At 32.8% G+C, this 72,089-nt stretch overlaps 1 protein-coding gene and 1 pseudogene across 1 annotated transcript; both read right to left on the reverse strand.

The window, feature by feature from the left end:
- Positions 1–1,670: 1,670 nt before the first annotated feature.
- Positions 1,671–6,505, reverse strand: Tollo (Toll-like receptor Tollo). Its single transcript, XM_088264374.1, has one exon. It carries the CDS (start codon positions 6,126–6,128, stop codon positions 2,256–2,258), a length of 3,873 nt encoding a protein of 1,290 aa, XP_088120500.1. The 5' UTR covers positions 6,129–6,505; the 3' UTR covers positions 1,671–2,255.
- Positions 6,506–40,187: 33,682 nt separating this feature from the next.
- LOC148306800 (histone H2A-like) lies at positions 40,188–53,001 on the reverse strand (annotated as a pseudogene).
- Positions 53,002–72,089: the final 19,088 nt, after the last annotated feature.

Below are 72,089 nucleotides of genomic sequence, written 5' to 3' on the forward strand. Positions count from 1 at the left end.
GTTTTCCCTGTTTTAATATCGGCCGACGTACCATCCTATTCAGCGATAAGATTTTGTCTGTGAATAAATGTCATGTAATTAAGATACTATTCTTTAAAACCTGATTAATTACTTGGTCTACTGTTTAGCTTTATATCAGCAATCCTTTAAAATAATAGCTTCATATCCAATTAACAATTTTAATATGATATAAATTTCAGCCTATGTATTGGGTTATGAATTATTTTATGTTTGTAATGATTGCATCTTTGTTGATTTACGGTGGAGATTATTATTTTTTGTACATTTTTGAATACAAGTATTGGTTTTATAAATAGGTATATTTAGAAAAAAAACAATTTAACATGTATATATTTATACACTTTGCTACCTTAAAAAAGTATGAAGTAATGTCAAATGTTAAACTTAATATTGATCGAAAATGGTTCTCTCGTTTTTCTATAAGATTTGATCAGGTCCTATGAGGGGATGTATTATATTGTAATACCAATTCGTGTATTATTAGTTGAGTTTTTATAGACTTTATTCGCACAAAATGGTGCACAGAGCACTCCATCGTATCGACCCAGTGTTATCTTGATCGTTAATTGCATGAAGGCAAGGTGATCAGTTAATTTTGCGATTCTTGTACCAGGCTGGGGTGACATTAAATAAATATATTGAAAATCACCCATATTTATTTTGACTCTTTGGGATTCGAAATAGAGTCCTCCAGCACAGTGGCCAAACGCCCTTACTTCACTTTTTAAGAAATGTCTTTATTTTTATGGTCCTTGCTATACGCTTGTCATTTTTTTAATTCTTAGTATTCAAAAATTTAAATTTAATAAAGTTAATCTAATGTTATTGAAATTTCTATGAATTTACATTTTGATTGTTTGATATGGCACTGACATATATTTTATATTTTTGCATATTTGAATATTTCTATTTATTTTATCCTTGCATATTTTTTGTACTCTATTTCGCTACAAGTCAATGCCACTCTTATGCTTTAAATGAGCTTGTTGGATTTGTGACATGGAATGTGTCATGTAATCCAATTTGAAACAGTTTATAGTCCACAAAAAATGCGAAGGTCCTGTTTATTTACGATTTACAACACGCGCTTTTTGCTACACACGTCAATTAAAATCATGATATTCAAATTCGATTATTTCAAAATAGGTGTTTCATATAAATAAATGTATGCCAATTTTTTTCATGGCCGATGTCACTATTGATCATTTAAAATTAAACGTATGTGTGACTTTAGGATTTGGAAATATATATTATTTAGTGTGTACTTAGTCACCCTTACTGATTTTTTAATTTAAATATTGTACTTAAAAATTAATAAATCATCCATACTTTTCTGTTTTTCATATGTTTGTTTTAAAAGAAAGTACGATACATCTTTTATATGAAGAAAAAAAAAATCTAATTTCTGAATGTATCAATTATTTGTTTTGTATTATATATGTATCTTTTGTGTATATATGAATCTTTGAATATGTATCTTTACTACAGAGATAAATTATTATAATAATCTATGTAATTTTTTACTGTAATCTAATCATAATTCAAAAAGGTTTGATTATCGTAGTTATGAATATAATAGGTTATCTCTAGAGTAAAGGTTAAGTTGGCAGTAATTATGAAAGATGTAAAGAGAAAGACAGAAGTAGTTTAATTGAAATTTTATTCGTATACATATGGGAATATAAATTGCAAAGCTTGTCAATGATATGTCATACTTTACCAATTATTATAACAAAATTTACAAAGCCATACACAGCTTTTAGTCGAACATTAATATCACAGTAACACGTTTTATACAATTTTTCATAATTTAATATACATACATTTTTAAATAGGTTTTCACTCAGCGATCGATCAGTCCGTTGACAAACATCACAACTCTCTTTAGGAATTTTACATTTTACATTGCACTAGATATATTCTCAATGTACACTTTTTTTACACATTATTTCTTTCATTACACACTATACAATTTATTTATAATTTACCTTTTTAGTGACTTTTATATACAGGAATATTTACAAACTATCGTATATCACATTTCGATTAAGCATTTTACATGATTAACTACCTATAACTGTTATTGTCACTCTCCGAATAAAATATAATTTATTTACATTTGCTACGATTGTTTTCACTGCTCGAATTTGTGAGCCTAAGTGGCGTAAATTGCACGAGTATTTTGTTATCGCGGGTCGTTTGCACATTCGCGAATGTCTCACGTCACGAGAACACTAGATGTGTATGGAGACCGTTCTGGGGGCGGCCATGGGGAGGGCCGGCCCCCGGTTGGCCGTGTGGTTCCTGGAGTGCTGCTGGCGGTGCGGCCTCTGCAAGGGAGGCGCTCCGGTCGCCATCCCTCTCCTCCTGTTGTTGGGCACGTCGGGCAGCGCGAACCTCAACTTCTCCCAGAACAGCTTGTCTCCCCACTGGAGATAAGTGTTGGTCTTGAGGTACAACCTGATGTCCGGGTCCAGATCCTTCTGCGGGACCTCTCCGAGGAGCACTACTATCAGCCTGCGCCTCCTGTCCCTCAGGACCTGATGGTGCGCGGATTTGAACTCGAACCGGCACCATTCGGACTTGATGAAGTTTTCACTGAGCACCATGATGGTTCGCCGGCTCGACTCTACGGCTTGTACAATAGTGTCGGCTATAAACCCCCCGACGGGGAAGTCTCTGTAATGTAGACACAGTTTGTACTGAGGATCTCCGTGCTCTAGCGCCGGTGCGAGTTCTTCCGCCACGAAAGCTTCATCTTTGGAGCTGTAGCTCACGAATGCGTCGAAAAGCTTTTCTCTGTCGTCGGTATCTAAGCCTGTAGTTCGGTAGAACAGTCGTATACCGAACCGAGAATGGAACCAAACTCTCATTTCCTGTCTATATATGAATATCATTATTGTCATAATTATTATTATCAGGAATGCTCCGAGTGTTGCCATTAGCATGGGAATGTAATCGTGTATCGCTTGTCTTTGAATGATGTTTTTTGTCGCCGTGAGATTTCCATTGATACTGTTGTTGATACTCTGCAGACCGGTGCAAGCGGTAACATTTTCACTGGTTATATAAAATCCGTTTTCTGGGTTATCCAAAAATATTTCTTCGGTGTAAAAGTCGAGCTCGGTGCTGTTCCCGTGAAAAACGCACCTTATTGTTGCCATATCTGTCACAGTTTGCACGCGATTTATCCACTCTCTAAATTGTTCCGTAAATTCACAATCACACGACCAAGGGTTCGAGGCCAACGTTATTTCCGTCAATCCGATGTTCAAGTACCACATAGAATACATAGTCAATCTATTGTGATCTATATTGAGCACTCTCAATCTTGTCATATGACTGAATGTCCCGTTACCGATGGATGATATACGATTGTGTTGAATATACAATTCTTGCAGATTATCCAGTCCTTCGAATTCGTGTCCCGCTAAGTAATTTAATCGGTTATGGTGTAAATGTAATACTTCCAACTCTTTCAATCCATTAAATGTTCTGTTATGAATCACTTCTATGTTAGATGCGTTTAAAAACAGCACTTTTAATCGTTTCCGGCCTATAAATGCGTGACTCGGAACGGCTTTTATATCATTTCCATCCAAGTATAACTGCGTCGAGTCCATAGGTATTCTTTCTGGAAGTCTATCAACATAGCCAGATGAAGAACAGTCCACGACATTGGCCGACCACGATTGATCGTGATAACAGGTGCAGTTAGTGGGACATGTCATTTCGCAATCGCAGGCATCGAAATCACAGCAGTGACACAGAGCGAAGCAGTGGAACTCGTATTTGCATAAGAATTGATAAGGTGCTGCCTCTACTAGCGGAACGTAGGAATTTCCTCTATTGTAAAGTAGTTTGCAATGGATACTGTCAAGGTCCATCAATTTCGGCTGAGTTCTCGCTCGTCCCGCGTTAACTTTTTGGAGCCATTCCATTGTGCAGTCACATTCGAGAGGATTTCCGCCAATAAAAAATTCGGGTATCGCTTTATCTTGAGCCACCGCTGATATTCTCAAAGAGTTTGGATCTAAACTTGTTATTTTGTTTCCAAACAAATCTACTCTTGTTAAATTTGGTTTTTTGAAAAATGTGTAGGATTGCACTTTTGAAATCAAATTGTCGTTAAGGTATAACATCTCGACGGAATTTGGTATAGCACTGCCTGTTATTTCCGTCAGTTTATTGGAACTCGCATCGAATGTGCTTAGTGATAGCTGCGATTCGATCTCGAAATAGTTCCCGAGTTCTGCAATCCTATTAGCGTGAATGTCCAACCACTGCAATCCAGTTGGAATCTGGGCATAGTCGAACCATTCTAGTTGGTTATCAGATATATTCAGCCAAACTAGACTCGGTAACTTTGCAAACAGTCCTCCGATATCGCTGAGGTAGTTTCCATCTAGACGAATTGCTCTCAAATTCAAATTGGCGTCGAAAGCACCCGATTCTATTTTTTGTATCTTGTTTCGAGACAAGTTCAAAATTTTAAGGGCTGTCATTTTGTCGAATATTCCTTTGGTTATATTTCCGATATTGTTTTCGGTTAAACGAAGTCCATACATCTGTTGCATCATACTGAAGGAAGAATTGTCTAGATTATTGATATGATTTTCACCGAGATCTAACGTTTTCAACATGGGCACATGTTTTAACACCGAAGGCACTTCTAAAAATTTGTTTCCATTTAAATGTAAATCCTGTAGACTAGAACAATTTTTCAATGCCTCGATGTGTATTGTAGAAATCCTATTATTGTCTATGGATAGCAAAGAAAGCACGTACAAACCGTTGAACGTGTTACCCTCAATAGAAGTCAAGCGGTTATTTGACAAGATTAACGTATGAAGGTTGTACAAAGCACTAAACGCATTATCCGGAATGTTTTCTATATAATTATCTTGCAGTCTTAAAATTTGTAAACTGTATAGGTCTCTGAACACTGACGTCTCCAACTTTGCAATTTTGTTATTTGACAAGTCTAACACTACAAGTCTTACGAGACCCGCAAACGTCGCTGTATTTATCCACTCCGCGGTAAGCTCATTTTGCGATAAGTCCAGTACGAGCAATTGCGTAAGTTCACCAAATAATCCAGGGGCTAGTACGTTTATAGAATTGTTATTAAAATACACTTCTTTCACATCACGCGTATCCGTGAATAATTCGGGAGGGAGACTTCTCAAACGATTGTCCGAAAGTCTTAACGTCGTCAAGGAAGATAGACCCTCGAGAGCCCTATCGGCAACCGTGGAGAGACCGTTTCCTTGCAAATAAATCTTTTGCAACCTCCCCAGACCAGAAAACGCGCCAGCTGGCAAGCTTTCGATATTATTTTTTGATAAATCCATCACTATAATGTTCTCACCGCACTTCGTTGTCGGGTGGCGATCGGCGGTCGAGAACCGAAAGCCGGACACGTCTCGTATTCTGTTTTTAGTTAAATTCAAATATTCCAAGTTACGCAAAGGACACAGAACGCCGTCGGGTAGTCCCCACATGTTGTTGTGCCCCAAGTCTAGCCGTTCCAGATTGAGAAGCTCTCTCGAGAAGGCGTCGGGGGCTACGTCCAGAGCCATGGCGGCCCAGTCCGTGTTGTGCGTGCGCAGGGTGAGATTGCGCAAGTCCCGCAAGCCGCGGAAAGCTCCTCCGGAGAGGTTTCCGATCTTGCAGAACTCGATGGAGAGGTCCCGCAACTCGACCAGAGGGCCGAAGCTCCCCGGACTGAGCGAGCTCTGGAAGAAGAGCGCGTCGCTGCACTCGAGGCGCAAGCGCACGGTGTGCCTGGGCTGGATGACGCTGAAGTTGGTGTTCTCCAGCTCACTGTTGATGGTTCGTAAGCGGCACAGCAGGGCCACGTCCTGCGAGCCGCCCCAGGCCGGCACCCAGCGGCACTCGTCGGGTGCCTGGTAGCGGGGCCCGTCGGCCGGCGCCTGCGACAGGGAAGCGGGCAGCACGCCCAGCAGGCCGCCCAGCACCAGGGCCATGGCCCACACGGCTCCCCCGCGGTACATCTCCACATGGACGCGCGCACTCACTCGTTGGAATTGCGCCCGTTTCGTCACCGTACACTCCCTGGCGGTTCTAGCTTTGCGACGCCGCATCAGCTCGGGGTTGCCGTTCACTATGCACGAACTGAATCTAACGAGATGGCGCCGCGAGCCACGCTTCGCAGCCGATAATAACAACACACCGAAGCAACATTATCCATGTTTGTTGCGTTAACTATGTACTCTCGCCCTTAACGGGGCAACACAATATAGGAATAATCATTTACACAATTTCAGCGAAAATAAATCCGAAGTCATTAACAGAAGAAAAAAAAACACTTTATTATTGACTTAGATTTCGATGTACTAATGGTAAACACCGTCTGCCTTGTACGTCAGTGCACTATAACAGCGGGTTCGCGGTCATCGGTCGGGACTTCAAACTACGAGGAGAAATGTTGTAAAGCCAAACGCACGTCCGCTCCGATGGCTGTTTGCTCTCACACTGAAGTGAACTCGGGCCGCTAGCACAAGGCCACCGCTGGCCCCGACAGGTAATACCGGCTCTCGATGCCGGAAGGTCTTCGCGGCCGTTGCGGAACGCCATCACTTACGTCCTTTCGCCTTCCTCACACCACTGGTAGTTGTCAGAAAAAAGTACCTACAAACACCAACACGCTGTCGCACGCACACCACTATAGTTTTTGTGCTGCTTGACGTTTAGCTTCTCGTTAGCGTTCAACCATCCAGCGGAGGGAAAAGTCCATCCAGGTTATGTTAAGTATTCAGTATGGACACGGTGGACTTTGTAAAAATGTATAAAGTCTTGCACTCTTATTTATTTATTTGAGCTTTGATGTGTCTTCCTTCTACTAGAAGCTTTTACCTTATTCTTTCACCCGATGTTAGCGTTAACTCGCGCGGAAGAGGGACAGAGAAACATATGGTATTCTCCTCTCTTTCACGATCCCTCCCATTCCTTCTCTCTTGCTCTGGATGTTCAGTCGGCAATGTGCAGCGCGATTTTTATCGGAATTACATTTTATTCTTATACCTTAAAGAGCTTTGCCGAATTTATTAATCATCAAAATGATTTGTTGGCTTTCTATATTTTATCATGTCCAGGATTAAAAAAAAAACCACAACTGCTCAATTTTTTTTGGATAAAATAAAGATTATAGGTAATAATTTCATTTTTTTTTAGTTTAAGCTTGATTATTTTGATGTCGTTTATTTTTTAGTTAAATAATGAATGTCGAATTCCATACAGTAAATGTTTTTTTTTACATTTTTCAGTTTTTATTCCTATTTCGATAAATGTCTGATGACGCGTTAAAATCCAAGTGTGTTGCATGAGTATGTATATCGATACTTACTACATATTAAACTATTCAGAAATGTATTTATTCACTATGATAAATTGTTTTCAGCGGTCGTGCCTTGTAAAAATTTACAACGTTCTGATCGATATCTTTAGCTCAGAATTTTATTAGTTCCTATACTTGGCTGCAGACATTATACCCACAGGTAGGAATGGATATATTTTTTCAAACTGATACCCGGCTGTAGATTGTGGAAGTTCGTAAAATCCAAACACGTTCCTTGATAGTTTTGCTAAGCACCTAACAATTTATAATCTTTAGATACGTGTGAGGAAGTGGGTACGTACCTACATAACTAGAGAACACACACATATCCATTTATATATATATATATATATATATATATATATATATATATATATATATATATATATATATATATATATATATATATATATATATATATATATATATATATATATATATATATATATATATATATATATATATATATATATATATTTATATATATATATATATATATATATATATATATATATATATATATATATATATATATATATATATATATATATATATATATATATATATATATATATATATATATATATATATATATATATATATATATATATATATATATATATATATATATATATATATATATATATATATATATATATATATATATATATATATATATATATATATATATATATATATATATATATATATATATATATATATATATATATATATATATATATATATATATATATATATATATATATATATATATATATATATATATATATATATATATATATATATATATATATATATATATATATATATATATATATATATATATATATATATATATATATATATATATATATATATATATATATATATATATATATATATATATATATATATATATATATATATATATATATATATATATATATATATATATATATATATATATATATATATATATATATATATATATATATATATATATATATATATATATATATATATATATATATATATATATATATATATATATATATATATATATATATATATATATATATATATATATATATATATATATATATATATATATATATATATATATATATATATATATATATATATATATATATATATATATATATATATATATATATATATATATATATATATATATATATATATATATATATATATATATATATATATATATATATATATATATATATATATATATATATATATATATATATATATATATATATATATATATATATATATATATATATATATATATATATATATATATATATATATATATATATATATATATATATATATATATATATATATATATATATATATATATATATATATATATATATATATATATATATATATATATATATATATATATATATATATATATATATATATATATATATATATATATATACATCCCATAAAAATCATCCGTTGGTGGATTGGTACAAATATTTTTGTAGGTACTATGTAATAGTTAGCTTTTTACCTCTTAAATGTTCATTTTATTATAAAAAAAAATATTAAACATTAATTGTAACATAAGGGATCTAGTAAGAAATTATACTATTTACTAATTATTTATTTATTGTAAAACTTTTCTACTGTACATTGTTAATGTAGGTATCTATTGTATGTAATGTATAAAATCTAGTAATTAAAAAAATATGTATTATATTAACATGTAAGTTTTTCGGCTCAACACAGGCTATGCCTAAAGAGCCGTTTTACATATATTTAATTTAAAAAAATGTAATAAAATGTATCTATGAAAAATAAAGCAACTACTATCACACATAATTTTTCTTAGGTGAAGTATGGTATATTTCAAATTTATATTAATGTAGTGTTTTTTAACATTGAAGTACATTTTTTTTACTTATAATAAATATTTCATGCATGTAATATTTTCTATAAAGAATATCGCTTTTGTCTGGTACAATTTGCATATCTATTTACCGATGTTAATTTTATATTACCCTTCATTTTTTAACTTAAAAAAATAAAATACTCCTCTCATTACATACTCATTACCATTAGTTACCATTCTTCGTATCGTAGCATTATTGTTTCCCGAAGCTAGTAGTCGGTACAGTCCGCTAACGACCCCGACGCCTGTGTAGGCCTCCTCAGATCTCCTCTCCGAGACTTTAACACTCGTCCAAGCGCCAAACCCGACAATTACCTACCTCCCTCCCTCCCTCCCGTTGCCCGATAGGGAGGGCCAGTTTATAGCCATCTGTTGGCGATTATTTGCGCCGATGCATTCATCGGACCTACCCACATAGAAGAAGTGTAGAAGGATCCAGGATCCTGTGGCTATTCAACTGCTACCTCGTTAGGCTAAGTAATGTCCTTTCGAGACACTGAAACGTGTACGCAATCAATACCGTTTAATTGGGAATCGGGTAATTTAAAGCGGTTTAATTGATTTTGATTTTGTCCGTGATTAGGTATACAGTATTAAAACATTTAAAGATGCTTTAAACATTGGAATTTTTTAAAAATCTTTTATATATTTGTACAAAAATGTTAATAATATGTATTAGTATATAACCACTCACCGTATTTACTAATTTTACTAAAAATATATATATATTCAAATAAAATTGACCAACCACAAAGTAAATGCTTTAAATATTAATAATATTAAGAATATTTTCAAAATCATTTACACATATCTTTAAAAAGTTTATGTACGATATGTAAGATATCTTAGCAGAGACGAATCTTCTTTTTATTGGAAGAGATTGTGGAAGTCTGAAGAAGTCTGAATAATGAAAAGCAGTTTAACGGATTTTAATTTTGTCCGTGGTAAGATACACGATGTTACATTTAAATATGCTTTAAGCATTGGAAAAATATTTTAAAAATATTGATACATACATTTAACAAGTTAATTTACGATATGGAAGATATCTTAGCAGAGATGAATTTTCTTTTTATTGGAAGAGATTGTGAAAGGCTGAATCATTCGAAGCAGTTTAATTGATTTTGATTTTGTCTGTGATTAAGTATACAATATAACATTTAAAGATGTTTCGAACATTGGAAAAAAAACTAAATCATTTATATATAATAAATCATAATAAAACCCTTATCCGCACCCCAATGGTGCATAGGACACTGCGTCATATAAACGCAGTGTTATCTTGATCGTTTACACGTGAAGGAAAGGTGATCAGCCCTCCGCTTCAGGTACCAGTCCAGGGTAATATTGAATAAATAAGACATTGAAAAAATCACTTATATTTATTTTACCCCCCTTGGGAATCGAACCCGGGACCTCCAGAACGGTAGCCGAGCGTGCTGACCATTACACTACGGAGGCGGACAAATACATACATACATATATTTAAATGATTTTTGGCCACAATAATTTTCTAGGCTAGGTTATGCTATCAATACCCACTGTGATGTTAATACCTACATATTTTAATTAACCTTTAATATTGAATTATTTTTGTAAAATTTAAAAACGTTTATTGTGTACTTTTGTATGTTTACGTGATTATTTTGAAATACGTAATACGAGTATACTTTTCAAATTTAAAAAAAATATGCTTCCTTTTCTTTCACTCGTATGGTTACGCTTTGAAATATTAGTTTTAATTTGAAATGTAGTTCTTGTTAACATAAATTTAATAATTTTTGCAAGTATAAGTAATTTATTATTAGATTAAAACCAATATTTTTAGCTTTTCCACTTTTTTATTTGACCAGCGACCGGGTTTCGTCGTTACCGACATCATCAGACTGGTCTGACCAGTCTGATGATGTCGGTAGTCTGATGATGTCGGTCTGATGATGTCGGTAACGACGAAACCCAGTCTGATGATGTCGGTAACGACGAAACCCGGTCGCTGGTCAAATAAAAAAGTGGAAAAGCTAAAAATATTGGTTTTAATCTAATAATAAATTAAAAATGCAATTCCATCACGAAGTGTCAGTGGATAATATAAATCTATTAAACAAGTATAAGTACGTTGGAAGAGAGATAATAGGGCTACAAGCTTTAGTTGTTTCGATTTGAGAGTGGATTTCTAGTTCCTCGACAAGTTTTATTTTTATTTATTACTGAATTCGAACGGACAGTGAGAGTGTTATTCTTTCATTACGCCATTTGGTGTCCTGCGACGATTTTCAACCCTCGAGCGACTTTGAAAGCGAAACCCGTCCATATTGTATTAACACCTGCTGTTTACCATGTGGAAAGAGTTGCAGATGTGATCTACTTTGATCTATGAAAAAATATGCACATTTCGATGCACACACTCATGACACGAATACTTTTTCAAAGGTAGGTATCTCGATGCCATGATTATGTATTTTTTTCTTACAGGTACCAACGGACACTGATTTTCGATATTATATGACAATAAGCCGTATTTAAGTTTTTTCAACATAGAAAAAAATATAAAATTATTCAAGTCTCTGCGTACGTCTCTTAATTCGATTAGAATTCATTGCTTAAAAATCATTATATCTTTACTAAAAACTCTGTGTATATTAATTACATATCTGCAACCTATTTGATTATTTATTTATATATTAGGTAGGTAGGTATATGAACGAATCTTGTTTAAATACATCGCATAATTATATAATAAAATATTTATTGATTAATTAAACCAAAACCGCTCCCTAGGTGGAGCATATGGAGTCAACCAACTATCTCCAGGTTTTTCTGTCGACTGCCAGCTCCCTTGCATCCTCCCAATTCAGATCCGCGTCCTGAAGTTCTGACGAAAACTGCTGACGAATTGTCAGCAGTGGTCGTCCTGGGCGGCGCGAACCTGATGCCTTGTAAAAGAGGCAAGCCTGATTAAGGCTCTCAGGGGGCATGCGGAGTACATGGCCAAGCCAACTGAATCGCCTTTTCTTGACGACAGTTGTGTAATAATATAATAAAATATATTTAAAAAATAATAAGTATGTCGGTATAAAATATGGTATAGGTCTTTGAGGCTTGCTCGCTCTAGGTTTAAGTATGGAGCAAATAAGTAAATGAGTAAATATTATTATTTGTGATGAATAAAAGCCGACGTACTTTTGTTTTCGTAAATTTATATTAGATTTGACTCAAAAAATTATAATATTATTTTATTAATCAAATCAATTATGTAGGTACTATAAAATACATATAATTAAAGAGTAATGAATAATTAAAAATATTTTTCTATACTCGTAAGTACCTATACTGTCTCTTTAATATCGATAGACTTTATGTTTATTAAACAAATTATAGTAAAAAGTTTAATAATGCACTAAAATATAATAAAAATTTTCGTTTGCTAAATAATTTTCTAGTAGACTTTATTATTTTAGAATGTTTGTAATACGTATATAGTTACTTTGAATATGAATGATTCGGCATTCATTACTAAACATTTTTCATAGAAATAATTCACTTTGTCTTATTACTGTATAATATTTTAAAGATGCTGTAAAAAATATTGTGGTATATTCATTGCTATTGCATACAAATCATTCCTTTGACTTTCATTATTCTTCTTTTCTTCAAAAGCTGGCCCGAGTACCATTGCACTTTGAAATAAAAGAACCATGTCCAGGTGAATTTTGTTTAAGAGAAAATTGTGCCGAATTGAAAGCCCTAAAAGTACGATAGTATTAAATTATACAAAGTGGCGAATACATTAGTCATTAGCTTGTGCTTATGGTTGTATAGACGGGGCGTTCGCACAATACAATCTGAGCATTGTCACACCGGTGTTGTGTAATTCATCGATAAATAGGCGCATAATTGGAGGGGACGCTTTAGTCAATAAAAGCTTTTATGGTCAAAGATAAATGTATTGTGTGCTTAGGAAATCTATTTGAAACTTCTGACCCACTACAAATTTTGACACCTATAGTTATACATTTTGTACCTATCTACCTACCCCTATCTCCTATGGTATAGTTAACGATTCAAATCCCATGTAAAATTTAACCAAATAGTAGAAAGATCCATGTTAGATTTTATATAATGCTTGAACTAACTGTCTTTTTTTACTAAGTCGTGAATATGCTCGTTCAGCCGCCGTTTTCATGTGGACCAATTTGGAGAATGTGACGGTCACCTGCATTTGTGTGAAGTGTTGTTTTTCGTTTTTGATTTTTGCCTTCTCCTGGGTTCTTATTGTGGTCATTCTTTTTGTGACGTGTCACACTTTTTGCGGCAGCCCCTCATTTCATTGTTAAATGTCCGCCCAGAAGATGTTCAAAGATTTGTCTCCGATGGGATATTTATGACCGCGAGCTAAAACAACCGACGTCCATCCGTCCATATATGATGTTAACGTTTTTAGTTACACATTATTATATTCCGTATTGATGATTCCTGAACATAATAAGAGCTCCATCTTCAGCGGAATTCCCGATATTTCATTCTAACAAAAAGTCGGTTATCTTCTACTGCGAACAAGTATTGAATACCAACTAAATTTAATGACGTTTTGAATTATGTATGTACATATGTACAAGTTCATATAAAAATGCTATTAAATTGCATTTACGTATTATAATAATTAGGGCTTGGAATTTTCATGGCTACCAAGTGATGTTTTTGTATGTTTTGACTTAATTTTGTAACATAATATTGGTACCTGCTTATATGTATGTATCTTGAAATATCCTGTAAGCTTCGCAGTTGCACAGCTAGGTATAATTTAAAAAGTTTAGTTTAAAAAAGTATTATAAATACATATTAGTTTTAGCTAGCGTTTTCTCGTTGTTCTCAATGCCGGTTGTGTCCTTCGCTTTTTCCTTGTTGTATTCAGATCGCTTCCACGTTCACTCACTGCATTCTCGCGCCCTTATTTGTAACCTTTGTTAGTTTGTGTTATTATTATTTTTTGCACACATATAGAGCAGATGTTAGTCGAAATGCTCGTACATTCGATAGCCCAGAGGTGCTTTCATCCTGTAAGGGATGCTTAGGTGAGCTATTTTGCACAGTTTGTCGATTGAAGTTTAATTATTTATTAGAAAAATATGATGGTTATTTTGACAAGAAGCTCCCGGGTTTGTAAGTGGAGGTGTTGGTCACCTTTTATAAATCGCATTTGAATATAAAAAACAATAATATCAAGAATTTTTTTTTTTCTTCTAACCCCTTTCCGCATCCAATGATGCATAGGAGACTGAATTCCACTGACACAATATTATTTAAATCGTATCTTACATGAATTAAGGCAAGTTAACTCTCTTGCGCTTCATACCAGTCCAGGGTAATATTAAATACATATTAGATCGAATAGTTTTTTTAGGCCATGGATCGTAAAGGAGGAAAAGGAAAAAAATAATGTAGAGATATGTTTATCAATACGAACCTTTTTTATGTTTTTTTTTTGTCATTATCGTTGCAACCGTTTTTTTTCTCAACTACAATTTTTCCAGGCGTCTTTAGTATTCGCTAAACTGAGAAGGGTTGAGATTCTATGGTAGTTAGTGAATTAGAAGACCATAATTTTATCTCTATCACAGCTTATTTTTTTAAATGCTGGACTCGTATGTCAAAAAGAAAACAAAGGGACGTATTTAAAAAAAGTTGTTTTATGCTTATCAAATAATTTTAAAAACAGTGCCAAGTGTGTATTGAAAAACTGACTTCCTTATCAAAGGATTTTACTATAATCGAATACACACCTTTTTGTACTGACCAGACGACCATGTTACCTAATATAAATTATTTAGTTTATACTATTGCATAGAACGTTTTTTTCGCTAAAAGTTCTAACATTTTTACATTGATCTAGACATACACCTATACAATAAAAAAAATACAATTGAACAAGGTTTATTGGACTAATAATGAATACTTTCAATTCGATACATAATTTTTCCTCTTTGCCAGAAGAGCCATCTCATCTGCATTCAAGTGGTGCATAAGTCACCGCAACGGATCGTCCCAGTATTGACACGATCATTAATTATACATATAAAACCAATGTGATCAGTCTAATATAGGAAGTGAATTTCATCACCATGTACTTAATTCAAATGACACTTTTAATATACATTTATAATACAAAGTGAAATTCAAGATGATCACAGCATAGGAAGAAGGCGTAAATACTGGCTTAAGAACTTGAAGGAGTGGTTTATCTGGGCACTAATTGCTGTGTAGAGCGACTACAGACAAAGTAAAAATTGTCACGATGATTGTCACCTTCAGCGTGGAGTGGCACAATAAGAATAAGAAGATCAATGGGAAGATTTACAATATGTTAATATTTTTCTTATCTGTAAGAATGATGAAGATGATCCGCCTCCGTAGTGTAATGATCAGTACGCTTGGCTACCGTTCTGGAGGTGCCGGGTTCGATTCCCAGGGGCAGTCAAATAAATATAAGTGATTTTTTCACTCTAATATTTATTAAATATTACCCTGGACTGGTACCTGAAGCGGAGGGCTGATCACCTTTCTTTCATGTGTTAACGATCCAGATAACACTGCGTTTATGTGATGCAGTGCCCTATACACCATTGGGGTGCGGATAAAGGGGAGTAAGAAGATGGACTTCTGTGTTGAAGAACCTGAAAAACTGGTTAGAACAGATAATAAGTCACCATATCCCTAATTCGATTTGCAGAGTCTGTAGTCCAAATAGCCCTCATGATAGCTAGAAGGAGAAAGCAGACCTAGAGAGGATATTTAATTGAATATTTTGTCGGTGTTTTAATGTTTTAGTTTCTTTTTCGCGTAAGACGTTAGCACTCTGTAGGAATATTTAGCGAATTGCCTAATTTGATGTAGATAGTATTGTTTTTATTATAGTAGTGGCATAAACCATCGTGCGTCGTGACTTTTCCTTTGGAGAGAAGCGCCGCCAAAGACCCAGCGTTCTCTTCCTTCCCTTAATAGATGGCTCGTCCATAAAATGGAAAATTATGTATCGGGTCGGTCGTAGCGCCGTGCCTCGGGTTCACATAACGCCATTTTCTCGCCTTATTGTTTATAATTATTGTTGACAGCTGCTCGGGACTCGTCTAACTAATGCCTCCTCCGGCTTCGAGTCTTCTCCGTATAATGCGTCCATTAAAACAAACTGCCCCGGATTTAATTAAGGATAAAAATAATGAATCGTTTTATAAGTTATCGAAGTAATTTTACGTCGGTCTTTCGGCGCCGACCTGTTCGGAGATTCAACCCATATTTATACGAGTTTGCGTCGACGTATAAATATATTTTTTATTCCCGATAATTTATCTTTATTCGTTCAATGGGCAACATCTCAATTAAATGGTGTTAAGTTCGATCAAATCGTTAGTTTCGCGTGTCGCGTTGCGTGTTCGGCTGTAGGAATACGCGCTTGTCTCATTTATTTATTAATTTTACACGAGTTTTCCCACTTATTAAACATTCAAATTTGCGGCATAAATAATGACAGAAATAAAGAAAAAAAATGTTGTCTAATAATTTATAGTAAAGAAACGTATATATAAATATAAGTCATAAATATGTGTCGCCGCATGAGGCATGAAATCTTACCATGGGCATTCTTCGCGCCGCATTTTTTCGGCATTACCGGCTCCCGTGTTGGTAAGTCACGTTTTGACACGTACTTTAACGGCTAGTTAGCCGTTCCCGTGCGTCTAAAGGTGTTCCGGGTATTGAAATCAGAGTAAATACTCGCTAATTTCCAGGGGGCCCTTCTTATGGCGCTTTTGTGTCGCTCCACCCATTATTTATTGGTGGTGAGCCGTGGGTTTATGGGGATATTCACGGGCGGATCTGGACGTGCCTTAACACCATGTTTTCCAGATTATTTTTAAGCATTTTATTGTGAAGAATACTCTATTCCTGTAGATGTAAAATATTCCATATTGTCTCGTACTCCTTCGACATTGGACTTTTTATTATGCGCAACATAGAACACTGGTTGAAGAATGTGTTCGCATTGCACCTGCCCTTAATAGACTGCAGCCTATTGCAATCATATCATATATCAAGTGGAATTATTACATACAAAATTAGTAAAAGCAGAGACCTGTGATAGTCCTGGTTCCAGGTGTCTGTTGTATCCGCTGTGAAGGATGCTGAACAAAAAATGATTTTGCATTAGCAGATGTAATTTTATACGTTTCGTTGTATTGTAGACCATTCTGGAGACAATGTAAAATGAATAATTTGTATTTATGTTTGTTTGTTCTTCGTTTCATAAAAGTATTATTTCCTGTATTATCATTTTTTATTATTATTAAACAACGGCACCCATACTCAATTGTTATATATTTCAACAAGAAAGAAAACATACTTTAAATTCTGTAGGTCATTTATTTTTAAGATTATCGCTAAAATTACTTTGTTAATTTTTAGTAGTAGAAGTATAGATGTTTATTTTATACTATGGCAATTAATTAAGGGTGCATTTCAAGGTCAAGCTACATACTTGTAAAGTAAATACAAGGTGATTTAATAAAGAAACGACGAAATATATAATATTTTAATACTAAGATTTACTTAACCTACTTATAGCACTCTCAATTCAATCTCATATCGCTCACTCCTTTCAAGAACGTCATAAATCAAAAATCGTAAATTTTTAGTTGTGCATGTTTTCGGAATGCCCAGAAAATGTACTATATCCCAGAAAATGAGGCATATTTTTAACTTAATATTTACCCGCTACAGGGCAGAAAATGTTGTTTTTGCATTTTGAAGAAAAGGTATTGTTTAATTATTTTTTTAAATATCCAAAATATTTTTCAATATATTTTCCCTTATCATTGGATTTTAACATAGCAATTTTTTTCTTCCATTGCAACAAAATATTGAGGAAAGGGAACTGAGATGGTACGAGCACATAGAACGTAGAGAATCTGATCATATTGTGAACTAGGCAATTGACAACGGATATTCTTCGGAAGACATCTAGAGGAAGACCGAAAAATTCATCTATGCTTAAGAAAGATAACATGTTTTTTAAGGCATGGCCCAGATGACGCGTTGTCAATGATAGAAGGACCTACAACAAAGACGAGGAGAGCTGATCCCAACAACATTCTACTAGGACGATAAGTAGGGACGGAGTCTGGAAGAAGAATAAGAAGTCTATTATTTTCTTTCACTCTATTATTGTAACCACATTCGTCTAAATTTGCTTTTCTTACTTTGTTTTACTCGACATAATAATATTATTGACAACATTTTGAGTGTGTCCAAATACTTGTTCACAAAATCTGGATTATCTCCAATTACAGGAGTTATTTTCACATTATTTTTTGACAATGATGAAAATGGTATTTTATGGCATTTCTCATGTGTGTGATTATAATCCAGGATTCGGATCTCACATACTAATATAAGAGTTTTCGCTTGATAAAAAGCTTGTTTACATCTCATCAATAGATGTCTCTAGTGAAGTTCAAGTGATTCAAGAACAAGGTTTCTAAATTGGTTCATATATATAGAACTTCCAAGAATTTGAGTAGTGTGGTTGTCAATAATGGATAGAATTGGTGAATGTTACACGTGTGTAAATTGATCACTTAAACCAGCTTATGACGGACGTCAACATAAGACTTTGATTAAAATATACAAGTCAATATCAATCTCATCTATTAATTGAATTGGCCAAAAATGAACTTCATTATGACTAATCATTTGCAATATTTTGAGTGAGTTTAAATACTTGTTCGTAAACCTGGATTATCTCCAATCATAGGAGTTATTTTTAAAATTATTTTTTAACATCGCAGTATAGATGAAGAAGAATATGGAAGTGTGGGCATTTTATTTCATCTCACCAATAGATGTCTCTAGTAAAATTCTAGGGATTCAGGCACTATGTTTCAAAGTTATTATCTTATTTTTCCTTGAGATCATTACATCATGCCCGCTTGCAGCTATCGTGTATCGCTGATAATGAAACGTCATCTTACCTTCCCGTGGATCTTTTATGTATGAAGTTTATTAGTCTCATGCAAATCCGAGTCCAGACCAAGTTATGGCACTGCGGCACAATATAATGTCAAATAAACAAGAATGTATTGTTATTCGGTCCGGGGTCAGCTCCGATAGAATCTTATTATGCAGTTATTTGGCCGAGATGGGTCCAGGCAGACATTTTTTTGGCTGTCGGAATAAAACATATTGCAGTGTGGGATACGTGTAAGACAGCGAACAGACTTTACACGTTCTAAACTTATTTTATGCGCTGCTTCGATTTTTATTTTTTACTAACCCGATTCATATAGCCGAGATGAAAATATTTTTTTTACCTCTTCGAACTAGTTTATTCATCTTATTTTTCTATCCCAAATATTCTTAAATAAATATTTAAATGTGATACGTAAAGCGATTTCAAACTAAAAAAACTGAGCTTTAGAAGAAAATGTACTTTGCAATAAGGATTGAATGAAAATGGTTCGATTTTCCACTGTAATATATATGATATATTAAAGATAATTAAAACATTTTTTCTGTTAATTTTTGGAACAATTCAAGAGAATATAACGATTTCAACTAGATGAGGGTAAGATACAAGTGGGCACCGGCCTAGTGTATTTTTTCGGTTGAATAGAATTTTATACGTTAATATTTTTTTACAAAAATGTTAGTAATATTAGTATAAAACCGTTCACCGAGATTTTTATATCTACCGGTTTCGAGACGTACCCGTCTTCTTCTTCTTCTTCGTCAGGACAATCACTACCACAGTTACACTTAAAACTACACAAAATGTTTATCACATGCGATTTTGGTCGACCCAAAGACCAACATGCACTAGGGGTTGCAGAACAAACATGCATTATAAGCCGAGGTCTGACGTGCACTAGAATTTTATAATTAGGGCGAGTACAAGAATGTTATCAATGTTAGTATATAACAACTCACCGAGATTTTAGTCTACCGGTTTCGAGACGTACTCGTTTCTTCGTCAGGACAATCACTATACCAGCATGCAAACAATATTGCATGTCACTACCATAGCACTATTCTCATAAATAATTAAAAACATATAAATAATAAAAAATACTAGAATAAATAAAAGGGAGAGAACTAATCATTACCCTGGACTGATACCTGAAGCGCAGAGCTGATCATCTTGCTTTTAGGCAATTAACGATCAAAGTAATATCTCGTTGATGTGATGGATTACCCTATGCACCATTTGGTGCAGAAAAGCATTGGACTAATCTGAACGCCCTTTGAAAAGTGGAAAAAATTCCTTTGTATGTTTATTTCGTAATCTGTTTTTTTTCATAAAAGTACATATTTTTTCCCTTTGGATACAAACTCGTGTTATTTATGTTGTTAATATGACTTTGTATCCTGGGATTGTTTTTATTTAAACAAATTATCGGAGTGTTTACTTAATATTGTATATCGATAGTCTTTTTTGATCCTTCGTCGACTGATTTTCGAGATGCGCCGATAATTAAAATAAATCGTCAAGTCGTCATAAAGTAATTTATATTATTTAAGGTTTCAGACTGCATTCGCCCGAAAGCTAATTCATCATTCGAGAGTTGTTGAAAATTTCACCAGGCGGCGCCGTAAGTCACTGCGAGTGATGGCGCATGATAGTGTGTCGCACATTAATTCTTAAATAATCAAGCTCTTCCTTCACAGCCTCGCGCTGTTCATCAAAAGGGCAATTTTTTCGCAAATGGTTTATTTCTCCCTCTCGACGTTATCCGGCCCTTTTTGTCCCGTGCCAGCCCTGTTTCTTTCGTAAGGGGGCGAAATTTATCTTTCGACAAGCTACAACATGTGCGCACAACATTGTACCGAAATGTACGTTGTACATTATGCAGTTTTTTTCTTTCTTCATTTGTTCTTGTTGGTAAAAGTGTTCCTTTATAGCGGACATTTTTCTTTTTGTTTTCGCGTGAAAAGGCGCTTAAGATAGCAATATTTAGTTTCAATTTGCATGTAGTGCAGTCAAATTTACAGTTTTTTTTTTCTTTTTACTTATGTATAAACTGTTTTAAATAATTTATGAATGATATCGGATAGCTTTAAAAATAAAAATAAAAATGTAAATGTTCGTCTTTTCAAAATATGAATCTACTAAAATTATTTACCGATTGCTTTAAAATTTTGCACAATATTGCATTCCAATATTTGCGTGTTTTTATATGCTCGTTTATTTCTTTTCCATTTAACGAGATTGAGCCATAACATAGCAACTCGTGACCAGGTACAGCTAGTATGCACTAAAATAACAAATGATATGAATGTATCCCATTGTATTATAGGGAATTGTTCATATTACCGGTGAATAACTCACACAAGCTAGAATGAGTACGGGCATGCATCCCAGAGTGATCTAGCTCTTATTGCTATTTTCCTTTCCTCTCATATTGTGCTTACCTCTTATTTCTCCTCCATTTCCTTTCCCAAATGCCTGTAATGGCCTTCGACCCGAGGTTCTCCACTTGAGTCTATTTTGGTTACCAAATACATAATTTTATGATTATTCAATACCCATATTCATGTTTTTACTATAAAATTGATAATCTATATTAAATTATATTTAAAAATATCACAAAAATTCTGCAAGGAAATATAGTATGTCTATATAAGTATTTCGATTGTACTGTATTATGAAAAAAATGAGGTATACCTAAAGTGACCATACGTCCCGTTTTGAACGGGACCGTCCCGTTTTTAGATAGTCTGTCCCGATATAAGATAACATTTTTTTCATATTTATATTATTTATTCCTCTTATTTTCTTTATCAACGTTCCTTTTCTTTTTATTAATACATAAAAACTATGAAAAAATACGCGTTTTCTTGAATATACATACTATTACGTAAATACTGGTAGATGTCCCGTTTTGAGGACAAAAATAAATGGTCACGTTAGGTATACCTTACTCGTATTAAAATGTGATATGTATATATCTACATACATAAATGTAATATATATTAAGTACGTTTTCTTCAACACTAATATTTCATATTCATGCACATCAACATTCTATTTAGAAAAATACCGTTTCGTTCAAATATAACAATATTATTAATCGTCACATCCGTTCAAACGCCCACGAAAATAGAGCCTTTTCTGAACACTTATCGGTCTATTGACGGACCAATACATTATTTTTATAGTCCGTTAACAAAATTATCTTAATATTCAATATTGTTAGTGTTAACATCAATTAATTCGAATGGATATAGTGCGGCATGTGGTGCCATGGCCATACTTACGATACTCACTTATCAACTTAATACATAATGTGTTAATATACTTTATAATAATGCGTCCTTAAATAAAGGACTCTTTGTATTAGTCAAACTCTTTATTCATAATTAATTTATATTTACAAATTTAAAGTAAAACTTTTAAATTCATATATTTTATTTATTGTTTCGGCATTAACTTTGTGGTAAGACATGTTACAATGATTAAAGAAAACACGTAATAAAATGATTAATAAATTTTAGTAATTATACAGACCTGAATAATGGAAGTTTAACTTCTGAAACATGTAGTCTATAATAAAACTCAAGTGGTAAAAAACCAAGTGTTTTCTTTAATCATTCATATATTTTGTTTAAATGTTACTTTTCCCTGAATCTGTACTTATATCGTCTGCGTTTTTATATTAAATACATCTCTCAGACTAACAATCAGACGTCAATTACACTGTTACATTATTATCCTGGTGCCAATGTTAAAATCAAAACTTAGAGTAAATAATGTTAAAAATAAATTCTTATATATTTATATTTTTTCACCGTGGTCACCCTATGAGGGTTTTGCATTCCTAACTGGCGACAACTCTACAGTACATTGAAAATATTGACAATGTTAGTATCCTAAATAATCCTTCACGGTTTTTTTTTATTTCTTTACTTTTTTGCCATCTAAAATCAAATTGAATTTTTACTGGAACGTGAAGTAAACCGGCCGGGATTTTGTATAAAAACCGGGAATATCCCGGTCAAACCGGAACGTCTAGCAAGCAGAGATATATATTAAGATGGGCTTTTCACCTATGAATGTGCCATGTTAGCAATTATGTTTTTATTTAAAAAAGGTTTTAAGTGTTAATATTTAAGTTGTATTTGAGCAGTTTGATTCTAAAAAGAATTTAAAAAAGTTAAGAATTAGCTTCACATACGGTGTTTAAAAATTATGTCACAATAGATTTTTAGACTTAGTGGTATTTACGATGTGTTTAAGTGTTAATATTTTAATTCTATTAGCAATTATCCTTGTTATTTTATTTATTTCACTTCACTCATTTCACTCTCATAAATTAAAATTATTACACCTTGTTCCATATAAAGGCCAAATTATGAATTATCTTGAAAATTTAGAAATCCAAAAAAACCTAAATTCTAATAATAATTTATTAAATAATATATTGTTTTAAATTCTTCACCGTTGCTTTTCATTTTTCCTTTGTTTTCAAACTCCGCCCCTTGACTAACCCTTTCCCTTTACTTTCCCCTCTCCTTCTTTATAGAACAATTTTATATTTTATATTTTAGTTATTATACAGACCTGAATGATGGAAGTTTAACTTCTGAAACATGTAGTCTATAATAAAACTCAAGTGGTAAAAAACAAGTGTTTTCTTTAATCATCCTTGTTATAATTTACTTTAGGCTGAAGTTTGTTTAATATTGTGCAAGGCTTAGACCTAACTGAGTTAATACTTTGGATTAAGATATTTTTTTCACGTCCTCATACTGAATTTAAAAAAAACTACGTGTTTTGAATTCAAAGTCATTGTTTATTTATGTGACGATAATTGCATCGCCTTCTGTGGTCATTTTCACATCATTAAAAATCTCTATTTTTCTTAAATATGTTCTTATGTATGGTGTTTCCCACACTTATCATATCAACCTGTGAACATGCTCGCGTGATGCATTTCTACAAATATTTTAAATGACATTATAATCGTCCAAATTTTATGAAGTAACCATGTTTTTTTTAAACAATGTACATGGACCTTCAGTCAAAAAATTATTTCTATTTCGAAAATATCCTCAGAAAACAAAACAGAGGATACACAAATCAACAAACAACATCTGTCTTTAAAAAGCTACTTTCCTTAATTGGTTCGGCAGTCATTTTGTGGTAAAATCTATCCATTTTTATTTAAGTTTTACTTAGTAAATACCACTGTTTATTAGTGATATTTACTGAGTTAAACTTAAATTTAAAAAAAAATACTTTCCGTTGATTGCAATATTATTAAATCATTTATCTGTTCATAGTGTCAAGATATAAGTGTTGTATTTAAAAAAATAATAAACCGGCTTATTTTTTAAATTGGTTTTTTTATCGATATAAGAATTCTTTGCACGCATTGTCTTATACGAGTGATAAAATGCTTCTTTTAATAACGTCTGCTTACTACGGGAAAGTGCTTTCTCGATTGGAAAAAAAATTTGCAAACCTTTTCAAAATATCTGTAACTACATGATATTAAAAATAATTCCTGAGTGGAGAAACTCAGATTGTTGAACAAGAATTTGGACACACCCTGACTGATCAAAATATTACCCGAATCTGACCCTGTATCCCATTTAAGCTAATGAAGTCCAGGAAGACCCGTGACAGTTTTATCTCATTAACGACTCCTCGCGTGGAATGTTCTCGGTCACGTCAAATAAATATTGGTCGATTTGAGCCTTTGTTGCCGCATTAAAGGTGCATTCAGTATTTTGTCTCACCCCCGGCGCGATCTTCTCACTGGATCTTGTTCCTCGTAATAATTTATTCATGCTGTACCCCGGTTCTGTGATTCCGACCGAACGGTTCTGCTTTTTTACACCCAATACATTTATTAAGTTTATTTCGAGTAATTTTTTTGGTGCCTTCGAATTCACAGCTTGAACTAGAATGGTTAGATGTATGTAATATATTTACTTATCTACGTAGCTTATCGCATGTTAAAAATATATTTTTCTTGATGTTGGTAAATACATTGCTTTTGTATTTATTTATACACCCATTACACACATATGACATTTTTGTGACAATACATTATTCCAACAAATTGTTGCTTGTTTCATTGTTCTCTCTTTCATTGTTCTTAAATTTAACCTCAAAGCCTCAAATCCATAAAAAAAATTTTAGGTTGTCTTAGTGCTCTGTGCAAAAAATTCGACTAGCTCTTCCAATATATCATGAGTTCTGGATGACGTCATAACTGGTTAGGGTTTCTCAATTTTACATTCACTGGTCACATCATCACCATCACCTTTCCTTCCTTGCTCTATCCCACCTAATCGTCTTTGTAGACCGTTAGGGTCAGCTCTCCTCGTCCTCAGGTTGTAGGTCCTTCTATTATATAAAACATCGCCTAGATGCCTTTGAATCGTGTTATCTTGTAGCATCTATGAATTTTTTGCCTTCCTCTAGATTTCTTTTGAGGAAGATCCATGGTGATCGCCTGGTTTACAGTATGTTCGGGTTCTCTATACCTAATGTGCCCATACCATCTCAATTACCTTTCCTCCTTCCTTACTATTGATATCAGTTACACCCAGGGTTCCACGAATGTGTGAACTCTTTATTTAAAAAACTTTATAAAATAAAACAACTTTCTTTTAACCAATTTTTATTGGTACACTTTATCAAACCAATAAAATGTGGTTAAAACAAAGTTGTTTTATTTTATAAAGTTTATAAAATGTGCCAAAGTATTTGCGAAAAACATTCTAGAAATATTTATTTTATCTCTAAGAGTCACTCTAGCTAACCATCTAAGCATTCGCATTGCAGCAGTTTCTAGTTGCCTAGAGTAGGTGTTACTATCACTGTCATCACGAGAGTCTAACGCATATTTTTTAAATATAATTTTAAAAAATTCCTTAGATTTTTTTTCTTAAAATTTAGTAATATTTTGTATCTTAATAATATAATATAGGTATGTTTCAAGCTTGGATGTCGTACACTTACATTAGGCTTTATGAACATTTTATTTCTACAATGCATGAATACAGATGATATTATGTTTGAACATTTATGATCAGCATTATAATATATTAGATCGACCGTACCGATGTCAACCCAAAGCTTCACGCTGTTCCAATCTGCGCAGGGGGCACGCGAGCATGTGTTATTTTGGTACTGGTCCCAATCTCGACCCGTTTTGAAAAATGATTGGTTCTATTTCGAAACACTTAGAGAAGCAATGATAATCATTTTGTATGGATACGTATTTCCCCGCGTGTTCAAAGGGTTGAAGAGGGTCGTTAAATGGTCCCCTATAATGATTTAGGGTGCCATGATTTATTTTTAATACTGTGATTTATTTATTTTTTATGGGACTAAATTTTATATCATAACTGTTCGGAGTTCTTAGAATCAAATACTAATCAAAATTGAACACCCTTTTCATGTTTATTGTTTCTTGTTTATACTGTGATGTATCTCCATAAATCTTGTTTGTAATAAGTTTTAATAAATTGACTGTGAACCAAGTATGTGTATGTATTTTTTTTTCTCATTAAGCAATAACGTGTTCAATAGTTATTAAAACACACCACCTTCGTTAACTTTTTCTTCGTATGTATTTTTAATTTATCGCGCGTATCAATACCTTAAATTTTATGACTAATAAAGTCATTCTAACATCGAGTATGTTTTTATACTTGAATTATGTAATTTGAAACCACTTTAAGACCCCTTAACTGCGATTTTAAAAGGCGAAAAATGTTTCTCATTAAAAAAAGTATTATTTTTTTAATTTAAGTTATTTTGTTATCATTTTTGTTTAGTGTACTTTTCTCATTAAATTAAGCTTAAGAAGTGGGTACCTAAAAATGTTTAAATAAAAAAAATAGTTTTAACCTTTTCGAAACATACAAAGAGAGACACAGTTTAACGCTTTTATATGAAAGAGATGGAAATTTGAGCATCTCAAGGCTTACGTGCTGCTATTTGGCTGACTTTAGTGATCACCGTATACACGTGTGTAACGTTCACCATTCTGCCCGTTAGTGAACATCCTACATGGGCAGAATTGTGAAAGTTACACAAGTTTATAAAGTTTTCAGCTAAGCCAGCCAAATGCCAGGCTGCAAGCCCTGGGATGCTAACCAAATAAACGTTTTCGAAATATAGAGATCAGTTAATATATTACGCATTTTAAAATTAGTTTTCTATTGTTGTCGCTGATTGCAATAGGATACCGATGAGTAATTTCAAGAATGCAATACGTTGTCATTCTCAAACTTTTTTCTCTGTAGGACCTAGTGATTTTTTGTCGAGTTTTGGTGTGGGAGTAAGAATATATACCATCTTCGCTACCGTCCCAGGGGACCACCAGCAGCGAGTCGAGGTGGTGTGTCCAGCCAACTAAATTATTGTTTAAGTAACTTTATCGTTTGTCAAAATAATGCTCTATTGTTTGTGGGCCGTTTCACGTTATTCACAGAACCGTGTGTGTTTCACTTTATGTGTTCGTTTCTTTTCTATTTCGTGTGATTAATGGAAGAGAAATATGAGTTGCCGGCTTTTCCAGTTAGCTATTTCTTTAAATTGTTTAATTATTCATCATGCTACCGCCGTTATAAATATCGTTTCCTACGCAATTTACCTCAGGAAGCATTGAAAAATGTCTTCTAATACAAGTAAGTAGATTATTCCGTGAGTTATATTCAGTCGATTAATTACTCACAACATTTTGAGTGTGTCCAAATACATGTTCAGAAATCTGGATTATCTCTATTTACGAGTTATTTTATACGTTTTTTGACATCTTGTATTAAGTATACGGTCTGGATATTTACAGGACTTACGACCGTCATAGGCTGGTTTAAGTGATGACTTTACGCACGTGTAACATTCACCAATTCCACCCATGATTGACAACCACACTATTAAATTTTCGGAATCCCTTGATATATTGATGAAACTCGTGACACAGTATGCGCGAGTTCACTAGAGGCATCCATGTTGATCCAGAGACTCTTTTATTTGCATGTCAGGTCCGAGAATCCTGGAATACACATACTTGAGAAACGCTTGAAAACATTTTTTTAGTAAAATTGTTATTTTATTATTTACAAAAATACTTCATTTTCATACTATTTCTGTGAGCCCAAGCGGCTCATTATAAGAAATAGGTATCAAATTGTGGAAGAGTGGGCTCGAACCGAGTAACTCTGACTCAAGAGTCCACGACACTAACCACGGGACCGCAACCCGACACTTTTCATGATTTTTAAAATCGTTTTCTACTACTACTACTACTACTACCATCACGCCGTTTCCCCGCAGGGGTAGGCAGAGAGGATGGAACGCCACACTCTTCTGTCCTGACATACACTCCTAGCCTCCTTCACATCCATACATCTAGTCATACATGCCCTCCGATTACGCAGACTTTTGACACCGCCAGATTTTAGGTTCTGATTGATCTGATCGTGCCAAGTCTTTTTCGGTCGTCCACGTTCTGTTTTCCCTCTCACATTCGCCACATATATTTTCTTAGTCATTCTCTCGCTATCCATTCGCTCCACATGTCCATACCACCGCAAAGAGCTCTTTCTAATCTTTTCAATTATTCCTCGTTCAGCCTTACATTCCTTTCTTATATCGAAAATCGTTTTCAAGTTTTTTAAACTTATAGTCGGACCAGTTAATTTATTTATTCTCTCGTTTTTATCAGAGTGTGGCTACTTATGACGATTTATTCAGTTGTTTAATATTTCGAATACTATTTTTTGTAACCATATATCTATACGTACGTAAGGAACACTTTGCTTTTATAAACGTATTGTGGTTTAAATTCAGGGTCCGACACAATATATTATGTTTTAAATTGAAAAGAATTTATATTAGCATACGCTTTGTGTCGTGATATATCTGATGCAAGGGGTGATGTTGGTTCTATTGTTAAGTCAATAGGAATACTGATATTATTAGATAGGCTGGCTCTATTCTGTGGTATGCATATCATGTTTCTATTATAGACTTACCTTACTTTCCGTTTGAATAACTGCCCCTACAACAGAACACTTCGTAACCCTTCGATGTTAAATAATTCGTTTAGTATCGAATTGCGTTTTTATTTTGTGTGTTATTCCTCGATTGAGGAATCGAATTAATGTATAGTTGACATATTTCACGGTATTTATTTGATATCCTTGTAAAATATTACGTAGATAGTTACCAATTCGCGGTGTCAGAATCTGTGTGCATTATTTGCAACAAAAAAAAATGGCAGTGTTCACAGTTCTATGTATTGTTAACATATTTCTATATATAATATGTAGGTACATACTTTATTGCAACAACAACAACAAAACTTTCTGTGATGTCGCTAATCAACAAAATTCTAAATTATCAGTATTTACTCTTTCTGAAAGTACGAGTATGTTTTATTTTAAGCATGTTTTTCAAAGCACATATGAGTTTTTAACGCACTTGTAAAAATTAACATTTCAATCCAATTTTCGCAGAAGCTAACTTGTATTTATTTATTTATTACGCTCTTAGCCACTGTATGATAGATGTTCGAATAGTGAAATAAGGAAGGAATGAAAAGCTGAGATAAGCATTATCGATAAAATTAAGAAAGGCGTGTTGAGATGGTTTGGACATGTAGAACGAATGAGTGAAGAAAGAACGGTTAAACAAATTTATGAGGCGAATGTAATTGGGAGAAGGAGCAGAGGAAGACCGAGAAAAGCATGGCACGATCAGGTATGCCAAATACTTGAAAGTGGTCGGGTTAGGAGTCGTAATAATCGGCGGGTATGTATGAGATGCATGAACGTGGAAGAGGCGAGGAATGTTTGAAAAAGACAGAGTGGTGTGGCGTTCTATTCTCTCTGCCTACCCTTGCGGGGAAGCGGCGTGATGGTTAGTTAGTTAGTTAGTTTTTTAGCCACTGTGCTGGAGGTTCCGAGTTCGATTTCCAGGGAGGTCGAAATAATAATTGGTGAATTTTTACTCTAAGATTACTAAATATCCCTCTGGACTAGTACTTGAAGCGCAGGGGTATCGTCGCCTTGCCAATATCGCACCTTGCCTTCGCGCATCTAACGATCAATATTACTCTATGTCGATGTGATTTAGTACCCTATGGACCATTGCGTGTGCATAAGAGTGATACAAAGAATGATAATTAGAGCTTAACGAAATCGAAAAGCCAAAAAATAAATAGAGAATACTAAAACTACCTCCAAAAGCAATTATTTAATTTAGAGAAAAGGTAACTTAAATTACTATACTATCTTTTTGTATTTGACGTTAAGAATATTTATTTTTTTAATTTTTGGTAGTGTATTTAATGTTAATTTTTTACTGGTGACTTGAGGAGTATGTGTGAAAATCCTTATTTTTAATACTCTACAAACGCATAAAGGCATGTTTATATTAAGATTTTGACGAAATCATCGCATCTGCCGATTTCACCAACAAAAGATATGGATTCGGCTTTATCTAGGGCAATGCACCTTAACGAATAGAATAGATTTGTACACTAGATTCAGAGCATTCACACAATAGTGGATGTTTTATTTGGAGACCTCGTTCCTGAATGGGGAGCAGTGCCACCGAAAGGATTGAATGCCTTATTGTGTTGTCAAATTTGTTCTTATGGCAAGGTTTTCTCCTTTGTAGTAAACCATTGTGCCCAGTCTTACGGAGCTTTGTATTAAATGCTTTATATTATTTACGATTATCTGACAAACTCCGCTGCTCCTTTGCTTTTGACAAACAATCTGTGTTTTTATTTGTTACAATCATTTATCTCTTTGATTCCCGATAACGCTGTACAGATCTCACGATTACGCACGTCAGCGTTTATTTATTTAAATTCGCAAATGTCCCGATGAATTTTACGTCTTTTGTACGAAACTTCGGGTATAATATTCTTAAACAAACTATTTAATGTTCGGCGATTAACATTTTCGTATCATACGCGCGTTCAACATAAAACTGTATAGCGATTAAGTGAAATTTATTGAACTAGTTTACATTGTAGAAATCCTATTACAAAATCGATGTATTATGTAAAGTTGACGGGAAAAATTCGTAATTTCTTCTTGTTTAATTTTTTAAATGATAAAATATACAAGTTTATCTGCAATAAATTCGTTTACTTATATCTTTTAGGTATGTTGTGCTTACGAGATGATGTCCTCGTAAAATTATACCGGCCGTTTGGTTGTTTTATGTGGGTGAAATTTCAATAAAGCACTATACTTATTTGTAAGAATTCTCAAAAAATGCGAATTGTAGTCACCGTAAATAATAAACGTGTCGATGAACCCGAAATATTTGCCAATACTATTTTAATATTTAGACTCGTTGGAAAAATATTGTTATAATAATGTAACTAGTGACATGTTTCATCCTCCTCTGTGGTCTCAGGCTGGTGTTTGAAAATAATTTATTTTTTCTATTCGCATATTTTTTTTGCATTTAAAAATGCGATAAATACTAAAAATGGCAATTTCTGAAAAACTAGTTTTTTTATACGAGTTTATGATGGAGCAACATCGATATGTAAATATATATTGTACTTTACTCTCTTTCTGTCTACGTCAGTTATTTTACGTTTATATTTCTTAATATTTCACGCAGTAGATTTATTAGTGTTGAACTCCATTCTGTCCATATTTTTACCGGTTCACGATTCGGTTTTCAAAAACACCCTTAACGGCTGGAGTAATGCTGTTACCTATCTGCACCCCTATAGTTATTAGTACCTACGATATTTCATTCATCGTGATAATTTTTTATCAGATAGTGAATTATTCACCCTACGAATGATGTCTAAATATATTATAGGTGACTCAACTTTAGACGAAGAATCTATCGTTTTAACACTAAAAATTAATTCAGTATGGATATTTAGTATTGAGCAGAATGGTGAACGTTACACAAGTATGTAAGTGATCACTTAAGCTAGCCAAATGCCGGGTCGTAAGGCCTAGGATGCTCAGACATCCTTTTTCGTGTAAAAAACATATTATTATTTTAATAAATAGACAATATATAGGATATAAGACTTATATTGAAATATTATCTTTTAAAATATTTTTTTCTTTATTTTTTATGTAAAATTATGATTATATTATTGTGTATCTTTTTATGATGTACCTCGTTTGCCGAAATAATGGTGTGAATCTTTTATTTTCAATATTAACTCAATTTGTATATTTTAATTGCTTTTCTCTGAAAGCAATACGCTGTCCAATATTTACGATCTTCTCCCAAAACATTTAATCGCCGGACAATAAATAATTTATCCACTAGATTTATCGTTACATCATTGTTCAGTTTTTACGAATAAAAATTAGCCATAAATATCTTCGAGACACCTACCAATTTGAATATACTCTGTATATGCAGATAATTTTATCTGTTATATTACCCACTAGAACAAGATAAAGTATAAATTTTAAATTAGCTATCGATAATGCCGCGTTGAAATTAATATTTATTTTCGGCTATAAATTCAGCACACGGAACATAAATATTCCCTGAGCTGTTGAATGTATTGCAATGTTTTCATTTCTCGTTGATGTTGATAATATATTATTGTTGGGATTTTTGTTAAACTTTCTTTGGAAGACTAAATGATTACTCCCATAAGAAGGTCTTAATACTTGTATGCGTATATGATTGTTCAAAAACGTGTTTATCTGAAATTCTGAACATAAATGTCCCAATTATCTCATTCTTACAACATTTTGATTATGTCCAAATACTTGTTCACAAAATCTGGATTATCTCCAATTACAGGAGTTATTTTCATATTATTTTTTGACATCTCATCAAAGATGAAGAAGAATATGGAAGTCTGGGCATTTACGGGGCTGACGACCGTCATAGGCTGGTTTAAGTGATCACTTTACACACGTGTAACATTTACCAATTCTACCCATTATTGACAACCACACTACTCAAATTCTTGGAAGTTCTATATATATGAACCAATTTAGAAACCTTGTTCTTGAATCACTAGAACTTCACTAGAGACATCTATTGGTGAGATGTAAAGAAGCTTTTTATTAAGCAGGAACTTTTATATTAGTATGTGAGATCCGAATCCTGAATTTAATATAGAACTTCCAAGAATTTGAGTAGTGTGGTTGTCAATAATGGGTAGAATTGGTGAATGTTACACGTGTGTAAAGTGATCACTTAAACCAGCCTATGACGGTCGTCAGCCCTGTAAATGCCCAGACTTCCATATTCTTCTTCATCTTTGATGAGATGTCAAAAAAAAAAAAAAAAAAAATCTCATTCTTATTTCACCTTTCTTTTCCTTATTTTCAGAAATCCGGCTCCATAGTGTAGTGGTTAGCACATTTGGCTACCATGCTGGGGTCCCGGGTCCAGTTCCCAGGGAAATCGAAATACATATAAATGTTTTTTCACCCCAATATTTATTCGATATTACCCTGGACTGGTACCTGAAGTGCAGGGCTGATCACCTTCTTTCATATGATAAACGATCAAATTAACATTGGATCAATTTGACGCCTTGCCCTATTTAAATTTGGAATTTGTTTTTTTTTTTAAATAATTTTTAACGCATTGTCTTTAAACAATTCAATAATTCAATATAATTCTTGTCTCTTTAATTTCCAAAACCATATTCATATTTATTTCAAGGAAATACTTATTTTTCTAATACAAAAACGTAATTGAAGAAAATTACGTCAAATGTTACCCGGATTTGAAAAAAAAGTGTTTTTAATTTGTCAGTTTTTAAAACGTATATTTAAAAAATGCAGAAAAAAAGCAAACGGTAAAAGCTGAATTTAAAAAATCAATGATATACATACTTAGTCTGTTTTTTGTATGATGAGCACAATTTGTATAATTTTATTAAAATTAAACACTTGAATATACCACTTTAATGAGTTTTATTTTTATTTACGACTAGTTTCGTAAACGACAGATGTTTTCATCTTCTGGTACAAATTAAAAATAATTTATCTTTTAATTTGTACCAGAAGATGAAAACATCGGTCGTTTTCGAAACTAGTAGTAAATAAAAATCAAACTCATTAAAGTGGTATATTCAAGTGTTTAATTTTAATAAAATAATCATGTCATTCCACAAAGTTAATGCCGAATCAATGAATAATCCAATTTGTATAAAATGCGTGAAACTTGAATAGGTGATGGAAGTATCCTTCGACGTGATAGTCTATAAATAATTGAGGCGGGTAGAAGCCGCGGGACGCCTCCCCGTGAACTATGTGCCAGGGCCGCGGCCGAGGGGGGCCCTGGGCCCTTTTTTCCTCCTTTTATTAACCTTTCTTACTTCGTTATTATCGTCTTGTTAGTGTGGGCCAAGCCGTAAACATTCTCTTAATGTCCGCTCAAACAATATGGGAGACACATTCCATTTTTCGCTTCGGAATACATCTCGACCGGATTATAATTGCTTCATCTTTCTTGTATTTGGTATTAGGTAGAGTTTACGCCAGTTAAGAATGCCAAACTCTCATAGGGTGACCATGGTGAAAAAATATTCATACACATCTTCTTCTTCTTCGTCTTCAAACCCTTATCCGCACCCCAATGGTGCATATGGTACTGCATCATATAAACGCAGTGTTATCTTGATCGTTAACACAAGAAGGAAAGGTGATCACCCCTCCGCTTCCATTCATACATTTATTAGATTTTATTTTTAACATTATTTAATATATACATTTATTAGATTTGAACATTGGCACCAGGATAATAATGCAACTGTATAATAGACGTCTGATTTTTAGTCAGAGAGATGCGTTTAATATAAAAATGATGACAATACGAGTATACGTACAGATTCAGGTCGAAGGAACATTTAAAAAACATATTTAAATTTGTAAGTTTTACTTTAAATATGTAAATATAAATAGATATAAAATTTTATATTGAATATCTCAATGTGTAAATTTAAAAAAAATATATTAAAATAACATTTAAAAAATATTTGTTTTACTTAATATATTTGAAAAGTTTTTACTTCGTCAGTAAAATATAAAATAATAACCTCCATGAACGTTTCACGTTTATTCTGAATGTTTTTATAAACATTTAACGCGACTTGCTTGGTTTGCTCTAGTCCCAACATTGAAACTTCAAACATGGTCACTACATACAAACCGAGGTGCAGCCAATCAAAACGCGTGATTTTACTACTACATTTACATGCTTGCATATAACACAAATGATTTTTTTAAGTGTTAGTTTGGCATTCTTATCTGGCGACCAGTATACGTCATTAGAATAAATGGTTTCGGGTTATTTAAATCTCAGACGATATAAAATTTTACTGCCCTTTAACTTTCGTTTTATTTCGTAAAATATCCGTATATTAGTGAAACCGATTCGAGGAATATAAATACCTTGATGAATATCGCCTTCGAGATTAGATTTGTTTAATAAAATGACGATAATGATTATAAATTAAGTCAGTAATAGTCGTATTTGAGGATAGTCAACGTATTAGATAGATATTGGATGGACATTAAATTGAACAAAAATTAGCATATCCGTATAGTCTATAACGAAAAAAACATCGTGAACATGTATTTTTTTAAAGTAATTAGTTTTAGTACCATTTCGCCGGGATTGTTAATATGCTAAATTAATTCATTTTATTTTTTAAGTATATTGAAATGTTTTCCATTTTGATGTTTATTACTGCACAGAAAAAATAAATATTTATTTATTGGTTTATATTTTAATATAATAATGATATGTGCATATCTTACCCAGAGTTTGAAGGCTTGAAAATATCATTTAATGATTCAGAACATATTGAGTGTATCAAAATACTTGTTCACAAATGTGGGATTTTTCTTAGGATTAATTTTTACATTTTGACATCTCGACATAGATGAAGAATAGTGAAAAAGGGTCTCTTCTAAATAGAAGCTTTTCTCAATCCGACATAGATGACTGTTGTAAACTCATACGTACTGTGTCATGAGATCGATCAATATGTTTAGGAGTTCCGAAAATTTGAGTAGTGTTGTTATCAATCATGGGTAGAATGGTGAATGTTGCACATGTGTAAAGTGATCACTTAACCAGCTTATGATATGTCATAAGCCCTGTAAATACCCAGACTTCCACATACTTTTTAATCAATGTTTGGATGTCAAAATGTATAATTTAATGATTTATTGAATGTCGTTGTATAGGTAAAACCTTTTGTACTTACAGATTCGGCGTTTAATTTATAGAACGCAATTCTAGTTTAAATATTAAATGTTGAAATCAAACATTGATGTTTTATCTGTGAAGTTTAAAAACACGAATGGCGTTTAAAAACGCCATAACTAGGCGAAACAATTGTCACAAAATTTATTTTTAATATGTTTTTTTTTAAATAATGAAATACAACCCAGTAGACTCAAAAAATCAGTGTTTGATTTTAACATTTAATTTATAAAATAATCTTTTGGTGTCACTTACGAATATGCATTGCGCTTTTGAACGACTGATGCTTTTTCAAACCACACGTCAAAAACACACTCCAAGCTTCGTGCACATGAATTGGTTTATAGCGTATCCTATTAACTGCATATTGCTGTTTAATTAAGAGTGAAATCCTCTTACCCTCTGTTGGATTGAGACGGGTGTCATCGTTACAAGTTATTTTTATTTTCTACAGACGTTCAGGATTTTTTGTCACCGAATTCCCTGTGTTCTGTAACCCGTCAATAAGCCTGGTCGTTCAAATCTTTTAACCCTATTTTATTTGCTTCGTTGAATTAGTCCGATTGAAACGCTTTCTTTGATGTATGAAGTACGTTTATTATTTTCTATTATTTTTTATGTCTTCGAATTCCATTTTGTTCCCTAGTTATTCCAATATATTTTTTATACAGATAGATGTGTTTATTCGTATAATATAGGAGGTCAAACATATGTATCTACTTATGACTTGTTGGTAGTAATCAGTCCTCATATGATCTAAATAGTAAATCTTTCCTTTTTGACATCTCAACATAGAGGAAAAAGTATATGAAAGTCTGTGTATTTAGAGGACTTGTGACCTGTAATAGGCTGGTTAAGTGATCACTCACCATTCTGACCATGCTTGACAACCACACTACCTAATTTTTTCGACTTCCTACATATATCAAAAATGTGTAAGTTCACTAGAACCATATATGGTTAGTTTGAAAAAGCTTTTATTTAGTACAGAACTTTTTACATATTGAGATGTATGCATGATCCTATCCTGATAATTTTACACATTGGGAGACGCATGAAAACATGATTTTTTTACGCAGTTTATAATTTGATCAGATCATTTTATTCTTAACATTTTTGGGTGGGTCCAACTTCTTCTTCACAAATCTGGGTTATTTTTGCATCTCAAAAAAGATGAAGAAGAATATAGTATCATTAATTGATTAGGCAGTCATTTTAAGGTAAAATCTATCCATGATTTTTATGCAGCTTATAATTAGACCTGATTATTTTATGACGTAAAATGTAAAAGTTAAAAAATAACTTCTGATTTGAGAAACCCAGGTATGTGAACAAGGATTTGGACACACTTAATAATATTGTGAAGTTTATCTTTCATTTATTCCATATTTTAACATCTTTGTGAGTAAAGTATGTCGCAATACGCTCTTTGTCATCGTACACCGTACTGTAAAACACAATTCATCGGTACTTACCACGAACAAATACGTTATGTTTTGAATAGGAGCAAGAGTATACGGCGTGGGTTACACAATATGACTCTTCGCCGAATGATACCACCGGAAGCGTTTACATTATTTCGCCTTCCCTTTTAGAGAGGCGCCAAAGGGTTGCCGCCCATTCATCCCTTGCCACCTGAGATGTAATGGGTAGATTGCTCAATTCGCCCTTGGACTTGTGACGTAACCAGCAGGAGGATTCGTTCAACCCCTTTTCGTCACTCATTGAGCAAACGGATAACCTCGTCGGAACGACTCTTTGGCACGCAAAAGTATCGGATGTCTCTGCGTAATGAAAGGGTTCCCTGTGTCGGCCCCTCTATCAAAAGATCGGCAAATCGTTTGTACACGTGATACTTCCTATCGTTTCCTTTATAAGCGTTAATAACGATTGATGGCGCGATGGTATCGCCGCCGCGGAAGAAATGCGAGTGGTAGTTGTACCTGCGCATCGCGAAACCGGCTCCGTTGACGACAACTTCATTATTGGTAACATGCATTCAACACGTGTGTTAGCACATACTTTGTACTCAAACGTGCATGCCACATACGGATTCTCGTTTTCGTTATATTTCCCTTACGTTTCCTTTACTTGAGTAGTGTGGTTGTCAAACATGCGTAGAATAGTGAATGTTGTACGTGTGTAAAGTAATCACTTAACCAGCCCATGACAGGTCGTAAGACATGTAAATGTCAAGACATCCATATTCTTCTTTATCTTTGTTGAGAAATCATAAATCTTCTTAATCATATTCCACGATTATGAGTTATTTTTCTAAAATGATTAACCAAATTTTGACTTTACCAGCCTATGATAGGTCACAAGCACTGTAAATGCCCAGACTTCCGTATTCTTCTTCTTTCATGTTGAGATGTGAAAAATATGATATGAATCATTTTGATTTGTATAATTTATATTTGAAGCAATAACGTGATTTTTCATTTTATAATTAGAATATATATATTTTTAAAATCACTTTAAATATTTTATTATAATTTTACATTCCTGATCCCTTTTGGCTGTGACTGCTAATCAACACAAAAAAATAAAGCCACATGAGATCTACCCAAGCTTTTTTGCCTAACTGCCAAAATATTTTGAATTTTAGTAGACAGTGTTTTAGTATTAAGTAGACAGTGTTTTAGTATTAATCAGTCTTGAAAAAGAAGCGGTTAGCTTTGAAACCGGTGGACATTATAATTAAGTTATAATAAAATGTTTATATTTATTTTAAAACAAATTTATATTTGAATTATATTTCTATTTGACTCATGGCAAAAATATTTGACCAAAAATGCCTTTCTTGTAATCCTTTCAAACCGTATTAATCAGTCTTGTAGAAGCGGCTATCTTCGAAACCGGTAGACATTATAATTTAGTTATTAACTTAATAAAATATTTAAATTGATTAAAACACAAATGTACATTTTAATTATATTTTGATTTGACTCATGGCAAAAATATTTGACCAAAAAATGCCTTTCTTGGAATCCTTTCAAACACGCGCATGTGTTGAAGACGTTAAAATGAAAGCCCGATTTCTCGGGTGGCCGCGGCACAATGGATGCTGCCTCCGACTAAAAGCTCTACAATGTCCATTCACTTATTCATCACAACCTCCACGCTTCATTGGACTTGATTTGTTTATTTTCCGAGGAAGATCGAACTGCATCCTGTATTAAATAGCCTTTTGTAAAATGCACGTTATGAAGGCAGTAAAAAAGCTGCGGATCGTAAATATTTACTTTTTATTCTAAAATATGTTTATAATAAAAATCGTGATACCGCTAAAAAATCTAAACAAATTTAGGTACCCCTACTATACAATTTCATGGTTTCAAATATGCGCTCAACTTTTAGAATACCTGTAGGATACATTTTTTAAAATAGGATTTCTAAGACAACCAATTAATGAATTAGGAACATAAATGGCGAAAAATTGCCTGTAATATTATTATAATTACTAAGGATAATTTATATAACGCCATTTTTGTAAAATACTATCTCAAGGGCGCTTACGCAGACATGGATTATGTTATGAAAATTAAAGTATAGATAAAAAAAAACATTTTAAAGTATAACGTTGTCAATTCGCTAAGTCTGAGGGTCTAAGTGGAGCCGCTTTATCATTGCGCCTTCTTCTCGGTCTTCTTAGGCTGGAGCATGGCCAAAACGTTGGGTAGGAGGCCTCCCTGAACGATGGTCACGCCGGAGAGCACCTTGTTGAGCTTCCGTCTTTGTGGATAGTCAACTGCAGATGGCGGAGGTGATGCTGGTCTTCTTGTTATCTCTGGCGGCGTTGTCGAGCATCTCTAACACCTTGGCAGCCAGGTACTCCATGACGGCGGCGAGGCATACGGGCGCACAACCCCCAACCTTCTCAGCGTAGTGGATGCTAGCTGGCGTGTTTTGGGTGTTGAAAATTGCCAGTGTATTCCATATGGTTAAATTAATTAATTAATTAATTTTTCAAAACATATTACACACATATATAATATTCCCGATGAGTAATTTCTATTTCTCATTTTGGGACAAGGTTTGTAAAAATGGACATGGGATTAAGGTTAACAAGACTGGAACACAAATAATAAAGTTATAAAAAAGATTTTTCAAAAAATAACCAAAACTAATACATGGCAAAATATAAAAACAATAAACATGTAAAATAAATAGGTAAAAAAAGCATATTTAAAAGAAATAAATGAGAAAAACATAAGGTAAGAAGCATATTTAAAATAAACAAATGAGAAAATATAAAAAATGAGAAAATATAACAAATAAGAAAATATAAAAAAAAAATTAGGTAAAAACAAAATAAGAAAATATGACTAAACACTACATATATATCTTTCCATAAAGTATTTTTTCAGATCATGTATTTTGGATCCCCGAATGGGTTCCCTTTTATATATGTCAATTTTAATAGAATTAAGTGTTTGTGTAAGTACTGATATTTTCATTAATTATGTGTGAGGTATTTTATTTTGGTGTTTGTGAATATTTTAATGAAAATAACAGAACTTTCATACCGCGCTCTCGCTGATTCCGTTCCTTGAGTTTTATCTTAAAATACGAACCGTTTAGACGCACCAGAAGCCCGTGTCGTTCGTTCGATATAAATCATGGGAAGCTTGATTCGTATAAATCTCGGATTATGTATTTTTTATCCCCGTTTGATTGGCAGGAAATTCGTTTCGTTTTCGACAATGGAAATTCTCCCTTCTCAAAGTTTGTTTTAATACGCCTTTTATGTATCGGTTCTCGCACGCTCGGGGCTATTTTGATAGGATTTTGTATTCGTTTTTTAAGTCTCGACTATTTTCTAAGTGTTGACATATTGTGCCTTTTGATACTTTATGATTTATTTCATATCTTTGTGATTTAAAAAAAACTCTGTTTTCAGTATTTATGTATTTTTTAGCTGATCTATTTCTTGAATGAAACATATTAATTTACGACACATTTATGTTTGTGATTTAGTCTACATCCGGACTTTTTCTGTCAAAATACAAAAAAAATACTTGCCAGCCAAAAAAATATCATACCATCGCGCCGCTCCTTCGCGGGGGTAGGCGGAGAGAATAGAACGCCACACCATTCTTTCATTACAAACAATCTTCGCCTCTTCCACATTCATGCATCTCCTCATACATTCCTGCCGATTATTCCGACTTCTGACATGACCACTTACAATTATTTCAAATACTTGTTCACGCTTAGTTTTCCTCGATCTTCCTCTGTTCCTATTTTCAACTAAATTTGCCTAATCTTTTTTTTTACTTTTCTTTCCTCACTCATTCGTTCCACGTGTCCAAACCATCTCAATAAACGTTTCTCAATTATATCAATAATACTTATCTCAACCTTTGCATTCTTTCCTTATTTCACCATTCGTACATCTTTCGTATATCGTTTTTTCGTACATTTGTCTGAGATATCGCATTTCGACTGTTTTTAGTCTACTTATGTAAAATATGTATGAACTCACTTTGAATGGTAACCTATTGACTGTCGTTAAATTGATACAAATTTGTTATGTATTTTAAAACGATTTAATCATTTTCCTGTTTATTTTATCGCTTCATTCACATATCTAAATGTTATGGTAATTTATGTTTTTTTTATTTGCTAATTATATTACTGTTTTTAACGACAAAATTTACTCAAGTTATATCAAAGTGTCTAAAGGTGAATAAATTACATTTATCACAATCATTTTGCTTACAATATTCACACTCAGCATATCATCATCGCGCAGTAAGCCAAGAAGTATGAATGTATTAAACTCAAGTATTATGCGATATAAATAATATAACGGATACACGGTGTCACAAGAGTCGAGATACTTATTATAATCGTTTTTATATAATGCTTGATTATGTTTTTATATATTTAATATTTTTAATTTTATTTTTTTAAATTTAGTTTATTGAAGAAACAGATTTCAGCTCTTTTTTCTTGTAGACGTATCACTCATGTAGTACACGCTTGCTAACTTTTATTTTTTACTTAACTTTTTACTTTTTCATCTTTTTTATTTTTATGTTTTTCATTATATTATTTATTTTATTTTTGTTTTCTGTTAGTCAAGTATTTTGTATTTTATTTTAACACTTTTATTTTAGTTCTACTTTTTATAATATCTATTGTATTCTTGCCAGTGTCCTTTACTGTGACCTAAATCATATTGTACGAGTATACCCACACACAGGCTATGCCTTTGTGAGATCTTATTTTATATTTATACTTAATATATATATTTTTTTTATTTGTATTTATATTATGTTGTTTAATGCAAAATAATCTAAAATTAATAATAAAAAATGTACATACCTATGTTATCGAAGAATATTGGAATATTGTTAAAACCATTATTCTGTTATTCTCTTATTTATTATCTAATTTTGATAATTGGAAAATTAATAAAGTGGTTATTTGTATTTTTTTAATAAAACAAATACTCGCGTTTTTACTATTATGATCATGACTTAAGTTTAATTTCTTTAAAATTTGTGATTATTTGAAAAGATTTTATTTACGTTTTAATCAACATTATTATGGACTTCTTAATAGCTGAAATACCAAAAGCTCGATCATTTTTAATGATTTCTCTCTTCCATTTTGTACCCCAGTTTCCTCCAATTTGATAATAATAATACATTAATCAATATTTTATACACGAATTGCGTGGTACCTTGTACAGACCACTGGAATATGTTGTTATGAATGGCACAACAGAATCACTTTACTCACCGTTATGTTATTTATACTACGATATGAATAATATTTTAAATCAAAATCTTACACATGTGAATGTGAGCATAATTAAAATCACAATGAGATTCCGGTACCGACAGTTATCGAGGGCATGCCAAATAAATTAGTTAGGTACTCTTTGATTCAAAATTAAAATTTTGCTTTGCCATAGTTTTTTTTAAAAACATCAATCGGTTTCTTCGCAGAGTGACAAAATGTCACATTATCACTTTTTCAACTGTTACGAACTGTATTTTTTTCATACTTGTGCAAATATTTACTAGTGGTTATTCCCACTGTTGGCAGTTCAACCTTTTGGTGACCTAAAATCATATTATTTTTTTATTTTTGGCACATACAAGACATTATGATTATCAATATATTGTATATCGACGTCTTGGTACTGATAAAATATCAGTGTTATTTTTAGAATTGCGCAATATAATAATCAGGATTTTTTGCAAAGGTAAATTTTGTAATTTTCAAGATACTGAATTTATATCGACACACGATATGATTTGGCTGAGGCAACTACAGTAAAAAGTTGATCGTACCGCATTTTACTAAAAATAATTTGAAGTTGTATCCTTGAATTGGGTGGTAAGTATGTATGTACCATGTTCAATTCCATACGATATCACAACCTTGCGATAAGTACATATATAAGTATGTTTGTACCATATTCAATTCCATACAAAATCACAACCTTGCGATTAGTATGTGCGTGCCATTTTCAATTCCATACAAAATCACAACCTTGCGATAAGTAAGTGTGTGCCATTTTCAATTCCATACAAAATCACAACTTTGCGATAAGTATGTGTGTGCCATTTTCAATTCCATACAAAATCACAACCTTGCGATAAGTATGTGTGTGCCATTTTCAATTCCATACAAAATCACAACCTCGCGATAAGTATTTATGTGCCATATTCAATTCCAAACGAATTCACAACCTTGCTATAAGTATGTATATGCCATTTTCAATTCCATAGAAAATCACAACCCTGCGATAATTATGTGTATACCATGATCATTTCCATACTAAATCACAACCTTGCCATAAGTATGTACCATGTTCAGTTTCATACGTAATCATAACCTTGCACCCTTGCCAATATATTTTAAATAATATATTTAGTAAGAATTTAAAAAAATACATATTTCATATTTTTATTTAGTTATAAAAATCGTATATTCTGACTGTCGCATAAATATCAGACGTAATACTTATTGAGTTATGTATATTTAATTTTTCTCTTTTTGTACTCAGCCGCCATCTTTTACAGCTAACGACGCAGGTGTGTAACATTTTAATATCAACTTTTTTATGCGCACAACAAAAAGCCTTTAATAAAATGCTTCTAAATTGAATATCACACCTGAATAGCGTCCGCCCAGCCCAGTGCTAGCGCTACTACCTACTAGTCTAATTCATATCAGGTAGCCGCTGCTATACAAGGTACCGCAAAACTCCAAGACAGATCTTTTTTGTGGTCAGATTCGTGTTTTTAATTATACCATATGTTTCTGAAATTTGCACACCCTCTATAAATTAAAAGTATTTAATTTAAGGTACATAATATGTATTCGTGTTTTTGATTGCGCCTTCAAGTTACTGAAATTTGCGCACCTTCCAATTTATATTTCATAGAGAGTTTTAGAGCATTGTGCCCTACATAATAGGATACTAACTTGTATTAATATTACGCTTAAGGTACATATTAATCAAATTAATTCAGTAAAATATATTTGTATTTTTGTGTAAATTAAGCGTGGTTTTATTATTTGAAAGCAACAAAAAATTCAACGTGCCAATCCATAAAAAAATAATTTTACATTTACAGAATAAAAAAATTGTCCAAAATAGTTGCTTAGCGATATAATAAACAAATCAAATGAAGAATCACGGAACACAGCTAACTAACCATCACGCCGCTTCTCCGGGGTAGATAGAGTGGATATAACGCTACGCCACTTTTTTAGTGTAAACATTATTCGCCTCTTTCATATTCGCGCATCTTCTCATAATCATTTATATACCCTCGATTTTTACGGAAACCAGCCGTATTTGTAAAAAAACAATGTTTTTTTTTTATTTAATAAATTGTTTTTTGTTGTTGTGGTTTTGGTCAATAATTCGTGAAAAGAATATTGATACATGTCCTGATAAAATTAAATTTTAGAATTAAATTTTGGAACTGCTGTAAGTTACGATATACCCTGTACAATACTTACTCGGTTGTGTGGTCAAACCTTTTGCATTTGAATAGCTAATATTACGGAAGGTGGCTCAGACCAACGGGGGAACGTGCTACCAGTATCCGCACCAGAATACCAATTAATTCGTTATTTATTATTCTGTTTCTTTCTGTGTCTTTCTACGTGATTCGATTTTTTGTCAACATTCAGACAGATCATATTTTTCCAATAAATTTTATTTATAAAGCCGTTAACTGTTTTTGGTCGCTAATCGACATAGTGACAATTTGAAAGAGTCATATTCAACCGTGATTCTCTTTTCATAGATCTGTTTTAATAATCGTTAGGTCTCATTAAATTTGAATCAAGTTTTTCGTTGTCATTGACGTACATCAAATGAAATATAAAATATTGGACTTGAATAATAAAGGTTTTTCTACTATCCGTGCGTTGATATTTTAAGTCGAAAATACTAGGACAACATGCTGGTGTGAGCGATTGTAATGACATACAAAAATAATGTACATATTTACTCTGGGAACTAAGTTTAAATTTGGTTTTCCGTTAATTAACCAGTGAACATGTTTAACAATAAATGAAATTGGAAATCGTTTTTTTTTACGCAGTCCAAAAAAATTGTGTTTATTTTTAATTTTAGTACTATCTTAAAGTAACCTTTACCATTAACAGCAACTAGGGAAATGTCTAAAACACCTGTGATTCACTTTATATTTTTTTCACTACTTTTCGATGAATCAGCATCTTTTAATCTTATTTAATTGAATTGAATTTTTCAGGAATCTATTTGATATTATCCACAATTTGTTTTTTTGTCTTAAATCACTCGTGTGACTTATTTTGACTCGTACAATTAGCAGTGTGCGAGTTACAAAGGTAATATTAATACAGCTGCTATTTTACTTTTCCTACATTCCTTTCTACGTTTCCCTGCATTCACTTTCTTATATGGCCACCCTGAACTTCTTTTTTTTGTTATCCTTATCAAATAAAATATATTTCACACTATCCAATAATCTGGAGTGCAAAATTGATCACCATGCCTTCATTACTACGTATTAAACGATCAGGTTAACACTGCATCGATCCGACGCTGTTCCCTATGCAATCCTATCTATGTGGTGTTGGGATTGAAGATAAATTCATAGGGCCTACACTTAGTCGTTGAGTAGTTTCCCGGTATGTAATGCCTTTGCTCTTAGATGTCATCAAATCTTTGAGTCACTTCCTTTCACGTTACCTCCTATTGAGTGTTAAATTTATTTAATATATCACCTTTATGTGAATACTTCCGCGAGCCACATTTTTGAAAATTATCCATTTTGATTATTGGTTTGTCATGGTGTGTAATGAGTGACAGAGCGACGCCGCTGGTATCATTTGTTACGCGACGGATAATATGACCAATTTATAACATTTGCTCTTTCAATTTTACACCGATCAGTCGGTTTCTCATGACGGGTTCGGAGCCCATTTTTGGTCATCCACTATCATTAGATGACTGCAGAAAAACTTTTGTTACTGCCCTCTCGGCGTAGGTATACTTTACGATCGCTTTTTTTATTATTTATTATTATTTTATTTTCTTAACGTATAATAAACCTTTGAGAACCTAACTGTGTACATTGAAAAACATGCATACATTGAAATACGGCAGAATTAATAAAATACTTTTGATCATAATATAATTATCTTTATTAGTATTTTATAAGAACGAGCAATTGTCTGCCCTTAATATTGTACAATAGTTAATATGGTAACTCTGGAAATTATTTGTACGGAAAATTTAATTTTCGATTTACATGGAACATATAATCAGAAGATTGCTGAATAATTTTGATCATAAATTATGAGAAACTCACTTTTTTTCTTTTCACATGCTTCTTACCTTATCTTCTTTTCGATGCTGTTAACTGTACCTTTTATTCCATTATATTTTACATTTTGCGCTGTGTTTTCTTATTTGTTTTTCAGTCTTGTTAAGATTAATCCCATGTCCCAAAATGAGTAATGGAAACTACTCAGGAATAGTATACATATACAATGTGACTTATTATAGTAATAATTTTTGATGATTTATAAAGCGCCATTTTCGTAAAATATTGCCTCAAAGGCGCTCATACATACGTATGTAATATGTTTAAATAAATAAATAAACTTTATGAAATAAAACAACTTTATTTTAACCACTTTTAATTGGTACACTTTTTCCAACCGGTTTCGACAAGAACCTTGTCATACTCAGGGTTTATGTACTAATTACAAAACATTTAAATACTCATAGTTAGGTTATAATTCATTACCCTTCCCTTACGATCCCAAAAATTTTCACGCACTCCGTACAACGTATGTGATTTTAAAAATTCCTAAATGTTGCTTTTATTGAGCATTGCGAAGCGGTTGGAAAAAGTGTACCACTAAAAAGTGGTTAAAACAAAGTTGTTTTATTTTATAAAGTTTATAAAATGTGCCACAAAGTATCTGCGAAAAACATTCATGAAAAAAATAAATAAACATAGTATCGATTCGTTGCGATGCTTTTTTTCACTTTTGACGGCAGCTAGGGCTCGGAAAATTTATAATTGTGAAGGAAATTGCCAATTTTAGGTTATTTTTCAATGATCCATAAGTATGTAGTTCTGAAAAAAATGGTATGAAACTGTACTAGTTGAGTGTATGTAGCTTTTCAAGGCGTGATTTGTTAGAGAGGCAAAGGGATAAATGATAAAAAGAGGTCTCAGTCCTCGGCTACCGTCATACGCACTATCATTTGTAGAATTGGCCGGAGCCAAGTCTCGCCCGCGCCGCCTCCCGCCGCCGCGTCGCGAGCGGGAGCAATTTGTACGCGGCACTATGACGATGCGATTACCACTAATGCGTTTCTATGTGGACCGGATTGTTTTAGACGGACCAATGTCTGATGTATGAAGGGGTTTTTTTCCACGACGCATCGTTGAATTTTAATAAATATTTATTCAAGTTGTTAATCTGACAAGCGTGTGATACGTGAATGAATATATCTGCGGCGCTCAAAGCGGCAATGTTCTCGTTCAATTATCTGTTTTTTTTTCACGAGACCTTGAATCGTATCACGTATTTAGTTTGAGTGCTTTCACACCAAAGATTACACATTGTGTTTCATATTTATTACAGAAGATCTAGGGTTAGCTAGCGATACTAGCGCTATCTCAGCTGGTGTAGTGCCAATTACCTTTTTCGTGTTATTTATTGATTGGGAATTCACTTTGTGAAATGACGTGATGATTTGAATATAAGAACAAAACACTTATATAAGACCACGTTTTGAGTTTATTCATTTTAATACGACTAGTTTCGAGAACTACAGATTTTCTGTAGTCTTCGAGATTAGTTGTGGGGGTCCTCACCAAAACGTTACATTTCCATTATAAATGATTTTAAGTAATCGGGAATTCTAGCTTGTAAAATTGTTAGGTTTTGGTGCGAAATGATGATTTCATATTGGTTTAACACAGGATTGGTCACGTTTTGTAGCAATTTTAATAAAGATTTCGATAGAATACAGTAAACAGAACAGAATTGTATTTAAAGGATTTTTGGATAGCATTTTAAGTGTGCAATATTGGAAATGTAACTTTATGGTGATGACCTCCACAGTTGTGTTTATATTAATGATCTTAAAAAAAAGTGGTCTTTTGGTTGTTTTTTATTTTTATATTTTATTCATCATGTTATTCCACAAAGTTAATATCACATCATCAAATGCAATAATTCCTGATTCCTTGAAATATTTGTCAGTTTTTAAACAATTGTGAATATTAGTTTGTGATCTATCTAATGCGAAAATACCATTAGATTATTACGTATAAATTGTTGTAATTTTAAGGTTTATTTGGCGCATCGTTTTGTTGCATGAATTTTTGTACTGTATTGTTTGAATCGATTTTTTTTATTAAATAATTAGTCAAACGTATGATTTGGGATGTGTGGCTTCAAAGAAGGGTGATTAGTTTTTCTTCATCTATAGTAAGCACTTCACAGTCAGGTTAATATTGAAATTAAGATTTTTCACACTAAAAAATATTTTATCAAGAACTTTGATTTTTCGATATCATGAAGTAATGTAGAATTTCAATATTTTATTTTTATACAAATGTCAAATAGTAATAATTTTATTTTAATGACCTGACGATGAAATTATTTTCCGAAACCGGCAGTAGTCAGTATAAGTATTTATAAAAGTGGTATTACACAAAGTAAACAATGGATTATAAGGAGAGTGTTTTATTACCACATCACAAAGTTATCGATGCTTTTTTAATATACAAAATGTAATGTAGAGTTATTAAGAAATTTAAAAATAAGTTAAAATTTAGTTTAAATTTAAAAAATGTAGGGCATCTTACGTTAATATAACAATATAGTACTATTCATTCAAATTGAAGTCTCATATCCTGGCATTGCGTCATCATATCATTCGCGTCCTTTATTCAGTTACTTGAACCAGTACAAAGTACTGAATGCCTTACTGCATTTCATATGGGAAGCCTTAAGTATTTCTGAATCACTCTTCAGATAAGATGAGCCCTTTATAACTTCTTGTAAGAACACTTCACGAACATTGAGGACGTTCGTCCCTTTCGGGCCACAAGCGGTGTAGTTTAATTTATCTCCTGATTGAAGTACACCGAGTACGAACAGTACTCTACAAATTGCTTGAGAAAGATTACAACACACACAAAAAATTGGTTATGTTTGCGTATGGGTTCACCGGGAAGCGGGGAAGTAAGAAAAGTTTATTACAATGAAGTCCTTGTACGATGAAAAAAATTGTCCTTAAATCACCAGTGAAATTGGACAGGTAGATAAAAGCTTCAATTTGAATTATAGGATATACGTTTTATATATTTCTTTGCATGCTTGTTTTTATTAAGAACCTTTTATTACATATGTGTGTATATATATATAAATATATATATATATATATATATATATATATATATATATATATATATATATATATATATATATATATATATATATATATATATATATATATATATATATATATACATATATATATATATATATATATATATATATATATATATATATATATATATATATATATATATATATATATATATATATATATATATATATATATATATATATATATATATATATATATATATATATATATATATATATATATATATATATATATATAATACAATAGTATTTGAAGCATTATTCATTTTTTAACGTTTCTCAGAACGTATATTTAATATTTTAGGGTTGTAAAATGTTCACCATTGTTTTAAATTGACAAATTGACTATTAGAGTATTTTTGCTCCATATTTTTTTTATCTAAGCGGTTTTTTTGGACTTTAGGAGGCACTAACAAAGGTGAGTATTTTAATATATAGTTGAAGAAGACTATAGGAGTCGAGGTATTTACAGGGTTTACGACCTGTCATAGGCTCGTTTGAGTGATCCCTTTAAGCACGTGCAATATTCACCATTCTACCCATGATTGACAGGTTTGGATATACTCAAAAATTTCGGTCTCTCAAACCATTTTATTTCCTAAGCGATGCCCTCAATCTTTGAGCTTTTCTGCGGATAATTTTAATACCGTGCTCGGCTTGTAAATCTAATAATTCCTTTCGTAGTTTTCTAAATTCGATGTTGATTTATGATTATTCTCCACTTCGTATTTCATCAAGACCGCGGTGGGTCATGTATTATTTTTTCCAGACAGTATTCTCATCACGTACTTTACAATCGATCGTATGATAAGGCACTCTATTCAAAGTCTGGCATAACATTTTAATAGTGCCTCCGAGCAAACTCAATACGCTTCTAAAAGTACGAATGCAGCTGAAATAATTTAACACGCTCCTATAAAATAAATAAATTCAATATTTACTCTGCTAGGTACTGAATATAGGTACGCCTTTGTTCTCACGTCCTACAATTCTGGACGGTTTTGATTTCTCGTTCAGAGATGTTATTTCAAAAAATAATCCTCCATGAAATTATTCCCATTAAAACGTATCGAATGTTTACCTTGTTATTGCTCCTGTCCCGAGTTTCGTTGAAGGATTCCTTCTTCGCTTTCTTAAACTAACATACGTCAGTAATTGAAATGCACCCGAGCATCCAGATTTTTTGCTGATTCAATTGAAGGCGTACAATGGGCCTGTCATATTTTATGAGATGATATTTTCACAATGAAAGCGCAAGGAAGGTTATGATTGTTACGCCATTGGTTGGATGCCTTTTTATAACCGTAGGCCGTGCGGGGGTCTTGTATTTTTTTAATGCATTAAGTAATACAATGTTATTCGCCGACGGGTATCGGTAACTACCTACGTTCTACATGGATTCGTATTAAAGTACCTCACTACTACTTCAGGGGTTCAATATTTCTCGCAATTATTATGAAATTATTGTTTGTATTATAAGTATTTCAATCTATTGCCATTGTAATTTTTCTCTTCAATTGATTCCTTACTTTCGAAATTCCTTCAGAGCATCTGTATTTATTGAGTAACCTTTTGCATGAAAAAGTAGTTTATAGTAATAATTGTAGGTAATATACGATGAAATAATTTTTCTATTTTATTTGATTAATTTAAAAAATATTTTTACCCTTCGCTTCCTCCATTTAGTGCCGTTTTTATCGCTAACCGCTAAAATCTTATGTTTTAGATTGGAGACTAGAGATAATATATAAATAATCTTAAAATAATCCTAAAACTCACGAAATTCATCCCGTGAAGCTGATCTTTTTTGGAAACAAATAATTTCTATCCCACTTATACGAAAGAAAAACCATTTAAAAATCCACGGAAAATATGTTAACGTTTTTATTATTTCTTTATTCTTGGATAAGTTTGTAAAAATAAAATATTTCAAAGCTAATCGTGCTTAAGCTAATTGCTATCTCACTAATAATATTATAATATTATATCTAAATATCAATTTATTCCTACTAGTTTATTCGTGTAATATATTTTTAATTATCCATTATTCTGTGCCATAGCAAATCAATTCGTTAAAATCATATAAAATAGTATTTATTTTAAACCCTTTCATCAAAGCTCTTTGTAAAAAATATAGAATTTCTCATTCTGAAAATATTCAATTATTATATTTTGTCCGTTTCAGTTGTCCTTTTATGATTTCCAACCGGTTAGTAGTTATTTCTAAACAAATTTGAAAAATAATTTTTGTATTATTTCCGTTTTTTCATTGTCCATTTGTTGCTAATAATCCGCACTTTGTTCGGGAAGAAAGGGGATTTCACGTATAATAATCTGTGTTTATTGTTATTTTGCCGAAGTCTTTTTTTATAGGCACACAATACCACTGTCTTATTCGTTGGCTCGCCGTTTTGTAAAGGTTTATTCATAGTTGTTTGTGCGGGAGTAAGAAGGCATACTTTTTGTATTTACCAGGAAGCGATAAAATTCCATTGTGCCATATAGAAATGAAAACATTTTCCCTTCATTTACCTACTCGCTGCAGGCCAGTGTAGGTACCCGTTTCTTCAGGCTGGATCATTATTGTATAGTAATATTGCAAGTAATCAAAATATTTAAAAAATGATAATATTTTCTTAACATCTCAACATAGAAGAAAAAGAATATAAAAGTCTGTGCATTTACAGGGATTATGACCGTCTTAGGCTGATTTATGATGGTTGTAAGCCGTGCAAATGCCCAGACTTCCATATTCTTCTTCATCTTTGTTGAGATATGGAGAGAGTTTTGGTTGGTTGGAAGATATTGCTATTTAGCAATAAGTCCGCCAATGTACTTATTTCTTTTCTGTGCATGAATTTTAAATAAATAAAAATAAATAAGATATAAGAAAATAATGTAAAAAAAACACCTAATTGGAGATAATCCAGATTTGTGAACATGTATTTAGTTACACTCAAAATGTTCTTCATTTTCGATAATGTAGCACAATTTTTGTGTAATACTACCTCGAAGGCGCTTTTTTATTCAAAAATATTTTTTAACCATTTAATTTAAGACATTTTTTATTATAACGCTTCCAAAAACAATATTTTATTATTATTTACTTATTAAAAGATTTTCTAATAATCACGACACGAATGTGGAAGAGGTGAAGATTGTTTGCAAAGATAGTTTGGTGTGGTGTTCTAATCTCTCTGTCTACCCCTTCGGGGGAATGGCGTAGTGGTTTGTTAGTTTTTTTTTAAAGTTACATTGTTATACTTATAATGATAATGATAATTATTTTATTACGACATGACTAAGCAGTGGGTGCAATACTTAGCCCTATGTATTTTATTTAAAACTACAAAGCATTTTTAAGTCAATTAAAATGCCTAAAAAATACTGCAAACACAAAGCATAATAAACGAATAATAACTGAAGGGATGTGTAACAAGATCAGCTCTCTGGCAATCGCAACACTGAATTCCACACCACATCACATGTCCAGCCTCCTTTCAACAACGTCATATTTAAAAAAAAAATCATGATTTTTCAGGAGATCGTTTTTAATGTTTGAAAATATAATAAAATGTGTTAAAAATAAATATCAAGCCACTTATTGAACTTTTTATTGTGCAACACATCTATTTAGGTAAAACTTGAGAATGTTTTTTCTTCATTTGAAAAATATTTATAAAAATAATTAAACAATAAATTTTCTTCAAAATGCAAAAACAACGATTTCTGCCTTGTACCGGGTAAATATTAAGTTAAAAATATGCCGCTTTTGCTGGGATATAGTACATTTTCTGGGCATTCCGAAAACACGCACAACTGAAAATTGACGATTTTTTATTTATGTCGTTGTCGAAAGGAGTGAGTGATATGTAGTCCACAAGTAGCTTTATGATGAAGTTGGAGCCCTTCATCAGCCTCTCCCGGAAGCCTGCCACTCTATGCCTTATTAGCCCATCCCAGCGTGGTATGTGTGCTGAAGCAAGAATCGTAGATGTTAGGTCTTGCTTGTCTTATTTGCATGTATTTTGAGAAGACTTCATTTCCCATTCGGTTCACCCGAAGATCATTAATATTCTCCAGAGGCGCCCATTAAAAGAGGAACGTGTTAAAGTGATTTACTTTTTGAATATTGTTTGTTTCGTTTGTGAAATATTGCCTCTGTCGTGGAATTAGATTAGCCGGGTTTATAAGACATTACATCCTGTTATCTTAGTTATTTGTTCCCGAGTCTCGCACAAAATAATAAAATGCAAATGCCACATTAAAAAGGAAATTTGGGCACATTAATAGTCCGAAAATACTACCGTGAAAACATTTATCGCTCAGCTAAGCACAACCAGCAAATAGTGCTTAAATAATTATACAGCTGTTTATTCAAGGAGTTCGTTGACATCGTAATTTACTGCTTTATTGTATTTTCACCTACTTAATACTGACAGACAGATAATACACTCAAGATTCTTATGTCTAATATATATTTGTCAGTGCCTCGTATTTAAAATTCAACTGATTCTGAACAATTCAACAACGTATTTATATTATGGGATACATGTGGTTGTGTATGTACACACATACATACACAAACAAAAACATACACAAAACTGATCACTCAAACCATATTATGACACCTCATCAGCCCTGAAATCGCCAAATCTTCCATAAAAGGTTTTTAGTCCCTGTCGAGATATCAATGAAATATCTCGTTTTTAATTCAAGTTCTTCTTGGTTACTACCACCAATACCACTATGAACTAACTAACTAACTAACCATCACGCCGCTTCCCCGCAGGGGTAGGCAGAGGGAATAGAGCGCCACACCACTCTGTCCTTGCAAACATTCTTCGCCTCTTCCACGTTCATGCATCTCCTCATACATACCCGCCGATTGTTACGACTCCTAACCAGACCACTTTCAAGTATTTGGCATACCTGATCGTGCCATGTTTTTCTCGGTCTTCCTCTGCTTTTTTTCCCGCTAACATTCGCCTCATAAATTTGTTTTACCGTTCTTTCCTCACTCATTCGTTCTACATGTCCAAACCATCTCAACACACCTTTCTTAATTTTATCGATAATGCTTATCTCAGCTTTGCATTCCTTCCTTATTTCACTATTCGCACATCTATCATACATCGTTTTGTTACACATTCTTCTGAGAGATCGCATTTCAACTGCATTCAGTCTACTTTCATCCTTCTTTTGCCAACTCCATGTTTCACTTCCATACATTAGAGTTGGAGCCAGGACTCCGTTGTGCACTGCCAGTTTAGCTTCCGCTGATAGGTTTTTATTTGCTATAACTGATTTCAGTGCACCATTCACTTTGTTCCCAGCATACCACTATGTATTCATGAAAATCTATTGTGACGCTTGTTTCGATGCATTCCGCATCATTTTCAAACACGAATGCATCAAAAAGCTTGTCTTAATAGATTTTGAGAAAAAGTTGCATTTACCAAGTTAAGCTTAAATCAAAAATGGGTACAAGTATGTCCAAAAATGGGTATATTTCCAAAAAATAAGTATATGTCCATTTGTCACAAAGTGAAAAATATCTCTTGTTGTAATGTTTGTGGGGAACATTTGTGTTATAAAAACATGCGCGCATTCGATTGCTACCCTGTGTCCAATTTCAAAGCAATCGGTGAATAACTCTAGGAGATTTAAGATTTTGAACAAATGAACATTAACATTTTTATTTGTACATATATTTTAATCGACATGTAATTAAAAGTTGGTAGATAGTCTCTACAATTTTAAAACAAGGTAGGTACCCGTTTCATCTTTGTTGTTGTTATTTTGTGTGTCTGGCTAGTGCAGCGATAATAAACTAACATATTTATTCTATTGATCTCCCTTGTCCGCGCGGCGTGGTTCTAATATCTGACATCTAGAATCTAACACCATCTTGCTATTCCATTTTAAATAAATAAATAATTCAATACGTATAACCTTCAAATTCATCAGGGCCTGTGACCGCCCGACGCGAAGGATGACGACCATAAACCACCCGTGAAGCCAGACACCCCCTGCGTTACCCTTTTGCCCGTATTTCTATACCGGGTGAATCGGCCGGTGCAGAAATAATATTATAAACCAACCAAAAAAAACTATGGTTTTCACACAAAGCCGACACCATTTTAATTTATTTCACAGATCGATCTTTCGATTATGTCACTCTCGTCTGGTATTCACGCGTAGAAATATGAAAACATACACGAACACACATATACACAGAAGTCTCGTTTAAAATATAGGGGCAAATAATGTGTGACGTTCTATTCTTTCTGCCTACTTCTGTGGGAAAGCGGCATGATGTTTAGTCAGGTAGTTAGTTTATAAAATCAAACCACTTACAAAAGTGGCTAAAACATAGTTGTTTAACTTTATGACGTTTATAAAATGTGCCACAAAGTATCTGTGAAAAACATTCAAGAAAAGTTAGTCAGTTAGTTAGTTATGTGCTTTATTTGTATTGTTGTAAAAATATCAAAAATCATCAGAGTAGTAATTCAAATGGAAGTGCTTTATATAGGTTTATTTTCTCACCATTATTGTATAAAATTTTGGATATAATATGTATTCATAAATCCACACATGTATCGTAGTGGAAAAATAAAATTGTGGTTTGGTAAAATTACCTGTTTCGATGCCTTATGTTAAAATGTTATTTTTAAATCTCCGATAATTTATTTTTTATAATAAAAATTCTGTTGTATAACTTCATTTTTATATTTGGATTAGTTAATTTGAAAATATGTATACTTACTGTCATTTTTACGACCATTACAAACAATTGATTGATATTTTATATGTTTTGTTACAATAGTTTTCTAAAATTAATAGTAACATTACACTTGGTGTCGAACAGTTTTTTTTTGCATTCTGTCTGCTTTATACCTAGGTTTTTTTCTGGTATTTTTTATCCTCGCGTACTTGGAGCTTGTGGGTATTTATGAAATGCATTTTTTCAGTGAACACAATACCCGCCCGTGCCTGAGTGCTGTCGCATTTTTGAACTGCTCGGCACACTGTCGCTACCTCATGCTGTTACACATTTGGCTAAAACTAAAACAAACATTAAGAATGTCCTGACCGTGAAATGGACGCCCGTATGGTGTCACGGGCCTAAAATATCGTTCCAAATTGTCGCCAGGTGAGACCGTGTAATCGGCCATTTGATCGCCAATAAATTAGGCGTTATCTTATTACCTCCATACAGAGTTCTTGCGCCGAGCAAGCTCGCTGTTGTTTCCGTGTTCTCCGCTCGAGGAAGCAATCAGTCGTCTCGACTCACTCATAAATTGTGTTCCATCTTTTGTTCATAAGGCACCCCATTAAGTGCTTATCTCGATAATATCAGGATGGCTCTATTCTAGCTTTGTGTGCCCTGTGTTTATGGTTTGACTAAACTACCGTGGAGTCAATTGATTTGTCAATAAACTAGGTTCAAACTACCACCCCTATAAAATGAATTCTTGGAAATATTTTTTTACCCTTCGTCATTAATCTTCTTGGGATGGTTTTGTTTTTACAGAAGCGTATTTTATTCTTATTTCGGTAAACACTTAGACGAGTTTTATCCCTTCACCGTCATTTTCCTTGGCCTCTCTAAGAAATTATATTATATTAACGAATTATATAACAATTAGGGGTTTTAATCCCTAAACCCACGAAACGATTACGCACCCTTGTCGCTGGCAACCCTTTCGGCGTAACATGACAAATTATCTTATTTCTGACGGTTGCATTAACTATTGTGATGCTTTGCCTTTGGTCGAACAAGACGAGCGGGTAGAAAGGAAAGATCCAAATGAAAAAAATATTTGCCTCCAAAAATGAGGAGCGTGGAATTTTTTGTGTGTTTGCGGCAAGAGACGCCATTGTTTGACAATGATGACTATACCAAAAATATAAACATTAAACCCGTATGAGAAATGGACAAGTGGACCATGACTGTCGGTTTGTTTTGTTAGGGCTGCCACCATTTAACGACATTCCGTCTACAATTAATATAAATAATAAAACAGGTCGTCTTATTTATCAAAAGTTTAAAAAAATATTGTAATTGGTTTTTCAAGTATCTGCATTGTGCAATTAACAAAAATATACTTCCTTCTGTTTTTTTTTCTAACAAAACATTAATAAATTTAAGTATTCATCCATATGATTTACTTCCTATTTTTTTCTACACGTAAAGCCTCTACTTTTAAAGACTTTTCAGTAGGTACTATAATAAGAATATGGAAGGTAAATATGAAAATACTTCACGAACGCCCAGACCAATTGAAAATTAAATCTTGCTGGTGGGAATCGATCCTGTGACTCCGTTTTTGCCGTCGAGAATCCACCCAACTACGCCACGGAGCGTTATTAATTATTGCATTATTTCACGAAAAATTACATATTCTCCAAACTACATTCCCTTTTGTAGATGTTATTTTTTTATAATTTATTAAGCACCATTTTTGTGAATGGGGGGGGGGGTGTGTATAAGTCTTATTTTAATTGTTGTTCTTGGCGATAAAATAGACTACAAATAACTATAGTAATAATAATTTTTAATTTATTCGTTGGGGTTTGCAACGAGGTAAATCACTTAACGATCTTATTTTACAGATAAAACCTCTAGCGATTTATTTCACTCCTTAAACTTTGTCGTATCATGTTAGTCAATAAAATAAGTTTTTAAGGAATCTATTGATCAAAGAAATCGTTGCATATTATACTTAACAATACGAAGCAGTACAAAAAATATCATGCTTTTTAGTTGTGTTTTATTTTTATTTTTATGTATAATTATTTCCTTCACGCTAATGAATCTTAAATATCTGTATTTTAAAATTTGATATGAATATACTGTGCCGAAGTTTTTTTTTGTAACATATTTTTGGGTGAATAAACAATTATTTTTACTCATTATTGACGAACATTGTGCCTTATCAGGGAATTGTCTTCACCCATACGATTATAATATTATTTTTTAACATGTATCGTTCTTCCCTTTTTGTATGAAAGAAGATGGAAGTTTGAGCATCCCAGTACTTACGACCTAAAATTTGACTGGGTTAAGTCAGAAAAGGGAAGAACGATATATGTTTCATATCACACCTTTAAAATTAACATCTCATCCTCAGGGTGAATAATCCAGTGTCCGATAAAATAAATCATATAAATATTTTTAATAATATTCTTACTAGCTTATTATTCCGAAAATTGGTGGCAACCCTGCTTATGACGGACAAGTATTACCCCGTAGGACGATGGCTATTGGGTCTTCCAGGAACCCCGCTGTCGGCTCCGGGCCCTTCTCACAGGGCGTGAAAGTAATAAATAGTTAGGTAAAGAACAGAAGACCCGAAGAATGCTGTTTACTTTACTGTAAGTAATACGGCCAACTTGTAATGTTTACTCCCGATACTCGCCTTATTATTTGTTTCAATGCCGTGTACACTATTTCTCCGTACCAACGGGCCTTGTTCAGATGAACGAAAAAATTCTACAAAAATATTCACGTAACTGTAAAAATACTCGTACACAAATAAAACGGAAAAAATATATGATTAAAATGTATCATTTTTGAGTTCATTGGGTAGTACACTACGGAGTAATGGTTCCAACTCTTATACATGGATGCGAAGCGTGGAGTTGGCAAAAAAGGATGAAAGCAGACTGAATGCAGTCGAAATGCGATCCCTCAGACGAATGTGCGGTAAGACGATGTTTGATAGATGTTTGAATGGTGAAATAAAGAATGAATGCAAGGCTGAGATAAGCATTATCGATAAAATTATGAAAGGTGTGTTGAAATGGTTTGGACGTGTGGAACGTATGAGTGAGTAAATAATGGTTAAACTTTATGAGGCGAAGAAAAAGAAGCAGAGGAAGACCGAGGAAAACTTGGCACAATCAAGTATTTCAAATACTTGAACGCAGCCGGGTCAAGTGTTAAAATAATTGGCGGGTATGTATGAGATTCATGAATGCGGAAGAAGCCAACAATGTTAGCAAAGGCTGGATGGTATGGCGTTCTTTCTCTCCGCCTATCCCAGCGGTAAAGCGGCTTGAGGGTTAGGTAGTTAGTCGTTTCGAGAAAATCCGCATATATACATATTTATATATTTATATGTACAAATACTATTAGCGCTAAAATATTGTTTTGTGCATGATATTTTTTTTGTAATAATTGGTGCGTCGTAAAAATTTACAATACTGTAAAATAAATGACGTCCAAAGGTTCCGCCAAGTCCGTGTCGCCTGATTGTGGGCAATACAGTAGATTATCCAATAAAATTTACAGTCAATTTGATTGGGGTATAGTCTGTACCCTGTACCCATACAACGACTTAAATCTTTAAAGAAGATGGGATGCTTTCTTTTACTCCGTAATAAAAAATAAAAGCCAATTTATAAGTATTGCTGTTATTGTTACAAAACATCTAAAGAAAGCTGCATAGATATTTTTTTAAATTCGTGTGACTGCGAAATCTGGAGCAAAGTCGGCATATAATTGAGCTTCTCTATAATCGTTACATTCGCCAACATACTCTGCATTCCTATACGTATCTAGGCGTATTTTCCTGTATTTCACTAGAAAATAAAATTTGATATATCCATCTTAAGCTACTTCAAACATAATAAATTTCAAACAGTCTGTGTTCTAAAACTAACGCTTACGATAAATGTTGAGCATCAAAATTACATTTTGCAATTACTATCTATCACCTTTGCACCTTTATGTAATTTGCGGTTAAGGTCATCAATGTTTTATGAGCTAGTTGTTATAAACGAAGAGAAAAATATGTTGCACTAATTTTATAAAGACAAACTAGTGCAAAATGACCAAAAGTAAAGTCATTTTTTTCAATATGCAGGTATATCTGTTTTGCTTTTTCCCATGAATTTAAGAAATTAGCACTATAATAATAATAATATATAAGACACTACTTTTTGCCTACATTAAAAAATATATTCTTCATTGGTCTTATAACATTATTTTGTCCGCTTTGTAGTGTACTGTTTAGCGAGCTTGGTTTTTCTCTCTAATATTAATTTATTATAAATACTACTCTGCAATTGTTGGTATCTGAAGTGCAGTGCTAATAACCTTCCTTTGTGTAGTTAACGATAAAAAAGTAGCATGCAGTAATAAGTCGATACTGGCTATAACACCCAAGATGGGTGAAAAGCCATTAAAAAGAAGAAGAAGATACAATGCAGTGCCTTATATACCATAGGGCGCAAATAAGTTTTGACCTAATGAACAGCAGATGTAAATTTGGCTGTCTTAGCGTTTTTCGTTGCTGTAATCAACCTTTTATCTTTTTTAATCTTTTGAATGTTTAGTACATGCCACAAATATTTCACACTTTAATATTATGATTGATTTTTATAAAACATTAAATATTATTTTTTGACATCTCATCAAACATGAAGAAGAATATGGAAGTCTGGGCATTTACGGGGCCCGTAAATGCCCAGACTTCCATATTCTTCTTCATCTTTGATGAGATGTCAAAAAATAGTATGAAAATAACTCCTGTAATTGGAGATAATCCAGATTTTGTGAACAAGTATTTGGATACACTCAAAATGTTGTAAAAAATTTTTAATGTTCGTTTTTTCAAAATCATCAACCTGATAAAGCTAATCACCGATTGCTCTAAAATTTTGTCACAACGTTGTTTTCGAATATCCGCATATTTTTACGTGTTTACTTTTATTCTTTTCTATTTATCCAGACTAAGCCATAGCAACGCGTGGCCGGGTACAGCTAGTGTTCAATAAAATAAATCAACATTTTTGTTCGCTTATTTATAGCACGAATCATAACATGCTCGCATGTGTATGATGTAAAATAAATTAATAATTATTGCCTACCTGTACATGCAATGATCTCGAGCCTTTAGAAATTATATATTACGGTGTAAAACTTTTGAGCGGGAAGGCTTGATATAATAAAGCTCGCACAGGAGCCATGTGTAATAAAAATTATTGAAGGCTTCTTTGAAGCGTTTAGTAATTAAAATTTCTTCACTGCCGTTTTATGCGTTAGTGTGTTTAATTGATAGCTGGTTAAAATATGGATGCGAAGCCTTGTTGTAAGTCTAATCCCCGCTTCAAAGAAAAATATAACGAATAACGATGAGAATAATTTTACCCGTTATACATATTTTAAAACTAACTAACTAACCATCACGCCACTTCCCCGCAGGGGTAGGCAGAGAGAATAGAACGCCACACTCTGTCTTGACAAACATTCTTCACCTCTTCCACGTTCATGCATCTCCTCATACATACCCGCCGATTATTACGACTCCTAACCTGATGTGATCATGCTATGTTTTCCTCGGTCTTCCTTTGCATATTTTAAAACAATATTTTAATACACTTAATAAACATATTTCAATGTTTCGCTACAAGCCACGTGTATTAGAAAATTTAGATGCATCTGTGTTTTTTTGTTGTTGTTTTACATGTTTTTTACACACATATTTTGGCCGTAATTGCAGCGCCACCTGTTGAACGTAACAGCAATATACATTGCTTATAGCGAACAGCGTGCTTCTTGACAGCTATTTTCGTAATTTTATTATTTTTTCATATCTTTACAACCATTGTGAAATTAAACATATCGGAAATGCATGCTTTCTATTTTTTTTCTTTTTCGTTTAGCCACAGCAACAACAACACGCTAACAACAAAAATAACTTACATTCACGCCGCTTCCAATCTGTCTTTGTCTGTTCTTTTTTTACACTCTTCGCCTCTTCCACATTCATACATCTCATATATATTCGCCTGAAATACTTGCCCATACCAAGTTTTCCTCGGTCTTCCTTTGCTTAAATTACCAACCACAACAAAATTACAAAATTGATTTATTTCTTTAAACTTCATTTTCAGAAAACAAATATGTACGTTGGCGGGCTCATTCCTAAGAAGCAATATCTTCCAACCAACCAAAAAAAAAGTAGTTATATTGGTCAAAACGTTTGATACCTTATATAGCTGTTTGCAATCAGAGGTATGGTTAAAATTCTATCCCTTTTCATCTTTAGGGGATAAAATTAGGTGATATCCTAATTTTATTATTTTCATACGGTAAAACTAATAACACGATAGAGAAAAAGGGCGTATTTCGTAAAATGGTTAGTTTTTTTTGTTGAAAACCTATTAATTTTGGAACCCCATTCTTTTTCCCTCAGAAAAGAAAGGAAATTGCGAGCGTAATAAAAGAACTCATTTTATATAATAAATTAAAAATTATAATGGTTCGTCTGCAGCCCGCGACCAATCGCAAAAGACATCATCGGCCATGGGTCGTAAACTTTTGGTTTCATTTCTAATTAATGTGCTGCAGCTAAATTTTGAACACTTTTTCCCACGCGTCATGTCGAGTTACGACTTTTGTATCTAAAACCTGCGGTCGTTTTACCTTATGAGTTTATACCATAAAACCTTACGAACGGGCCCGAAATCTATAAATGTCACACATCGGTGTAAATTATTTCAGACTCGATTCTTTTGATTATTTCCTTATAAAAACAATTCTACTTATTTTCGACAATAAAGTGGTGTAAATAAAAAAACACCAATTATAAACAACATTTTGAGTGTGTCCAAATACTAAATGCCCAGACTTCCATATTCTTCTTCATCTTTGATGAGATATCAAAAAATAATACCAATTATAAAGTTTTTTCTACTTTTATTTTTTTGACCAGTGGTCGGGTTTCGTCGTTGCCGATGTCATAAGACTGGTGTCTGATGATGTTAGTAACAACGAACCCCCTTTACTGGTCAAAAAATTAAAAAAAACATTTGTTTATTTATTTTATAAAATACAGTTCCACCAAGAAATATTAGTGCAAATCAAAAAATCATATAAAAATTCTTATATATTTTGACATTTTAACTTATACATATTAAGAAGAATTTGGAAGTCTGTATATTTACAGGGCTTATAACCTTTCATAGGCTGGTTAAGTGATCACTTTACACACGTGTACCATTCTACCCACGATTGACAACCACAGTACTCAAAATGTTGGAATTCCTATATGTATGATAAATCTCATGACGCTTTATTTGTGTATCTACTGGAATCATCTATATTGGTTTGAAAAAGCTTTTGTTTTGCGGAGAGCTTTTAATTTTTAACTCCTAAGTTCAGAAACCCCGATTTTTTAACAAGTATAGACTCATTTAAAATGTTGTGAAAAGTTTTTTTTCCTCTTTTACTTAAAACTTTTTTCTTTATTTTTCTCGGTATATGTATATTTTTAGACAAATTATTTCACTTATTAACATTTATGTCCATGCATATAATATTATTGAGTATTTTAACTACATAAACGACGTTGTAAATTACGACTACACTATATTTTCTATTTTTTTTTATTTTATGGCTACCGCAGACCGATGGTGAAATAAAACCCCAAAAGAAACGGCGTCTTGATCAGTATATTCATTCCTATAATAATCGTTATAAATTATTATTACTGGAATAAATACTAAAATATTGAATTAAATTATTATGAAATTATTATTTTTTAATACGCTGACCTCCAGCGAATTGGAAATAATTATTCGACTATGAAATATTTGAATTGGTTATTGATGTACGAATTAATAATAATATAAATTTTGACGTCGACTACAACTTTTCTTACATATTACATACGTGTCACGGTGTCACAATACAATAAACTAACGATTATAAATTGACAACGTAATTCATGTCTATTCACGCATTGAAAAGCCTCCATATAACGTATGAGAGATATTTCAATACGCCCTTTTCACCTGTTGGATTGTCGCATAGAGTATTTGATGGCATTTACGATTTCACGCGATTTTCTTACACTTTCGATGGATTCGTAACACGGTTGGGGTATAAAGGACCTAGGAAATATTTACAATACCTGCATTGTTCGGCGCAGTGTTTGCGATTCGAGGCGTATCCACGCCATTAGTACGGTAGTTGTAAGGGTGAACTCAATTCAAGGAACTATGTGTAAGCCTCTATTTTGTATAGTCGGTTCGGTTTGATTATTTTCATTTTGGGATTTCCGCCTTGAATAATATTTACGTACGTTTATTTACATAAATTGACGACGCCTCATATATTTGCTATAAAAATAAATTTGCTCAATTTAATATCAGTACATTACGGAATCCATTTAAAATATATTTCATCATCGTGACAAAGCGCTTATAATTAAACATAGAAAGTAATTTAAAAAATATGCTCTTACTATTGTTTTAGCTTGATTAGTATTTTTATATAAATACGGGCGCACACACACACTTATAGAAATATATATTCATTTTAAAACTAACTAACTAACTAACTAGACATCACGCCGCTCTCCCGCAAGAGTAGGCAGAGAGAATAAAACGCTATACCAATTTTTCTTTGTAAAAAATCTTCGCCTCTTCCACATTCTTGCGCCTCCTTATACACACGCGCCGATTATTCCGACTCCTGACCTAACCACTTTCAAGTATTTGAAATACTTAATCATGCCACGTTTTTCACTTTAATAATTTTTAATATTTTAAATACTTGATTATGCCAAGTTTCCCTCCGTTTTCATTTGCTTTTATTACAAACCACATTCGCCTCATTGATTTGTTTTACTTTTCTTTCTTCACTCATTCGATTCGCATGGCCAAACCATCTCAACACACCTTTTGTTCTCTAAGTTTATTCGAGATATTATGCTATTTTATTATTGCTTTGTAAACTGTAACGCAGTTAATTTATTTATTTGTCATTTAAAAAAATAGTTATATATGATACGTGTGATGATGAATTTATAAGATAGAGTAAAATCAATTAACATTTAATGCAGTTTTGAGTTATTTTACTATTATAATTATTGTTATTGATAAACGGTGTTCGAAAATGATGCGGAATGCATCGAAACACGTGTCACAGTAGATTAGAGATTGTGGTATCTACTAAGTAAAACATTAATAAATAATAAATATTTTTAGCGTGACGAACAGACTATACTATTACGGTTCCCGAATAGTTGATCGAGCTCTCTCAGGTAAAAATAACTTTTTAAACGTTTCCATTTTTTCTGCCCTGCCCGGTAATCTATCCATCCCCGGGGCTCGCTACCCCTGTTATTATAAAGGAATCGGCAGAGTGCGCGGGGAGGATAGTGGACGGAACACCTATTACGGGTCCGCTGGTCCATCCATTATCGTGTGGTATTGTTCGTCGCGCATCTCCTTCGTCCAGACTGCCTTCAGTCTCCGGCCGTTCGTGCGAACTGGCAGAGATCTCCAACGCAAGGGATTTTACGATAAACGAAATGATGCTAAAAGCATTTTTGCAAAGCCGTTTTTTATATTACACCCATGTAATATAGTATAACACTTACGCTATATGCCGACTTCAAATTTCTTGCTATGTATTGCATTTTTTTATTACATTACTTATCTTTTATTGTTTTGCAACAATGCGGCGTTATCTTCATCGATAAATACTTTAAGGCCAAGTATTCGCTAAGTCCGCCGCTTTGTCCGCCTCCGTAGTGTAATGGTCAGCACGCTCGGCTACCATACTGGAGGTCCCGGGTACGATTCCCAGGGGGGATCAAATAAATATTAGTGATTTTTTCACTGTAATATGTATTCAATATTACCCTGGACTGGTACCTGAAGCGGAGGGCTGATCACCTTTCCTTCATATGTCAATGATCAAGATAACACTGCGTTTATATGATGTAGTGCCCTATGCACCATAGGGTGCGGATAAGGGTTTGAATGAATGAATTCGCTAAGTCGCAACTTTATTTTCTCTAAATCCAGGTAAATTCTTAAGTAAATATTTTTTTTCTTAAAATGTCGTTTTTGCAATGACAAAATAAGTTTTTCTTCGAAATAACTAAATGTTTTTGAAAAGAAAAGTGTTATTGAAAGGTCAGGAGTTGAAAAATATAATTATATTATAATATAATTATTAATTTTTTTATACATTTTTCTTTATAACGAGTGTTATTATGAAATTTTCTCGTTGTGAGAGGTTCCATATTTATTAATTTAAACATACTACATACATTAGTCACATATATAATATTTCCGATGAGTAATTTCCATTACTCATTTTGGAACATAAGATTATGGTTAACAAGCCTGAAAAACAAATAAGTATATTTTATACCTATTTTAGCTCTAACGGTTATGAATAATCCAAAGAGTGCAATGTTCCAGTAAAAATTAATATTTAAAAAAACTCCATTTAAAAAGTCTTATTAAATGTGATTAATTTTTTTTCACTAGTAATTTTTCAGGATTTTAAAAAGACGTTAAAACCTAATGTTCAAAAAGCGATTATATACTGCTTATTTTTTTACAAACTCTGAGTAAAAATACGAAAAACTGGGATTTACAAATTAAAGGTTTGATAATTTGAACAGCCCTGCTCAATTGTTTATCGGGGAGATAAATAATAGTTCACCTAGATTTATGATTTGGGAGACGTTCAAGAATTTAAAATCGATTAAAGTAATTGTTTAGCCGATTTAATTTCGTCGAAAGTATCTCTTATTAATCTTGGGAATGATAGAGGGAAAACTTAATTATACCTCTTATAAACGATAATACCTTTATATTCCGTACCTTTTTTTGTATTTCGTCAAACTTTTAATTATATTGTATCAAGGTTTTCAAATATATATTTTCGTCAAATTCCAAATGTTTATAGTAGATTTAATTCATACTATTATGAAATATTTATTTTAAACTGTTAACATAAAAAATGTATCAACTCGGCGAACACGGCACGATTTAATAAACGATATTTTACATTTTATTAATCGGTGAAATTAATGCGATTAAAATAACGCCACCACGGATTATCCGTAATCTTTCATTCGAATTCGACTTGAAACAAAATGTTGAAGAAAATGTCAGAGAATTATCAAATAAAAATTCGAAGTAACGAAGGATTAATAGCTAACAGGTAATCTAATCAGCTTACATGCATAATGCCAAAAAACTTTAACAGTTCACCCACCACCCGTACCACTCAATTATTCGCGTATTATTAAATGATCATTATCGCATATGGCTGCATTTATTATCCGCCATAGTGAGCACACCTCATATGCATATCTTTTAATTTGACTTGGTAATTTGAACCAATCAATGCCGAAAAAATGCGCCGTCGCCAAAAATCTGTTTCAACTAATAATTTATAATAAAAACTCCAACATATTCGATATGTTATACGTACATAATGTATGGAGGTGTTGTTATTATTATAGGATGTTCTGTGTTCCGAATTCCTTCGGTGTGAAAAAAGCCATTCTGACGCGGCTATAATATTCGGTACAACAAAGGTAATACCGGAATGTGCACGTTTGGACTTCCCGCGAAATGCATTATTGTAATTTTTACAATGGCCAGCGTAAACACGACCAATGAATAAGGACACAACCACCGGGGATTCGTATCGAAGAGCACAGGAGAACATAATAGAGAAGGGGCGAGGAGGTGATGCACATTTGACATATAGGCGGGATATGTTTACTTAGCCGGAATGACGAGAGGCCCGGTATGATGGCGAGGCCTTAGGGCGCTTGTGCACCATATGGAATTTTACTGTCTGGCAGTCGACTCGACGTTGGCCGGTACACAGACGCCCACAACCCCCAACCAGCACAGCAGACAGACACGGAACAGTGCAAAGACATTTACAGAAAATGGTCAGTCATCGCATTTCCACTCAACCATTATTCATTGACACTATTTCGGATCCCTTTCACAAGTAACGACACATATATATGTATATATATATGTATATATATATATATATATATATATATATATATATATATATATATATATATATATATATATATATATATATATATATATATATATATATATATATATATATATATATATATATATATATATATATATATATATATATATATATATATATATATATATATATATATATATATATATATATATATATATATATATATATATATATATATATATATATATATATATATATATATATATATATATATATATATATATATATATATATATATATATATATATACGTATATACACACATACACATATATTTTTTCTTGACACACGCCTATCATAATCCTAACAAACGATGGACATACAGAAAAAAAATCGGATCAAGCTGACTAATTGAACTAAACATTAATCCCTTTCACTGACTACACAGGGGTACATCTAGAAAAAATGGTGATGGACTTACAATCTTGTATTTATTTTGATTGGCAGAGACAGGTATATTGAAAGCTTTTAAATGTAAATTCACAGTAAAATCGGGATACAATTTTATATTGTTTCACATTTTCAATAAATTTCGCAACTTAGTTTAAAAAAAATTGCTTAGCAAGAGCAGATCTGTCAAGAAGCCTAGATGCTTCTGTATCAGATCTGGGCATGTGGTGGAACAGCTTTCTAAAAATGTCCGGCAGTCGACCATTTATAACCGCTTGGGTTGGATGGTGGGTTTATCAAAAAAAATATAAAAAAATACCCGGCAGTCTTTTTCAAATAAAAGCGACCACGACAATTTAGCGTGATCGAGTTCATGTCATCGAGTTGATCCGGAGAAAGACGGACAAGTTCGCAAGCCAATGATTCGTTTTTTCATGCTACCCGGACTGCCGGACAGTATAATTCCGTGTAGTGCACAAGCGCCCTTACGAGACGTTTGTTCAATCTGCCCGTCACGGTACTCGGAAGCGTTAGGCGTCCAATTTGTACCTCGGCTTTGATTCTAGTCCATTTCCTCGCCTCACTTATCCGATAATCTGCGTTTCTCGGAACATTTCTGCGATTATTATTATTTGTATTGGCGTTCTCGCGCGATTATGTCGAGAACTTAATTAAATATTTTATTCTGCATAATGGGTCCACGCTACCTCTCCGGCTAACTGATAATTGTATCGACTGTTTATATGTTGTTACTTTACACATACCCTTTTTCTCTTCCCAATCTGATAGCGCCGGGATAGCACTCACACACTTGTACGTAATCGTACTCATACGATTATTATTATTCATACAACCGAAAATATCTGGAACAAAATTACAAGTTTATATGTTTCTCAAAATTATTCAAAATCATTAAAAGTTACAGTAACGATAACGATGATATATTTACCGCGTTTATGAATGAGAACGTTGTAAAGGTTAGTGTTTTAAATTGTATTTCAATTTTAAATGACTTATTTCAGTCTTTTCCGCTGGTCAAAATGTAAAAATACAATTAAAAAAAAATAACCACTTAAAACATTCCCTCTGATACTGCGGTACCTATCTCAACGTTATAGGAGGTTTTGTAATAGCTGTGAACTGTGTATACCTACTTCTTGAATGTAGTTTTCGAGTTGTTACCGTGTTTGGCTGAATGTAGTTGTTGCCGTGTTTGGCTATCACTTATGAGGTGCTTTATTTTATTCTTAGAGGGTCTCGATAACTATCAGTGATTTTTTCACTCTTATACTGACATCATTAGTCTGATGATATCGTTAACAACGAAACCTGGTCGCTGGTCTAAGAAAATGAAAGTGGTAAAAACTATCGGGTTGTTGGTTTACCCTGGACTAGTACCTGAAGTGCAGGTCTGATCACCTTGCCTCCATGAGACTAATGGTCAAATCAATACTGCATAGTTTTGATGCTGTAATGTGCATACTATAAACCTTACCTTTACTTTGATTAAGTAAAGGTTAGGAAGCGACTTATACGAAGACATGGGCTGGTCGACGTATGAGGAGCTGAAGATGACTTCCGAAAATAGGCGAGAATGGCGAAAGAGATGTCATCTGTTGCTAAAGACCAATCCGTAGGATTGAGACCAGAGAGAGATTAAGGGTTACAAAAAGTAGAAGAAAAATATTAATTTATCACACATCGTAATCTTTGGCCGATATATTTACCCTTAACTCTAGAAGTTAGAATGATTTAAAATACCAATCGGCCTTTTGATTAGGAGAAACACCCCTTTTCGTGCATTCTTTCAACCTCGTTATCTTAACGACCAACTATCAAATGCGTGGTGGCCATTCATTAATAATTATAACAATTTTTTTCCTTTCAGGTAAATGTGGCTGCCCTATCATCTCGAATCAAGATAGTTAAAGATCAATTTCCTCTTTATTTATATAAGGTAAGCCGGTATCCAATCAGTCATTCAGTGAGATGGATATATGGAGGTTTCGTTGGTCAATCAGTGCAAGTCCACGAATTACTGAAAAGAGATAATTATGTTTTTGTTAAATGTGTTGTAATCCAGATATTTTTATAACATTTAATGAAAAAAACTGTGTTTAATCATTAAATGTGTTTTAACTAAAATCAAGCAAAAATACTATTTTAACTACGATTTACACATCCTTATTTTTCCAATTTTTTACTTGGACGAGGGTCCAATAGTTTGTAGACGTTGTTTATTATGTATATATATATATATACATATATATATAAATACAAATATATATATATATATATATATATATATATATATATATATATATATATATATATATATA

Source organism: Brachycentrus maculatus, unplaced genomic scaffold (assembly GCF_059751285.1).
Source record: "Brachycentrus maculatus isolate JH-2025_06_01 unplaced genomic scaffold, ASM5975128v1 h1tg000226l, whole genome shotgun sequence".
NCBI classification, from domain to species: Eukaryota; Metazoa; Arthropoda; class Insecta; order Trichoptera; family Brachycentridae; genus Brachycentrus; species Brachycentrus maculatus.

What these genes read in the sequence shown, in the direction of transcription:
- Tollo (XM_088264374.1), bottom strand. Translation starts at nt 6,128, where the DNA reads ATGCGGCGTCGCAAAGCTAGAACCGCCAGGGAGTGTACGGTGACGAAA.